We start from the raw sequence: 51,503 nt of genomic DNA on the forward strand, positions 1-51,503 counted from the left end.
TTTTTAATCAATATTATATACCTAAGTACTTAGGTCTTAGATATATTATTTAACTGTTGGGTGTATGGACGTATAGTATATGTGTTTACTGTCAAATATGTAGTTTAAAATAATATGATCAAAGGCGTAAAGCCGGTCACGCTTACGATATCAACAACAATGATAAGACTTATCAACCGTATTTTGGTTGACACGTGAGAACATGTTTCGCTTACGCTAGCTTAACCGCTGCATCTTGCCGTCTACTCAGTCTATGATAACGATTTATACGTGTGCGTTAAAATAAATTCACATCATGATCGTATTATGATTATTACTTATTCTGTTTTCATAATTATTACAATATTAGTATATCCCATATAAATAAAATTTAAAACGAACAACCGTCTTATTAATATGTGGAAAAAATATACAAAAACTATAAAAACTCGCGGGTTGCTAGAAAACATAAAAGCGTACTTGTTCGATCCTTCGTACACGTCTTCGATCAAATGGATTGTCATTGCCATCGAACTTGTGCTGAACTTGTACATCATACAAAGGGTCAAGTACACAGAAATCGACTGGAAGGCGTACATGCAAGAAGTAGAAGGTGTCGTGGTAAACGGCACATTTGATTATGGCAAACTGAGAGGAGACACCGGACCACTAGTGTATCCAGCCGGGTTCGTGTATGTGTTCTCCGTACTATACTACTTAACAGCGTTTGGTAAGAATATCAGAATTGGCCAATACATATTCATGTTACTGTATTTGATCAACATATACTTGGTGTTCAAAATACATGAACGCAGTCAAAAAGTGCCACCGTTTGTCATGTTACTACAATGTTTTTCTTCGTATCGTATCCATTCTATCTATGTATTGCGACTGTTCAACGATCCAATTGCCGTAATACTGCTCTACCTGTCCATTTACATGTTTCTAAAGAACAAATGGGTGATCGGCAGCATAGTCTACAGTTTGGCCGTTTCCATCAAAATGAACATCCTACTCTATTCCCCTGTACTATTAATATCGTATCTCACAAAATTTGGTGTCCTAGGAACAATCAAACACATAACATATTGTGCCTTGGTACAATTACTGTTGGGTTTGCCGTTTTTAATCAATAATCCTATAAACTACATACAGGGTGCGTTTGACCTATCCAGAGTCTTTATGTATAAATGGTCGGTGAATTGGAAATTCATCCCGCCCAACATTTTTGAGAGTGGATATTTTCATATACTTTTACTGGCCATACACCTCACAGTTTTGTTGTGTTTCACCGCAACATGGAAAAAATATTTGAAATCCTATGCCAAAATGAAACAAATCGAACACGAATTACAACCTCAGCTGAAGAAAAAGAAAATCAACATCAACATGGATATTAGCGCAAATTTATTTTTGTTACCCATGTTTTCAGCCAATTTTATTGGAATAATGTTCAGCCGCTCATTACACTATCAATTTTATGTATGGTACTACCACACACTGCCATTTCTATTGTGGTCAACACCTTATGGAAATAAGTTTAGACTAATTGTACTTGGCCTCATAGAAATATGTTGGAATACATTTCCTGCAACAGCATTTAGCAGTGCTTTATTACACGTTTGCCATTGCATTATTCTGTATGGAATACATAGGTACAGGTATACATATGGATCTATAAAAAAAAAATAGGTTTTGAAATTATATTATATTGTAATATTACAAAAAATGTAAACCAAAAATGTTATTTTTCATTGCATTCTAATTTAAGCTTCCCCTTTTTTGTGTAGTATTGAATCCGATTTTCTAAACTCGCTGAAAAAGAAAATATATGTTTGTTTATAATTAGTAGCTATGTTATCAATAAAATAAATGTAAATAATTATATTTAGATACATTTTTATAACCACACATTTTTAATTAATTTCACACCAAACATATCATATAATTAATAGTTATTAATTATATATTATAACTTTCTTTCATTTTTACTATCATACATAGTAGTAACATACTTAAATGTTATAGTGACTTTAAACTTAATTTAAAAAATTACTTCTTAATATACTTTTATTTATTTATGTTAATCATAAACCATACTCAAGATTTTAACTAAAATAAAACAGTTCCTGTGCACAGCCATCGACTGAGTGTACTTAATAAAAATCGACTGATAATGTTAAGAGCAAAATTGTAAGGAAAATATACTTAATTCATTGAATTAGTATTTAAAAATAATTTTTGAATTAGATCATAAAAATGAATGTTATTTTTTAATATCTTATTAATATTATATTATATAATATATTAGTATATTACCACTAGCCGGTCTCTTCAGGAGTGGTTGATAAATTTTAGAATGGACACCTTGTATTAACCATTTGCTTTGATTGTTAATCTTGTTTTCTACTAAGGTTTCAGTGTTTTTTAACATTTCTCCCAACATTGTAGCTCTGTAAGTTATGTTAATAAACAAATTTGATTTTAAAATAAACTTTCTATTTAGTATTTATTGTATTAACTATAGCTATCTTGAACTAAAAATGATTTAATTGAGAATAGACAAAAAGAATATTCAAGAGAAGGGTTAATTAAAAAAAAAATACTTGATCATATGTGTAGCCCATGAACATTGTAGACTAGTAATGACTTCGGATATAGACTCATCTTCAATAACCCAATTGACATTTTCAAATTGACAATCAAATAAATTTAATGGTAAGTCACTGGCTAAACAATATTGAGGTTTCCTAAAAATAGAAGCATTGTCATAGTGTACTTCAAGAAAAAAACAAATACTCAAACTAAATACCTTGGACAATTTTCAACATCCAATAAGTCTTTAAATATATTTTCATTTTCTTTACGAGATCCAACTAATATGAGTACTGATACTATACATCGAATTTGATGCCAAAGAAATGCCTTACCCACAATGGTAAGTTCACACATATCATAATCTCTATTTGTTGAAAATTGATTATTTTCAGCGCATATTTTAATATCAGCACTTGTGATCCTTCTATAAAATTGTACAACACCATTCGCAACATCCATTTTGCACAGGTTACGAAAATCGTGTGTTCCAATTACATGCTGTAGACCTTGATTCATCAACTAAATAAAATTTGAAAAAGTCATAAGTTTTTAATACTAATGAATTAATGATAACGTATTATTTATTGACAAAAGTACAAACATCTACATCAAGATCACCTCGAGGAAACCAGTATTTATATGTTCTAGAGCCACAATCAAACCGAGCACTGAAATCTTCTTTGACTGGACTCCAAGCCACTATCCTTATATCTTTTGGTAATATTCTATTGAGCATCTTACAATAGGGTAATTCGTTACTATCATCACCACTACTTCTTACAGTCAAAGAAATCGCCTATAAAATAAAATGGCTATGTTATAAAAAGTTAAGCAATTCTATAAAACAATAGTCTAGTAATAAATAATTTATACTACTTATTTTATTTATTATTGTATCTAATGCTAGTTGAATTTAGGTCGTAAACGTATACATTTTTACCTGGCTAAAAGAGCTAACACCTTTATCAGTTCTTCCACAACGGTGGTAATTTGAGGTTTGACGACTTTCTATTAAACAACACATGGTAAGTGCACGAAATAATTCATGTTCAATAGTCTTTTCTGAATTTTCTTGAGTGGCAAATCCATGATAGTCCCACCCTAAGTATAATAATTTAAAGACCACATGCCTTTTATGATATCTACAATCAATAAATACATATGAATTAGATAATTTATATTTAATAAAAGAAAAATTACATTATTTTAACCCTCAATTATTGTTATAGTATGTAAGTAATTACATACTATAACAATAATTTGGTACCTATAAGGTAAAATAATTTATAAGCTATGAGATTTAAAATGTGAATAACTGTAACAATATTTCTTAAAAATACCTATAACCCGTTTCAAAAGAGAACATACTGGGTGGCCACAGGCAAACCCAGTTTTGTCACGTAAATCTGGTATATTCTCTTTTGAAACGGGGTATAAATTAATATCCTTCAAACTAAATAATTGAAATAGTTTTATACTATTTTTCATTAAATCAAAAATTACCTTAGATAGTTAGATATATGATTTTTAACTATGGCTTTTAAATTTTATCATAACTGATTAAAAGTGAATCTACAAACTTTAACATACAACTTAAATATATAATAGATGATCTTGCTCATAGTATTTTTAACTAACAGTAATTCTACCACATTTTAATATCTTAACTTATACACTTCTAAAATACCATCAAAGATAGTAAAATACATAATAATGATTAAAATATAGAAAGAATAGATGCTATTACATTTTTTAATAAGTAAAATAATATGATAAATTGTACTTATTCCAATATACACTATACACACATAATTTAAGTTTATCTACCTTAGTACTAAGTTTAAAAGTACAAAAAAATTATAATATTCATATTCATAACATAGTAAGTTTCTTAATCACAAAATAATATGCATAATAATTTATTTCATTACTTTGAGAAATCAATATTTCTTTTAGGTTTCGTTTTTCTAGTCAGCTTCTTGCGTTTAACATTCTGATCTTTGAGGTCTAAAATTATACTAATAAGTTCCTGCAATTAAAATTACTGGTTATAATATTGTTAGACCAAAATATGTAAGTACCAATAAATGATATGTTGTAAAAATAAATTACCTCTTTAGTTAAGTGACTAAGATTTTCTGGATCATAATTATGAGAATCTACCTCTAGTGACATTTTGCATAATTTTTCTTATACTTTACTTTTAGACGATATGATACGATGATGGATCTGACTAACTAACAAAAATTTAAAAATAATACACTAGTAACAACTTAAATTAAATTAAGTATTTTGATTAAAAATTAGGAAGTAAGTTATTAAAACTAATTTTATATTTTCATTTTTTGAATTCATAGATTATCTCATATATTTATATTTATATCAATTGTAGCAGATAACTCCTGTAAATATGGCACTTATCACTTCTTGATAAAGTGATAATCGAAATTTTGTTTAAGTAGTTGCTTATAAATTTCTTATAAGGGGTTCTATTTAGAAATCACTAATCATCTATATTCTATAATTTCTTAATATCTACTAGTATTCCTAAGTAATTAATAAATTGTTTCCTCATTTTAACAAAAAAAAATATTAAAATGAACTACCTACATAAATTATTCAAATAATTATTGGTAAAGTAACATATTATAATAAATCATTAAAAAATATTGCTGTGAACATTTCACAAAAACATCCATATTTTCACGAACAAATTAATTTTTCACAGAAGGCAATCTTTGTAATGATCTATTTACCAATAACTAGTAACTTCTACAGTATTACTACATTCTTTTTAACTCAACATATTGTTCAAATTCAGGTATAAAGTAAAATGTGTTTTAAATAACGAATTTACAATAAAAATTTTGTTATAATAATAAATTTTTATTTATTTATTCCATCATTAATTTGTTAATTTCGTAAGCGCTAATTCAAAATTGAAATGCTCAGTGTCTCCCAAGATCTCGTATTTGCCAGTTATGTAAATGTAAGCATAAATATTAAATAATGAAATAATATACTAATTAGCAATTATCAAAGACGTAAGATATCACAAAAATATTTATGTATATGTTTACTATAACTGTCTTAGAAGTTAGAAGATAAAAAAAAATAATACAATAATGATATTTATTAATTATTATAATTTATTTATGGCCCATTTGATATTATCCGCAGCCATAGATCCACATGACCCGTGTTGTTAGTTGTGTTATTTTAATTTTGTTGACTTGACAGAAACAAAAAATTCAATACATATTTAAGAAACTATAACCTTCATCAAAAATTATGTTTTGGATATGGACTTGTTTCATTATACTAATGACTTTATACGTTATAGATAGTAAGTAAGAGCATATTATTATAATATTATAATATAAAAGATAAATTTCATCGACCGCCGTAGCCCGTAATAAATAATAAATATCTACTATTATATCATTATATACTATAATAATAATAATAATTAATAGATAGGTACAAAAATATCTTTAACTGTGCAAAAAATACATTTATGTTATTAATGTATAAGTTACAAAGCATCATGTTTATGCAAAGTATATAATTTAGGAAAACAATATGTTCGAGGTTATGAATACACAAAATACAACTGGACAAATTCGGACCCTAATTGGAACAAGTAAATACAGACGATGTATAATTATTACATACAAAGCTATACGTAAATTACTTAAGTATGGAACTATATTTTTCACTATGACTATTCAGATATCTATCTATAATTTTTATTGACATTTTGCATTTTACCTTTATTATTATTATTATTTTAGATGGACCGATTGCAAGGGCTCGTGTGGTGAAACTGGCTACATGTCTCGATACCGCAGTACTACGTCGAGCGATGTCCTCTGCGAATTTAACCACGAGTGGAAAACTTGCAACATTTTAGGATGTACGATAAGGAATTACACCGAGGCCGCCGAAGGAAATGAACTCAAAACACGAGAGTTAAATTACATCCTGGAAATAACGAGGAACACAAATCAGATTTTTTGGAACGCGTGTTTCTCGGATCATTGTAATTACAACGCTTTGAAGAACGAGTTTACGAATAACACTGTTAGTTTAAAATTTCATCTTTAAACCATCACAGGGCAATAAAAAATTCAAAACTTCTTAATCATATCACTCACTGTGGTAATAGATCAATAGCATTGTTTTGTTTTAAATTATTTTTAATAGGATCGATTGTGGAACGCTTTGTTATGTGTTAAACACAATTTGGGCTGTCCCGGTAAGCGAATGTCAAAAGTATAATAATTATTGTTATCTGCTAGCTTATATTATACCAGCGAATAGATGCTCAGTTAACAAATTATTATAATTTATTATTGTTATTTTTACTGCGTTGTTAAGTTAAAGGAGGCTGGAGTAAATGGAGTTCTTGGTCGAAGTGCACCGCTACGTGTGGTTTTGGAATGCAATACCGATTACGATATTGTGATCATCCTTGCCCATCAAGAACGTCACTTAACTGTTCTGGAAACTACATAGAATTTAAAAATTGTTTCGGGAAATCGTGTACAGCTAAGACCAGTATGCAATAACTCACCAAAACTTAAAATATAATATAATTTAAACAACAAGATAATATAATAATAAAAATATATTTACCTGCAAGATACGGTTGTAAATATAATGTGCGTATAATATTAAATTAAATCTAATAGATGGAACTTGGTGTAAGTGGATGAAATGGTCGGAATGTAGCGTTCAGCAAGGAAATGGTATCATCGTCCGGAAACGTTTTTGTCGGTCCTCTAACAACAATAGTGTATACATGTCATGTTCAGGACCGCACACAGAAATCGGTCGATGCTATGTACCTGGAGGTAACATGTAACACGTATAATGCATATAATATAGGTATCTGATAATTTCGATTTAGACCTACAGCTGAAAAGAGTAGAACCTTTTGTTTCGAAAAGAATTGCAGTATACTTGTGTACTATACCTAATATAATGCAGGAAGTGTAGTAACCAATGATTCGAAACATTATGTAAGATTTTCGATAATTTAGGATTCATTTCAGTTTTTATAAATCCAATATTCAGCCGGAATCAGGTTTAGCATATTATACAATAAATTATACATTATCATGTGACATATATGTTTCGACAATCCGTTAATATTTAATTAAATATCAGCTTTATATGAGAGAACATAAATCGATGTTCCGGTTATAAAATGAATGCTAACATTTCAATCTTACAGCCAAAATAAAATATGTCGATATTATATTTATTTATATATACCTATTACGTAGCTATTTATTATTCATAATAGGTATATACATGCATATTATGTATTACATTTGCTTTATACAAATATTTATATAAATATTTCAACCTCATAACATAGGATATTTAATATTTTACTAGGTAATAGTTTTACTGTGTGTATACCTACTAAAATTTTTTTTTCTGAATAGCAATTAATTCGGAAACAGATATAATCAAACTTATTAAAACAATAGATTTCAACCCCCGTTGATTTATAGAAACAAAATATTTATTAAATACATAATTAATAGCATTTTATTTCTGATTTCAACACGTCTGTCATAACAGTCGATGGAGGATGGTCTGAATGGCTAAAATGGAGCCCCTGCTCGACTACATGCGACAGAGGAATTCGGTATAGGCTACGAAGTTGTAGCCGACCGGAGCCGGAAAGCTCTGGACGACATTGTGAGGGAGAGACTGTACAGACCAATATATGTTACGTCGGACCCTGCAAAGGTGTGAAAATAATTATTAGGTAATAATATTTATAGTATATTATCATAAACACTAAGATGGAAAAAACTGCAGGCTTCAGTATATTATACTATATACTGTATCGTGTAAATATACGATAAAAGAACTACCTATTATTAAAGGTACATACTTGTATAGTTAACTTGTAAGTAAAATAATCGATTTTTTTTTTTTTAATATTTTTCATTATTTATAATGAGTAATTATTATAATAGTCTATACAACAATTTACGTACCTAATGGCTAATACCTATACTTATATTAAGTTATACTTTTGAAATGATAGGACCACCGATTATGGTGACCACATTTGATAAACAGTCTCACATTAAGTACGCTGCTACGGAAACAAGTACGACTCTGCTGCACGTCGTTGTACAGTTTTATCCTTTCGGCATGTCCGGTACTATACTTCGACGGTTCGACAACGATTGTGATGGTTACTGCAATAGCATTCAGCTGAATTTGATCGATTTTCGTCTAATTTTAATTGTCGACATAGACGGGTGCAATGTTACATTACAAAGTACTTCCACAATAAACGTAAGTAAATTTAAACCAATAATTCCATGTGAAAATTGCGAACCTGCGAAATTATAATTTATGTGCGTCAAATTGTAATCAATCGTATTCGCAATGTTCGCAAGCTTTAGATTTCTACATCAACCACCATACTGATTTCATAGTTATATAATATAATTAATATTATGCGTTAATAAAGGAATTAAATTCTTTGTATCGAGTTTTATTTTTACCTATAGTTTGGATGGAATGAAGTTATCTTTTCGATCACCAAAAACAAAGTAGAACTACAATTAAATAACCACCAAACGTCAACATTTATAAAATGTATGATTTGGGCTGTGAATCTGGACCAAGTGATGATCATCGGAGAAGATTTCGAAGGTTACATAAAAAAGTTTGACGTGAACTTTATGCCTTACGCATTAACCATAAACGAGAAAGTACATAAATATATATATATATACTTATATCACTGCAATAATTTTCTCTATATTAAGCTCCATAATACGTCCTGGACGTTTGGTATTCCTAAATGTAATACGTCCCCAAATTTAGCTTTCAGATACCATGTATATACCTTACACGACTTTCAATACAGTCTTCGAACTATCAGAAGAGCAATCGTACTCAGATCTATTTAATACGATTAAGATCCCTTGCCCGCAACCGAGTAACAATTGGAAGGTTTGAAAATTAAAATAAAATGTTCTGTCATTAGGTGTTTAGCATGTTGTACCTGATATTGTGTTTCGTATTTTAATTCAGTTGGAATTGTATTTGAGGTTTGAAATTTTAGCCAACGGAAATTTTATTTCAACCCGAAGCACTGCAGCAGATTACATGTCAGTAGAAATTAATAACGACGTGTTCAAGCTTAAGATAAAATTGGATGAATACTTTGACGAAGTGTCAATAAAGTTTGAGTACATCGATTCATCTTGGATTCACTTGGAAATCGAACAACACGATAACAGCTGGTGTTTGAGTGTGAATGACAACAAACGTTCATTGATGATGCCCGATGAAGTGTTTGTTGAGCTCTGTGAAGATCATATGTATATTGGTAACTTTCAGGTCAGTAAAAATTTAAATAAATTAATAAAAAGTAAAGATACTATAATATAAGATATAATATAAACAAGCCAATAGATAAGAGGCGGAGCTGCGGAGGGTAAACCTATTTTCATAATAATTTAAAAGAAAACTAATATTTACTTAGTGTTTGATTAGAAAAATAAGTAATATAAAATTCTGCTGATATTTATTATAAATATAATATATAAAGTATAGTACCCTAGTAGGTATTAGTTGTTTTTTATTTTTTAAATTAGTTATTTATAATATTCTAACTGCTTATAAATGTACCCAAAAATTATAATATGTATTTATCACCAAGATGAGTGAGATGCCAAATGTTTTAACGAAGTTTTGGAGTTGGGGATCCAAAACCACCTTTAAATACGCCAAATACGGCCTTGTGTGTATGAGAGCGGCGAAACATGATTGAGCCCGTTTTACCATTTTACCTGCAAAAAATACATCACGACTGTGCTCAAGTAGTCAAGTCTATAATAATATAAGTATTGCCAATCTAACAATTTTCCAATACACTATTTAAAAGTTCAATTGGGCTTCATTAATTCGAAGCCAAAGTTAAAAGTTCGACGGTATTTTTAAATATTGTATTGGAAAATTATTAGAAGGGCAATAAATAGGTATATTATATTATTACTATAGGCTCAAGCGCAATCGTGGTGTATTTTTACAGGTAAAAAGGTAGGATGGGATGTTCACCCGTTTAAAAGTTATACTTACATAGAACTATCAACTATAGAAGACGTGTACCTAGAATAAACCAGTTAATTAATTAAATGTTACTAATTGATGTTGATCCGTTTCTGTTACTAAACATTTATTTAGGAAAATCAAAATTCGACACAACTCCGAGGAATCATAGGATATTTAAAACTAAATGATGATATTTTAAATCCTAATGACTTTATTATTAATTCCAAAACAGAGTACAATGCCTTGACACGGAACTTATCAGGTAAATTTATAGAATTTGTATGTTTCATTTTAAATTTATAATGCATTCCATATTTATATACTTTTGTCTATTACTCTATTGTATAAAATTTTTTAATCAGATACGCTGTATAATGAAGTAACAATGACAAGTGAAAATGATGTTATTGAATTAAACTGTATTTTCATCAGTGAACTCAAATATGAAGATTTAGATATTGTATGGTTAAAATCTTATGAATTGGGTTTACATAGAATTGACTGTAATATGTAAATATAAATTCAATCTACTAGTAAATTATTATTTAGTATAGTACCCAGGAAAGTGTATTATGTATACTCTATTAAGTATTAATTATGCACTTTCTAAACAGAATTATCTTAAAAATAATGTGTTGTGTTCATATTTAAAATTGCCTTTAAAATCTTATGTACAAACTTTTTCATTATTTTATTTGATAAAATTTCAATAACTGTAGATAGTTATTTGTTAAGACATGCAGGGCCAGATCTACTCCCTCATTACACTTCTTTAATTAGGTAAATTGGAGTCCTCCAAGTAAGACTTCTGGGGAAATTACCACGGTTCACCCCTCCCCCCTAGATTCAATCCTGATTAAACATTAACCATTCTGAAATAAAATCCATAATACATAAACAAGTATTGACATTTTGAAACTAGTGTAAGCTATTTTAGTATTTTATGTAATGTGTACGTTAAAAATTAAATTTTATGTTATAATTGAATTTAATATAGGTAGATCTATTTATACTGACTTACTTTTGAATAGATTTATTGTTGAACAGCCTTGTAGAACTTAACTTGAAAACAAATTTTTCTTGTTATATAAGAACTTAATTCTTAATAAAAAAGTTTGAACCTAAGTAATAAGTATATAACATCCATACTGTATGTACCTAAGTGCCTATTTTACTAATTTTATCATAAATATCCTATAATAAAATCAATTTTTCAAAAACTCGTATACACAAAATATTTATAGGAGCAATACATTTTTAACATTTAACTTATAATTACAGATCTCACAATTGTGCTATTATAACTAACAAACATGTATCTCAAATCACAATATTTTCAAAATCTGTGCATGAAGATTACTTTTACTTATGTATATCAATGAAAATAAAAAAGATAATGTGCATTTATGGTGTTACAACATTGAAGAATAATTTTGACACTGTTAATGATGTAATGAAAACATTTATAATCCTTGGGAGACTGATTGCATTGCTAACAATATTTTTTCTTATGTTTACGATAAAAAATAAAATAAAAAGACTTTAAATGTGTACATCAATTTATTTAAATATTTAAACCTAATTAACAATTAGCTATGTACAGTTTGAGTTATCTAGTGTTTGCGGTATGCAAAGCTCGAATGAACAAATGTAAAATACAAAAACACAACAAACAGAGTTTGTAAAATAGCAATTATACTGCAAACTAACAGTCTGATGGCAGGCAATTTAATGGTTAATAATATTATGAGACATGTTCTAAAAACACTAGTGCCGGTAAACAGAATTAGGGCCAAATAAAATATTACATTGTTTGTTTCATCCGATATAAAACTAATAACAAGCGTAAACACATAACCATAAAGACCGTACCCTAACAATGACAAAATCTGCAAGAAAGATATACTAGATTTCCCTAAACGGGTTAGTAAATAACAAATCGCTGGCATCGATAGACAATATATGGCCAAGACTTCAGTAGGCGATCTGTGATAAATGGCTGATGGCGTTTTGTATGCGTGTCCATAGCCGAGTATTGTGGCCAACAGTATGAACGCCAAACACGGCCCCAAGAAGTCTACGTACACAAACCTAGAGTGCAGCGGAGGTGTGAACGATTGTAATATGCGTTTCGGCAGATCGTCGGCAGGCATCGTGAAATACGACAGGGCGCGAGTGACGACATCCTTTTCTTTCGAAGGCTCCGACCCCAAAAATATTATCGAATGATCTTTCATCTTATGACTAAGTATTAATGTTTAATAGATAGGAAAGTAGGTATACAACAATTAAGAACGAACTGACGTATTCACTGTTTACCGTCAAGCTTATTCTTGGTGTCCTTAAGCTTTTCGGTGATATTTTTCAGGGTTTTTTCTAACTGTTCAGACTTCATATCTTCTGTCAATGATTTCGCACGAATTGCCTTGTGAACGACGAACCGCGCAATGCTTCTCATAAACTTAGAATCCGCCAATTTATCAACCAATTGTTGGTTATTCATAAAATATTGTAGAAATCTAAACACCATTTTCACAAATAAGCACTATGAAGTTTGAAATTTAATTAATAACTTAAAAAACATTTTTCATTTCACAATTGATGGCAATAGAGAAAATCCTGAAAATCACTCAGTAAAATAAGAACTCTAATCTCATATGTCGAACCAGCGTTGCCAACCTTTTAAGGATACCAATAGCAAAAGAGATAACTCGTCGTAATATAAATAAAAAATATCGTTTCGGGTTTAGTGAATACTACATTGCTATTCGCTAGCAGCAGAGGCGCAGAGCAGACTATCAGCCTGCGCTCCGGCAACAGCCCACATAATGGTACTCATTCGCGTTTTTGATATCAAAAGGCAAAAACCAATAACCAGCCGTGTTTTACCCTATAAATTATAACTGTTGTGACTTGTAGATTGTCATATTGTGTGTTATTTTATTACTACTTAGTAAAGTTATTCGTTACTTGTCTGTGACCAATGTCCAGCCGTGTGTAATGATTAATTATTGTTAGTTGGCAGATTAAAATGTTCTTTTAAACAATATCACCATTATCGAGCCGCAATACGTGCCTGCGTTTGAATTTAATTCACTGTTTACGAAGATACGACTAACTGCTTGACACTATGGTTCTCGAGAAGTAAGTTTGATTTAAATCATTATTTTCTGTTTTCTTATAAAACTGTCCAAATAGCGAATATATTGTATAGAATCTGTTGTTTGGGTTGAATATTTTTCGATAAAATGACGAACCGAACGAATAGAGCTTTGGAATATTACAATGATTATATTGACTGCACACAAAACATGCCTTTGGACGTACAGCGTCATGTAACGCAGATGCGTGAACGCGATTTGGAGTTCCAAGAAATGATGTCAAAGATCAAAGCATTGACGGGCAATTTTAATGGTTCCATTACTAAATTAAATTCTGAAAAATTGACAAAGCTATTAATAACTGGTTTAAATCTGGGGGATAAAAAAGTACAAACAGTTCAAGATATAGCTGATTTGGTAGATGATAAAGTCAGAAAATTAGAAATTGGTAGGAAATATTTGACTTCTGCTAAAGAACCCGATGCTCCCAAGCCAAGTATCAAAGAAAAATTAGAGAGCGGTAATTGTTCCAAAGAACGAAGTTTACCTAGCACTAGTACTAGTACTGTTTCTAAAGAACTGAAAAAACGGAATACTGATAACGATAGTAATGAATCTAATAATGATGTTAAAATTGCAAAACGGCCCCGACGTAATAGAGCCGATGAGCCAGATTACAAAGAAATTTCTGATGACGTGGTAGCATTGTCAGTCTTACAACATTCCAACACGCCTTTACCAAGAGCCACAGCAACAGCCCAAGTACAATCTCAAGTAACGTTGAAGAAAGTAGCTCAAAAAACAGAAACAAAAACCAAAAAGAAGGGAAAATATAAGAAACAACAGAAGGATAATTCACCGTCATTGGATGATGATGATGATATAGCTGTTGATCCAGATGAACCCACTTACTGTCTATGTGATCAAATTTCATATGGAGAAATGATATGCTGTGATAATGATTTATGCCCAATAGAATGGTTTCATTTTTCATGCGTCTCATTATCAACAAAACCAAAAGGAAAATGGTTTTGTCCAAAGTGTCGTGGTGATCGACCGAATATAATGAAGCCTAAAGCGCAGTTTCTCAAGGAACTCGAACGATATAATAAAGAAAAAGAAGATAAAGCTTAAGATATTGTTTTGAACATAAACAACAATCTACTTAATTTGACTTGATGTTTATAAATACCAAATAAAACAATAAATTATCTAGTATTTAGTTTACAGTTTATTCAACCAAGCTGAATTAAAGTTTATGTATATATTATTTAATAAGTTAAAAATAAAATTATGAATTTTATTAGTTTAACTTAATATTATTAAAACATTCAATGCATGCAAATTTATCAAACTTAAATTTAGACATAGGTACGTAATTAATTGTATATAATTTGATGACATGTATCATCTTTACTAATTTTATACTATAAACTACTATGATAACTTTTTGTATTATATAATTATAATATATTATATTTTTTTATTTAATAATGATATTGACTATTATAATTTATCACACTATTTTAACCATTTAATTCAATAAATTAAGTATACAAAATGTAAATTTTATTTTCCGGTAAAATAACATGTTATAAGTGCCCCTCTAATGTTTTATTGTTATTGTTTTGTATAAATATTTTTTTTACTAATTACTACTATCTTTTATTGTCATCAGTATAAATTTTCTCATTTTTTAACTCCCTCCTTTTTAACTTCTTCTTATTAGAACAGAGTGCAGTTCCATATTGGATTTTGTTGAGCTTGCCCAATCGGCTGGTGTCAAAATTTCACCTAATGTTGCAAGGTAGGTACTGATTTATTATTAACTGTTATATTACATTGTGGCATATTATTTTTAATCGTGAGTGATGTCCTGAAAAATATTTGTTTATGTTCATATTTTGTTTGTAATATATAATTTATTCATTATCCCCTTTTATTAACTCTTAAAATATGCCTCTATGTAGTATTAATCAAATGGTGATTGTCTATGTTTTTAATATTTTTTTAATGGTTTTGTTTACAGTGCAATGTTAGAATTACTAGACTTAGGTTATTCTCCGTCAATCGTCAGAAAAGTGTGTCGTGAGATTGCCAAATACAAAAGTCGACATGAAAAAACTGGTACTACAATGAATAGTACCAGTTCCAAATAAAAACTCTATAGTTTGCTTATTTTTTTTAACATTTGATGACAATTTTATATATAAAAAAAAAATAATAATAAGCAATTCATCATCAATCATGAATGTAAAATGTATTATGATTAATTTTTGAATTTGTATAAAATTTTCCATAAAAATAGTAATATCACTAAATATTGTTAAAATAATTTATATTTATTTAAATATCTAAGTATAATATTTAAGTTTATAGGGTTAAATGTTAACATTGTATGTTAAATGAAAAAAATTATTGAGTTATGAAAATATAATTGTTAAAAATAATTTTTTATAAATAATAAAAACTAAGATTATAATTTTGGTTTGTTATTAAAATTATAATTTTTATAGCCATTTTATGTATATCAAAAACTTTAATGTAATAAGAGTAGGTCCTCATTTATCTGAACTAATTGAACTTGAATATTATGTTCATATAATATATCGCAAAAGAAAAATCCATATTATATTGGACTTAATTTAAATTATTTATTAACTTTGTTACAATAATAATAGTTGATATATTCTATACCTATAACAAATGTAAAATGAATATCAATATTGTAATACTCCTTCAAGCTTAGCTTGTAATAGGAGAGCAGTCCTTATCAAATAAATATTAGAGTATTCTAATATTAATTTTATTTATTTATGAATACTATTTGAATCAAATATTCAAAATTTAGATGAACTTTTCTTTAGTTTAATAAAAAATATTTTTTCAATAAAACTTGCTAATAAATACCTGTAAAAACAATGAAAAGCATTTTATAGGTGAATTAATCTAAAATTTTAAGGGTATTCTCAGCCTAACATTTATAGATGTAGCTTCTAAGCATTTTCAGATTTTCTATTTTCAAATTGTACTGTGTTCTACACCGTTAAATATAAACATGTAGCTAAACAGCTAAAGGAATATATATTTTATACACCAATTTGGTTTACTTAGAAATAAATGTACATATATAATTACAGAGTTTTACTCATATATACTAATATATAAATAGAATTATGATTTTTTTTTTTTTAAATGGTAAAGGTAAGCAACATTAGCAGTCATTTGATAAAAGTAGGTAATATATTATAATAAATTAATACCCATTGTGATAATTATTTATTATAATAAATATTTACCAAACAACGATCACTTAGCATTCAGGAATTTTTTTAAGTAAAATACATGTCACGTTTCACAATCTCACGTGAAACAGTACTGACCGCTGAGCGCGAATCTGCGAACACCGACTGAACCTCAGTCGCTCAGTGACTGAGCGGCGAGCGTAGCGTGTAGATACTGTAGAATGCAGAAGTGCAGGAGTGCAGGACGTCCCTTAATGTTGATGAACAAATGAAGTTACTGACGTATTTTAAATTTTACTCGTGTTTTTTGTTTTGGATGTCCGTGTACAAAACTGATAGTGTTATCATATTTCAAACTTTATCCGTTCTAAGCGTTCTAACATAATTGACTAGAAAATATAAGTATTAAATAACATAATAATATTGAGTTTATGCCGCTAACTTGCTATAATATTAAATAAACATTATAGTATGATCTAAAAAAACTTAAATAATTAAACTATTTTGAGTTACTGCTTATTAGTTATTTTTGTATGAGATCGAGTTCAACAAACATTTAAGATGAGGAGTGAAGTAAATAATGCCAAACCTGAAATGTGTATAAAGAATAAAGATTATTTATACAGACTCATAATAAGGTAAACTATAAATCCTAGTAAATATCAATCCATAGTATTTAGATTTTTACTGATTTTTATTTGTTTAGTCAACTGTTTTATGATGGCCATTCCACAATTGCAACAAACTTAGCTGTCCTGGTGAATGTTGATCCACCTTGTCCTCCATCAGATCGACTGATGAGTGTAGTGACAAAAGGCTTACAGCATGAAACCGATAGACAAAAAGAATCAGAGCAAGCATTAAACTTAAATCCAATTCAACAAATGTTAATTGGACCGGGCATTGGTATGCTTAATTATTTATATAACATCAATGTATGTGTTTCATTCATTATTAAATCTCATTAGATTTGGAATTTGAGACTAATGTTAGCTGTACTGCTCCCGAACCGTCACTTTATGAAACTGTATATGTAACATCCCACAAAGGACCCTGTAGAGCTGGTGCTTTTAGTCCTGACGGACAGTTAATCGCTACAGGAAGCAGTGATGCATCAATTAAAGTAATTATATTTTACAACACTAAATTGAAAGATTTATTAAAATAATATTTATAGATTTTAGATGTTGAAAGAATGCTGGCTAAAGCACATGATATTGGTAATACTGATAATCAAGAAGGACAGGGACATCCAGTAATTCGAACGTTATATGATCATTTAGAAGAAGTGACGTGCTTAGAGTTCCATCCTAATAAGCCAATTTTGGCTTCAGGCTCTCGAGATTGTCATGTTAAACTTTTTGATTATTCTAAAACATCTGTGAAGAAAGCCTTTAAGACAATAAATGTAAGACGTAATCAAATTATAAATTTCATAAATTATTTTAACCGCATACAAACTCTACATTATAGGATGTCGAACCTATAACATGTATTAGTTTTCATCCCGTCGGAGACTTTTTAGTAATGGGCACCAATAGCCCTGTCATAAGGCTTTACGATATAAATACAGTTCAATGTTATGTTTGTTCACTTCCTAGTCATCAACATACTGGTCCTGTTACATCAATCAAGTATAAAAAAATATATCTTATGTGTAATGTCTGTACAATTACTTGTAAATATATTGTTTATTGTAATATATTAGGTATGAACCAAGTGCCAGGTACTTTGTGTCTTCTAGTCGAGATGGTTCAATTAAGTTGTGGGACGCTGTATCTAATAAATGTGTTAACACACTCGATAAAGCACACGATGGTAGTCAAGTGTGTTCTGTGACATTTTCAAGAAATGGAAAGGTGATAACGTCTTTAATTTAATTTTCATAAATATTATATTAAATAATTTTCTATCTTATTTGTAGTACATCTTATCATCAGGCAAAGATTCTTTAGTGAAACTTTGGGAATTGTCCACTAGTAGATGTCTGATTGCGTATACTGGAGCTGGAACTACTGGTAAATTAGTATTTGTTTTGTTCAAAATTGTGTAAATAATTAATGATTTTTTTTTTTTTTAATAGGAAAACAAGAACACCGTACCCAAGCATTGTTTAATCATACTGAAGAGTATGTCATGTTCCCAGATGAAGCCACTACATCTTTGTGTGCATGGAATGCACGAAATGCTTCACGACAACAACTTTTATCATTAGGTACCTAATTGATTTCTTCAAATGCATTAGTTTTATTAAAATGATTTCATTGTGAATTATTTTGTAGGTCATAATGGAGCTATACGTTCAATAGTGCACTCACCAAATTCTGCAGCATTTTTGACTTGTTCAGATGATTATAGAGCCCGTTTTTGGTATAGAAAACACTTGATTGGAGCATAAATTGAATATTTTTATTTTTATTCAAACCCTATTTATTTATATAATTTTGAATAAACTTAATGTACATGGGTAAAAATAACTAAATTATATTGAATTTATCAGTGTAATAATTAAATAAAAGTGTTTATAATATAATTATAATAAAGTAATATTTTAGTAACTTAATCTTTAGAAAGACATCACACCTATATGTGTTGTTTGTGTCTTAGAAATAAACAAAATTCCAAGTTTGTATTCAGCAACATCAATTTTTTGTAGAAAACTTTAAAAAGACACTATATCCACTTATTGTCTCTGTCTTATACACGGGTAACATAGTTAAAAACTGTTTTGCGCAAGACAACTTTACTTCCTCAATATTTTTTTCAAAATTACCAAAATTTTAAATCACATTGAGAAGAACTTTACTTGTGTCATAATGTTTTAATTTTTTTGATTACATAAATTAAATTAAATTTATCGGTTTGAGAACTTAAGGTTTTTTCATTTAATTATTAAAAATTATTGGTTGCCACTATCAAAAAAATTAAAACACTACAACACTGGTAAAGTTCTTCTGAATGTGATTTAAAATTTTGGTAATTTTGATAAAAATATTGAGGGAATAAAATTGTCTTGCGTAAAACAGTTTTTAACTATGTTGTGCGTGTATAAGACAGACAACACATGCGAGTATGGCGTCCTCTTAATAATAAATTGAATTGACCTAACATCAAATTTAGCAATATAAACACTATCTGTTGTTTCTTCTGGATTTTTTACAATATTTTAATTTTTAGGGAAGTATAAGAATTTTTAAATTGGAATATTTTACATACTCGTAACTTGTTTAAAAATAAAATATCCTAAAATCACAGTTAATTCTCAATACTGTAAGTTTGAATTTTAAAATAGACCAATTAACTGGTGATATTTAAGTTTAAATAAAGCATTATTGAAGACATTCAATTTTTTTGTCACTAAATAACTATTTACCTATTCTTTTATAAAGTATACAAATTATGGTCAATTTACAATTTAACAGTGCCAAGTTAATGCTATGTCTCATCTGCATAGGTATATACATATAACTTATGTTAAACTTAACATTTGCATATAAATACATAGTTACCTATAAAATATTTTGACTTTAATACTCTGAAGGTCGAAGGATTTAATTTATTATATAGGTATTTATTTGTATAAGCTGAACATACAAATAGGCACTATAACTATTATACTAAATTATAGTATAGTAAATCTTAAGTGACCACGGCCCATGTATATTCCTTGATAATAAAATAATAGTATCTTTACTAAAATAAATGGTAATTGCATTAGTGGCGAACCCAGGGGGGTGGACCTTGGGTCCAGACCCCTCCCCTTGGCTCCTTATTTATTTTTATTTTATATTTTTAAAGTTACCCAGAAAACAGAAAAACAATATATAATAATAAATAAAAAAAAATTCCTGGACCCCCCCCCCCTTGAATAAATCCTGGTTGCGCCACTGAATTGCACATTATACTAAGTTACTCATATATATTTTAAGTTGGATAAATACATAATACATGACTACATACTAATAATTGTGTACCTATTAATAATACACAATAGTTTTGTCAGTGGCATAACAAAAAAATTTGGGCTCCCCCGCAAAAATAAAAATGCTAAGAATGGGCCCCTAACATATTTTTATATCAAAGAATTCAAATACCTTTAACCCTATAACCAAAGGCCCCAAATTACCATGGGCCCCCCCGCAACGCGGGGTCTGCGGGCCCTCAGTTGCGCCACTGAGTTTTGTCGAATTTATAAAATATATTTTATACTGTACATATTTTTATAGCTTTAGCTATTGGTTTTAAAAATAAAAATTATTTAGATTACTATAGGTAATTTGATACACACAGTTGTATAATAAGTATATTATATAGTTATACTAGATATAGTATATAATATTATGGCATCCATATAAATAGTATTCAATAGTAGGTTTACCCATCAAAACCGCAACCTTATACGTTATAGGCACTCAAGTGTTAAGTAGGTAAAATGTTAGAATACAGTCAAATAATAGTCATGTATATTATTTATTACCTGTATCGGCTGAATCCGTTATATAATGTAGGACAATAGCCCATAGGTGTCTATGTATTTGTCTTAAAAAAAAAAAAATATTAGGTATTATTGAAATTACAATTTACAACCACTCCAAGTATACATGTATAGTGTATACCTATATACACAATATAGGCCCTCGCTTTATGTGCATAACAACATATTATTATGTTGTACAAATATACCTATTGTAAAATACATTAAATATATAGGTACCTACTAAAATATAATAGATACCTATTATTATGATATAGTATGGTATTTTCTAAATTTATTATACAGGTGGCGTCTATCGACATTTAGTAGGTATTCATTTAATTTATTCTGTATAGGTACCTACTGAAAGCGTGAATGCGTGATAATATTAATAAGTACCACGGTACAACCTACTTATAATAAGTATAATAACTATATAATAAATAATATTATAAGACGTTTATATTAATTGCCAACTAGTTATTACTTATTGGTCTGAAACTTGGGACCCAATAGTATACAATTATTATAATTTAGTCAAATTTTACGTGGGGATTAAATTACTGATTAGTCATAAGTAAAGCTTACATATTAATAAATAAAATAAATCTGCAATTTGTATTCGTTAATAACTGTTCAAAATGAAATTCTATTGGAATTAAACATCTACATCAGTATAAGTATCATCTATCATCGATAAAATAGATATCTCTTTTAAATTGTAATTCTGGAGTAGATTCGTGTTTGTACAAGCTTTTATATTGAAATTGTATTTTAATCAGTCTACTACGCCTCTCTTGGGTGTAAATTATATTTCCACTATTTTAAAAAATGTAGCAATCATTTCTTTTAGGGGTTGAAATATTTTTAATTTTTTCGGTTCCGGTTCTATTCATGTACATTTAAGAATATCATTACTGGTTTTAGATTTAGTTTCAGTATTTAGATATATATTTATGTTTTATTTCAAAAGGTTAAAGAAATTTAATTAAGTTCACTAAGTTGGTTTTAAAAACGTTTAAAATAAATGTTGAAAAACTTGGGTTTATATAAGCTTTTACAGTTTTACTTATAACTTGCTACCTAGGTACTTGTAAGAAGTTTCGATACTATTGCATCGTGTAATATAATTCAATACAGGTAGGACAGGTAGGTATAATCAAAATATATTCTATTGTTTCTATAAAAAATAATTGTATTTAAATGGTAGACTACATTTTTACATAGTATCTATGCATGTAGATAGTCAGTGACCATTTTATAGTTACTTACTAGTTGCTTGCATACTAAATATCTGAGTATTATTGTGTCTAATTTGATAGTTGAGAGTTGACATATTATTCTAAGTTTTGACAACTTGTTCATTATAAGTTATCGATAGGTACCTACATCATTTTCTTTAATTGAAAAGTATATTGACGTACCTATTGATATAAATGTTAATTATTCGTTAAAATCTATTTTATTAAGTTCCTATTTATTATTTATAAATAAATACTTCGATAGTTAAACACGAAATTTGGAATATTAACATTAGTATTGTAAGTATTTATAATTATCGTATTAATGGTAGGTACCTATACTAATATTTACCTACTATAAGTGTTGTTTCAAATTCCTTTCAATGTTTCTTCACGCTTTATCCGACACCATGTTGTTTTAAATTTACCAACTTCCTCACTAGTCAGACTCTAACAATGGTTTTAATGAACCACTCAACCACAACATTGTTGTATGTCTATATAACCCATTCTGACCTCTCCTTTTCCTTTTCCTTTATATATATTTTGATTAAATAGTTCAATTGAGATTATTTCACACCTTTATAACACTTTTATTTTTGTAATATAACAAATTATACAAATCGGGACACATTGTATCCTTATAAAAAAATAAAATAACTTATTAAAATTTCGACTATACTCACAACTGACAATTAGTATAGGTAATAGGTGTACTACCTTATTAGGTATTAATTTCTGTATTTTTTTTTGTTTTTTGTAATAATATGTACCTATATCCTATATCAAATAGATGCAAATAGTCCTATAATTATACTTGTATTATAATTCCTGGTTATAATTAATTGTAAATCGTGATGGCTAAAGTCTTAAGTCAGTGGTAAATATTTTAAATCGGTCAAACAGAAATTTATTGACTATATTACAACGAATCGTCACAGAATAACGAAATTTTGGTAACACTGGTGTTACACATTAAGATAACACAATCGGTACAATATGTCTCACAGCTAACAACTGGTCGCTGCTTGTCTGCCCAGACTGCCTCACTCAGTCACCCACATTCATCTACTGTAAAAGTAAAAAGATAATAAACACCAAACACTGAACGCACTATGATTATATTATAAACGCTCGCCGTCCTCGCTCGAGTACTGAGAACTTGACGTCTTGACACTGTCTTGTCAAATGTTTTCGTTTAGTTGATTTTGATACCGATCACTATCGTCTTACTGTGTACGCCTTGCACGCTCAGACTGTAATCGTTATTGCGTTGAATCAAAGCAATGCGAATGTTATAGTCGAAAGACAATAATAAGTAATAACGATTTGTGGTTACCTACGTACTGTCATCATTGTCGAACAATGATGGTCAACAGATAGAATTAGCGATCGCCCTGTGATCGCACCGCTGAAATCGTGAATAAATGGTGCTTACGACTCGCCGGAATCAACAATGGAGGCACCGTCATCGAAAAGATTCTGCTGCTCCGTTTGCGTCCATACAGTCAAGAGCATCCCGGTGATATTCATCTTGTGCATACTAGCATGGTCGTATTACGCGTACGTCTATCACCTGTGCCTCAGTAAGTCTCGTCGTTTGAACGAAAATTACAATAATAATATACGTACTAATTATTTAGTGCCACGAATAATCAATCACGGTGTCTTATTCTTCATCCCTCTTGATTTTATAGGTCGGGTCACGTCCGTCGAACTGTCGATACCATATCTTCTAGTGTACCACGTCATACTAGTGTTGTTCCTATGGTCGTACTTCAAAACGATTTTCACAAAGCCAAGCGGCGCACCACCAAATGTATTGACAGACGATTTATCATTATACTACGTATTAGTGATCGTTTTATTGTTTATTAACGCACAATATTGTTGTCTTATTATAGTTCAGACTGCCAGAAGAAGTATTTGAAGAGTTCAATAAAAATCCTATAGATTTGAGCAGACAAAGCGCTATTTTACGTGATTTTGCTGAAAATTTGCCCATCATGACTTTTACAAATACCAATGGTAATAAAATTGATTTTTATATTTTTATCTTGACAATGTGCCCATTCATTGTACAGTAGACTATGTATAACTTAAGAATTGTAGAACATTTTTTTTCAGATATTCGATTCTGTGATAAATGTAAAATAGTCAAGCCAGACAGATCACACCATTGTAGCGTGTGTCGTAAATGTGTGTTAAAAATGGATCACCATTGTCCATGGGTGAACAATTGCGTCTCATATTCTAACTACAAGTATTTTATATTGTTTTTGGCATATGGTCTTTTAATGTGTGTTTATGTGGCAGCTACAACAGTTGAATATGTTATCAAATTCTGGGATATTACTACAGATATGGTAATATTTTAGTACCTTATTATATTATTAAGGTCTTTAATTTGTTGACTATTAATTACTTATTTATTTAAAGATTAACACCATTTAGCTCTATTAGAAAATAAATTACTGAAATTGTATTTAAAATTAATAATGGTAATTAATTGAGGGGCTTATATTGACACTTAGAAGTTATAAAAGTAATTAATAATATATTTTAATTATTTAACAATTATAAATAACTATTGAGTAAAATGTTATGAATCATAAAATAAATATTGATCTTAGTTTTTTTATTTAATCTCTTTATATGATATTAAAATATATATAAGTATATAATGATATTTAATATTTATATTTTAAGTTAAAATTATTAGATAATTGACGTAGTCAAAATAATGAAAAATATTTTTGTTAAAATTTGAAGTTAAAAAAAAAGTGATTATAATATGACAAAATAATAAGAGTGATTAAATAGCCATGTTACATCATAGAGCTGATGAGTGTACCCTCTACAGTCCCCTATGGCTCTATGTTTTTATGTGTAAAAGTTGTTTGAGTTACATAATGATTTCAATAACTTTTGATAGTATTTTAGATTTTTTTTTTAATAATTGTACATATTATATTTATGTGTATTTTTAAATTTAATATACTTTGTTAATGTTAACTTAATACTTAAGACTTTGGTTCTATGATGTTGCACACATACCTATATTTAAATATTTTTATTTCATTAATTAATTAGAATTAATAAATATATTTCTTAAATTAAAAGTTATAACATACTTTAAATTTAAGCAAACTTATTTTTAGTATTGTATCTTTTAATCATTCATATATTTTAATTAATATTTGGAATTTTTAAGTTACTTAAAGATTATATTTTTAAAATCTCACTATTTTTTATGCCATTTAAGTTAGTGATAAAAGCTTATTTTTTCCAAGTATGAAAATATAAATTAAAATTATTACGCTGATGATTTTTTTGAACAATGTCTGTTTATATTAATTTATGTCTAAATTAAAATCAATCAAAATTAGAACTAATTAAAATTATTAAAGTGTATGTACAAAAAATAATAGTCTTTAAATAGTATTTTAAATAAAATGTAGAATAAACAAAACTTGACATTTTTCAAGCAAATTTTTAATTTTTATGTATATACCAATAAATAATATTTTTAACTAATTACAATAAAAAGTGTAAGTTTTCTGTGCAAAAAAAATAATTAGTGGAAAATATAGTCTCTATGTATACTTAAACTGAATAAATAAATAATTAAAGGATATATTTTAAGCGGGTATGTATCCTTTAAATTAGTGGTTTTTAATCGGTGGGTCACAACTTAATTTTAGTCCTTGTAAGTTTTAAAAATGGTTCATGGCAGGTTTTATCTTTTAAAAATAAAAATAACAAGATTTTAAAAATGATAAATAATAAATTTTTTTAAAAAATGGTTGACAAGTAAAAAAGGTCAAAGACTACTTCTTTATAATATGATGTATGAAATAACAATTTTAGGTATTAAATTATCAACAAAAATGCAGTTATTAGAATAAATTTAATAATGTATTTTTAATCTTTATGATTGTAAATTATTAATAATTGTTTTTTTTTTACTTTCAGCGAATTCAAGAAGGATCATATAAAATTCATATAATATTCTTGTTTTTTATTGCTTCAATGTTTTCATTAAGCTTATTCTCATTGCTTGCATATCATATCTACCTGGTTTCAAAAAACAGAACAACATTAGGTAATTAAAATAATATTACTAGTTTTATATTAAATATTAATGATTTTTTGTTACTTGATTGTGGGATACTGTTCAGCTGCAATCTATAAATAGTATGCAGTCAAGTATTGACCAACGTTGCTAGTTCTCGGATAGGTAACCATCTGAGTTCTTAGCAACAAAGCCATACCCCATAAGTAATACACATAAAAAATCCCATAGCAGTGAATGGCCTGAGTTGTCAAAGCATAATTAAAAATAATAATAAGAAGAAGAATAATTTATGAATATATTGTTATGGTCTTTCTTTCTTATAATATTTTTTTTTAATTCTAATAATATATTTAATATTCTTATGCTATTGTTATGGTCAAAGTACAATAACCGGACATTGTTTTTTAATTTTTTACTATTTCAATAGATAGATCATATAATTGCTTAAGTATTCTTATAATAGGTTAGTCTAAATCATATTTAGAGACCTTACTTCATTATTATCTTACTAAATGTTAAGTGATTGTTTTTATAATCTGTCTTCCTAGAAATTTATTGTCTACAATAAACATAATAATTATAAGATAAAGAAAATGAAATAGCTGTATTAAGTTTAACTTTATTATTATTATTTCATTAAATATGAAGTGAAATTTGATTTTTTTTAAACTAAAGTTAGCTATCCAAGTTGTGTTTTTAGTTGCAGATGCTTTACTTTCAATTTTATTACTCATATAACATAAAATTTCAAATTTGATTAACTGCCATAATAAAAAATGTCTGGCCATAAACCTAATTTGTTAGAATATTTCTTTTTAATTTCTACAATATAACCCTATTAATAGTTTCCAGCTTCTCCAATTTAACTGTAGCATTAAATATTTTTTGTTTATTTTATATGTATTAAATTTGTTAAATATTCAATTTTTTTTCCATTTTCTTAGAATCTTTCCGTCCTCCTAAATTTTTGGATGGAAGTGATAAAAATGGATTCAACTTGGGATGCTGCAGAAATATACAAGAAGTGTTCGGTAAAGAAGTTCTTTTGTGGCCTTTTCCTATTGACACTCGGTGAGTAAAAAGAGGGTATTCAAACTTTAAATGCACTTACCAATTATGGAAACGTGTTAGTTATTGATAAAACAAATAAATATTATTTTCATTCATTACATTTAAACATTCATCATATACAATATTTTCAAAATTTGAGCTAACACACATTAGGTATATTATTTATTTTTTAATATAATATCTTAATATATTTTATTTATTATTTATTACGATTATAGAGATAATTATTTAGGGATTCCAAGTTGAAATTATTGGTAATTTTTTAATATAGTTAATTGTTCACAAATTTAAGGAAAAATGATTTGTGATTTATTAAGTTTATATAACTAAGTATTGATGATTATCGTAATATATTATGATAAAATGTTTAAAAATAATAAAATAAACATGGGAAATTGTTATTGTATGCATTTTGAAAGTTTGGGGAGTTAAACAATTCTAACTAATTATTTTTGGTGTAAATTAATTTTTGAAGTATCAATAAAAAATTATAAATTAATGTTATTCTTGTATTAATGATTCACATAGTATTTATTTAAAAACCATTAAGGGATTTGCAATTTTAAAATGCTCATACCTAACAGTCTTAACAACACTACAAAAATAAAGTCATTACAAGCGAGTATGATACTCTTTTCTAAATTTAAATTTACAATATTTAATCATCTAAGAATAAACTCTAGTCTTATTTAATATAAACAATCAATAATAATAATAAAAAAAAATTGAATAAGAACTTAATGAAGTACTTTAAAAATTTAAATCATCTGTTTAAGAGGAAATTTAAAAAAAATGTTGTTTTTGTGGTCAGAATAGTTTTTGATAGGTACATCCAAGTATGTTAAAAAATTCTAGTACATTTATTAAATCTATATACTTAAAACTAACTTGGCATTGTCTAATTGGCGGAATGTATAAGAAGTTGACTATAAAATGTTCTTTCAAATCTAGTAGGTTCCTAAAATGTCAATTTTTTTCAAATTCCATTTTTATTTTTTGATATAAATCTAATGTTAACAATTGTTTTTTTAATTTTTTTATTACAATTTTGTTAATCGTTCTTAAGTAAAATATTTTTTAGAGTATTAAACTGTTTTTATGAGTTGGTAAAGTGCATTTAATAATTATGAAATGGTTTTGAAAACGTATAGAAAGGCTATATTTTGACCACTTAGTATATTTATTTTTATAAATGATATAATAAGTTATTTGTTATATTAATGAATAATGATCAATCATTTTTGTTGTATTAAAATTTTATTTTAACAGCCGTTCTTAACGTTATCTTACCAATTTTTTTTATGAGTAGTATAAATATATTCCCGGGAATACATCTTGATATTCGTAATGCGTTTCCTGATTTTAATTTTTCTGTTTTAGTTTGGGGGATGGTGTAATTTATCCATTGGCGAGCGACCTGAAGTCTAATGATAGTGTTAGGCAATCATCAAACAAATCCAGGACACCATTTACCGTTTAGACAATTTTTTTATACCAAGACACAATTAGTACTTATTCTATGCACAATATAAAAATAAACAAGTACTCATAAGGCTCAAATCAGTATTTTGTTGTGTTCTCTCTTATTGTTTATTTTTTTCTTATTACTTAAAAATTGCAATATTCATATAGATATATTATTACTTTAATTTTATTGATGTTGTTAATCTATTAAGATATATTATATTTTAATTTGTTTAATAAGGTGAGCAATTTTATATTTTTGACATTTTGTATATTTTTGGTAATGTTTGTTTACTCTACATATTTTGGACCTGTACAAATAACACAGTATAAAATAATATCATGAGTTTTTTATCTAACAAAATATACTAAAAGAGTGTTGTTTTTATTTTATCATAATAATTTGGTAAAATTTTTTGTTTGAATCCTAAATTATTAGTATTATACATATTTAATACTTTTGATAATATTAAAATTTTCTACAGCTTATTAACATGGTAATTCAATCTTAGTATATCATCTAACTGCATGTATTAATACTAATATGATTCTCCTACAGCCTTGGTGAGGGTGTGTCATTTCCAATCAATAAAACTGTACCTGAAGCTCAAAGTCTGTTATTCTCAGATGTGAACAACCAGAAAACATCAATTGGTATATTAAAATATTATAGTTGATTGACTTATATTAGATTTTTAAGAGTCATTGACTATCAAACACAATGTTTTTTTTCTAGATTTTGAACATTATGATACGTCGTTGTTTACATCAGTCTTAATAAGGTGAATTAGATTCAAAATTAATTGAAATTATTAAAATTTGACTTAAATTTTATCAATGTTTCAGTGATGATAACATGAGCTCAACAGATACAAATGCCCCTAAATATCAAGATCTTATTCAAATTTAGTACGACTTACACTAACTTAAGTTAGTACTTTAAAAAACTTATTTCTGTGATATCATATCCTACTTTTATTCATAGATATTGAATAATAAAATAAGTTCTTATTTTGTAATTATTTATTTCTTAAATAAGTTCTAGTGGGATTTGGTCCAAACAGTCCAGTGCATATTATTGGTATAGCTTGTTGGGTGAGATAGAGCAATCTCACCACCAACGTGTTTTCAACAAGTAACCTTCGACCCTTGGCTGTGACCATGACACCTCCTATTTCTTGATTCGGTAACTTAATACTATTATCAATATTTATTTCAATATTCATTCCTGTGTTAGCCAAATATATTTCACTTAATTCAGGGATCATTAAGTCAACGCATTCCATATCGTCTGATATCAGTATTAAGCTTATTTTTTCTTCCAAAACCTTGAAATATATAGAATTAAAAGTTTTTATTTGTTGTTAAATGATCTACTATTATAACAATACTACTTGGTACATTGCTTGTAGTATTAACTTTTTGAGAATTTTCAAATATTGTGATTTGTGGTTTCGCAATTTTAACAGTTCTCTGTTTACGTCGGCCAACACAGATTTAATAAATGTGTCTCTGGCATTCAATATTTCTAACTTGGCATTTGTCATTAACTTGGTAATCATTCTATGATGTAGACCAAAAGAATTTTCCATTCACAAAAGTACCTACCTATACACTTTTTAATATTACTCACGTTGCTGTTGTTCTATTCATAAATTTTGTCTTTTTCTTGTACAACTGATCGATTTTTAATTTTTCTTTGAGTATAATTTCGTTTTTTTTAATATCAAATTCATTTTCTGATTGAGTGTCAATATTTTGTTCAATTTCATTTGCTTCAAACTCTATGAACCTGATCATTTTATCCAACTAAAATAATATAAAATAATTTATGTTCTACGTGCGTGACCTATAATCGCGATCGAAGGTATTTTTAAGAAATTTAGCTTGAATAATTATTTTTTCTCCACACTAATACATTTCACATACAAGTAAAAAATAAATAACCTCATTTCAAAAGAAAATTATTTTTAGATATCAACTGCAATTATTGCATGAACACAATAGTTGTCATCAGATAAAATTAATTTTGGAAAGTATAGGGCTCACTTGTTGGTTTAATTGCGATTTGTTCATGTTGTAATATTATAAAATAATAATATTAGTTAACGAAAATCCTTTTACTTAATTTTGAAGTATTTCAGACTATACAATTGCGATAAATACTTTGGTCTGTCAACACTCAGTTGTTAAGTAATAATTACACTAATGTAAAACCACGGCGACAGGAATGTAAAATATTTATTGTATTAAAAAAAAAATAAAACATTTAAAAAATACATGTTAGCATTTACGATTCAAGCATTTTTTAATGGTTCAGGAAGTGTGTCTCCGCTGCAGTTGAACATGTCGTAATCATTTAAACCGACCATTTCCATACTTTTTACCCAAAGTTTTTTTGCCAGCTCTGGGTCTTTTGCTAACGCCGATGGTTCTTTCGCCTTACAATCGCTGAAACACGCAATTACCATAGAAATAATAATAACATTTTCAAAAAAAAAAAAAAAAAAATAGTTCCAAAAACAACATGCCTGTAATAAAGTCCTGTTTCCTCTCCAGCCTTTTCGTCTATTGAACAGTGCAAAGTAGTCTGAGCTCCTTGTTCTGGAGTCTTAACAAATGGATAAAGAATAATACGGCCTAACAGCCACATGCCTGGAAAGAACACTTGGTCTACTGTTCTAGGTAATTCGGTATTCACGATTCCCGGATGTAGACTGTATACATGAACTCCGGTTCCTTGATAACATAATACATGATGCTAATTGTATACAACCATTTTCTTTTTAATGCGCTTATACTTATATAATTATATGTATATGTCATTATATTTTACGTAGAAATTTAAAGCATAAACACGTATTGAAAAAAATTATTTGTTCATGCTATATAAAAATAATATTTTTATTAACATAATATACATTTACCGAGAATATAATTTTGAAAGAATGGACTTTTAACATATTATGTATATTTTGTAGGTAATCTTAAATATTGTTGTTAGTTGAGTTCGTCAATGACTTAAACGTGCCATTTATATTTACGTACCTTCGAGTCTACGCGCCAATTCTTTCGTGAACAGCACATTGGCCAGTTTACTTTGACTATAAGCCGCAATAGCCGAATAATTCTTGTCGGAGTTGATGTCTTCAAAATTGATCGAACCCCCTTAAAATAAACATTTTGAGTATCTTTTTTTGTATTTTTGAATTTTTAAACATTTTAGGAACTGACTCGTATGTGCCATTGACGACACGTTAATGATTCGGGCGGGTGTCGAATTTCGGATTCTTGGCAAGAGGAGAGATGTAAACAGAAAGTGTCCCAAGTGATTTACACCAAATTGAGTTTCGAAACTGTCTTGAGTTTTTCCTTTGGGACAAGTCATTACGCCTGAAATAGGTTAATAATTAAGTGTTATTTATTAGGTTAGGTAGGTATAGGTACTCTAACCGCACTCTTATACTCAAAAGTCGAGATGGACAATTGGCTAATTCCCACTACCAATTTCTCTTTAAAAAGTGTAATTTTAAACAGAAATCACCATATTTATATTAATTTAGGTTTCATTATTATTGGTGTGTAAATAAATCGAATAAAAATAAATAGGTAATAATGAAATCGTGAAATTTGTTAACAATTATTGTATTAAAAAAAGTATATTTATGAACTTTATATTTGACCGACAATAGGACGTGTTTCCCACGGTTATCCTTTAATCCTGCAAGCTTAGACTCAAACTCCATATAATTGTATGTACAAGAAGCATATTTGGATAGGTGTGTACTACTGACCGGCGTTGTTCACCAACAGATGAATTTGTTTTTCCTTTTGTAAAATACTTTTTGCGCAACGTTTGATCGACGCGAAAGACGCTAAATCTAATTCTTCCACTATCAGTTGTCCGAGGCCGTCGCCTTTTACTTCAGCCACGATTTCCGATACGGCCTGTTCCGCTTTTCTGACGTCCCGGCACGCCAATATGACCTTTGCACCTGAAATTTTGTACACCGCAGTATAGGTAATTAACAATTTATTTATTTGTTCATACATAATTTTTATTAATTGCATATAATAATTATTCAATGTTCGCGATGAAGAAAAATTGTGTTACATCGGTTTTTAATAAAACTTTAACCTACGCAATCATCACCTATATCTGTTTATGAAGTATTATTTGTTATTTAGATTTGTATGTTGGTCATACATATTGCAACAGTTATTTGTACTTATCACATTATACTTGTACGAAAAAATATATTTTAATTATTTATTATGTACCATATATTGTACGCGTTATGACTGTTTATCATTAGGTATACTTAATGTATACATACGCCCAGTATATGGCGTAGTTCTAAACCGTGTCTCGGATTGTTTTGCAGGGTACGACTGTATTGTTTTCCGATTATAATTATTACTTAAATATTATAATTTATAATAATATACCTTTAAAAAAAAACATTTGGTTAGAACAAACAATTTTAAATTATTGTAAACAAAACGCTATTACAAACTAGGTATATAAGCTTCCGGTTTTGTAAAAATTTTATTACCTATATTTAAAATATTATATTACCTACTTATCTTTGTAAATGATCTACTTTGAAATTTTGAATAATTAATATATTGATGTAAATGTTGTTTATAATTTATTATATAACTATTATAGTTACATTTATCTAGGAATTGTTTTTTTGCATATTTTATCTCAACAAATGTTATTAGTATAAATAGTATACAAATTAAAGTAAAACCAGAAATTAATTTTATAGAAAAATCAATTTATAAGTTGATGTTGAGTATGGTAATCAATTCGGGTGCCATCTATTATCAATTATCATACTTACCTAAACGTTTTTACTTAACATTTTAGATTATCTATGTAATTGCAAATTGATAATTATTGGGCATTATCACCATGTCGGATCATATAATAAAAGTTAAAATAAAATAATTATAAACTTGTTAAAACGTAATAGTTTGTTGATATAAAAACGTACCTCCCAAGTAATCGGTTCCTACTCTTCCGCTAAATATGTATAATTTCAACATTGTTAAGATTAAAAACGATTCAGCTCATTAAAAGAGTTGATGGAATTATGTAATCAGAGTTAATGAATGTTGAATAGTGTATTAGTGTATAATCGTATAAAATATGAAATAAATATTTATATATTTGTTTATTATTAACGGGTTGATACCTTTTATAAGTTGAAATAGAATACATTTTTAACTTAACAAAACATAACATTAAGCTGAAATAACGAAAAAGAATATTGAGAAAAGAAAAGAAAGTGATAGAAGTATGTGAGATAGATAGACAGATAGTAAACAATGAAACACATAAACAAAATAAAAATAATAATTAATAATTAGATGATATACTACATAAATGTTATATAATAATAATATAAAATTAAATAACAACTTGCTAGACTCAAAGTTGAATATACGCTTTGTTTAAACATATTTCGTAATATGAAAAAACATCTACATGGTCAGTAATAATGTTAGGCTAACATTGTTAGCTAATGAAACAACTCAATTGGACTGTATGGCATTTTATTTTATATATTTTTCTGTTTTACCTTTTTTAAAATTATTATGCAGAATGTAAATAATATGTATATAATAATAATCAATATGGACAAATGGTAATAAAAAAATGGGGAAATTGATCTACTATATATAGGTGTTAACTATATAATAAATATTCACAAAATAACAATGTAGCAAAAATAGTTAAATAATAATAATAATAAAAAAATAATAATTATTATTATAGATAATAACTTCAGATACCAACAGCGGTAATACATATCTGATATCTACTGTCAAGCATGTTCTTTGTTGTTAAGTATAGCCAGTATAGGACATTAATGGGTACGTAAAACTGAAATTTGAATCTAATGATAAACCATTGTACCATTTGTACTTACAAGAAAACGATTCTGATTTATATTTTTATTTATTTTTCTAATTAATAATTCGAAAACAAAAATGTAATACATAAATCAAAAAAAACAATAGGAAAATTAAACGTCGTGGTAAATGTCTATAATAATTACATAAAATAAGTTGAAAATTATCATTTTGTCTAGAAAATAATAACATTATAGGTATTTGGAATAATTCAAGTCTACACTATCATTCATTTTTAAATTGTAAAAAAAAAGATGATTTAGCTAAAAGTTGTTGATCATAAATATTTTCGTTTTATCCTAGATAATTTTTTTTTTGTTTTTCTCAGCTTCTTTTATACGGGATATTTTTAACTTTTGACTTAACTGAATCCAGTTTGTTTCTAGAAATCTTGTACTAAGACACTAAGTTGAAAATTGAAATATTTTTACTGGTCTAGAAAGGTATGTGCATAATGTATAACTGTTAAACAGTTACAAAAGGTATAAACTATAACAAAGTATTTTGAAAATGTTACCTAAATCTCACTAAAAATTTCTGCTGGTCTACTAGTTTAAACCTAACCACCACGATATTTATCTACGCATTGCGCTAAGTATATTACAATTTACAATCATATAGGTACTTGTACAATATTGTCATCTTATATAGGTAAGAATTATGACTCAAACTCACCGAGTGTGTAAAACTGCCTGGCTGTGACTTTGCCGATGCCCGTGTTCGCACCTGTAACGATGGCGGTTTTGCCGTCCAGCCTGGCCGAGCTCGTGCATTTGCCGCTGAACATTTTTACGTTGTGAGCGCAATCGACAATGGACTATCTTATAGACAATTAGATAATAACGAAATTATCAATATTATAAATTTAAATAAATTTTATTATATACACACATGTAGGTGCGCCAACGTCTGTAGGCACACTGCACGAGTGCACGAGATTATAGTATGTTAAACTACGCGTCTGCCCTTCGTCAAAATAATAGTTCACAGCTGACTCGATTGTTGTGATAAAAATAAAACAGACCAATTTAATGATAATGCCGAGTCCGTCATTGGCCATTGCTTGTATTAAAAAAAAAATAATGTATTATTCTATTACATTATTAGGTACATTATTCTAGTATTTATACATACCTATACTCTGTAAATACTACTAATAACGGCAATATAACTAAAAAGTATATACCTACATTATAAAAAAATGCGTATCAAACGTTTTTTTAAACTAAAATATTATTATGTAATACAGTTTTTAAAGTTTTATACCTATATATTTAGTCGGAACATATTATTTTCAAACGAAAATTTTATTATCTTTCTCCATAAAAAAAAAAAAACGAACTTTAGGCCATCACGGTCGACAATGTGCCGATAAGAGAGTAACGTATAAAAAATTAAAAAATTAAATATTTATGTAAAAATATTAATATATAAAAACAAAGAAACAATAATACAATAAATACAGAAACAAAAAACACGTGAAAAAAAACCCCGATAAGACAACTCAGAGAATATATTAGGTAATGGTGAAAAAAATCAAGCGTAAAAAGTTCACGGTACGGATGGAGCTGAGAAAAATCACGTACGGTGCGGGTATGTAGACTGTTGGGTAATCGGTAAAAAAGACCAAGGAAAAAAAGAACGCAGAAAAAAAGAACAAGTAAAAAAGAATATTACGGAAAAAAAGAACAATTTTTAAAAATTTTAAACAGTGTCCCACTAATCAATATTTTTAACACCGTAATTTTTGGTCGAACATTTCCATGTAAAATAGTTTTTACCTTTGTGCTTTGTGATATAAGTATATCCTTCAAAAGTTACTTTTTCACCTCCTTTATTAGATTTAAAAATTTCCATTTCAAATGTATTTAAATTTTAAGTATAAAAATTTAATGAAAACACTTGAACACTTCAATGACTGTCATATAAGTAGTAGACTAAAATATGTTTACTCAAATTATAGTTATTAAAGTATGAAAAGTCTACATGAGAAATTTCCAGTAATAAAATGTTGTTTTATATTTTACCACTAGTTATATTTTATGATAAAGTATGAAAAGGTCACCTATAGTCAATTATAAGGGCACTAGGAATTAGGATTACTTAGGGAATTTCCAGTAATAAAAATGCATCTTACTCTATATTATTATACTAAGCTTTATTGTATTTAATATATATATACATGTATCTTGTATCTTCTATCAGTTGTATCTAGATACACTAAATGCAAGTATCATGTATCATGATACTTTTTTTTGTATCTTGCCCAACCCTGGTTCTATGCAATATTTTAAAAATTTAATTCATAGACACTTGCGCTATATTTTTTATTTTTTAATACTTAAAAAATTTACCATACAAATATTTCTCAAAATGAGATTTACAATTTGACTATATTGAATGTTTCGGATTTTTTTTATCAATTTTTAAGTTTTTTTATTTTCAGTTACAAAAACTAAAAAATGAATACCAAAAATATAGCATAAGTTATTAGTCGTATACTTATATATAAGTCTTAAACATTTAACGAACCACGTGAACTTTCAACCGATAAACTTTTTACCACTATTAGTTTATTCTAATAAATTTTGGTTTTTAAGAATTTTTACTTTTTTATCTTGGGAAGATAAAGAAAAATTACAATCGTGGCTAATGTATAGTTCACCAATAAAAATTATTTAATTAAAAGCTGGGTTTTAGTAAGGGACAGGTTTCCTACATTAAATCAATCTTAAGTCCATCTATCATTGTATTGCTAAATTGTTTAACTATGTCAAGTAACGTTAACTTAAATTAAAAAGAAAAAGAAAGAAGGAAACTAAAAAATAAAAAAACTTAATACCTAAATTAACTATACAACTATAGTACCTATACGACCTGCATCTAATTCTTGTTTGTTTCAATGAATATTATTTCACATGTAATATGGTGTAATATTATTTTTAAGTCGAGGAAAAAAATCAATTGTTCACAGTATTATTTTAACACAATATGAAAACTGAATTTAAAAAAGTCAAAAATGTATTAATAATAATAATCAAAACTGTTTACCTATAGAATCTTCGTGAACAAAACAGTATGTTCACGAGGTTATTATTATATTTTTATAGTCCGAACAGTATTACACAAATATTTCTTTATTAACCAACATATTATAATTATTTTTATATGAGCGTAGATTGTGTCGTATATAATATAATACATAATATAATATGTGATATGATTGTATCAGGATTCAGCACTCAGGAGGTAAGCTAAATATTATAACGATAACCGAAAATATCTGTTTTTCATCGTAAAGAATTTAGATAGGTACCAATAACTAGATAGAAAATTATTTAAAAGTACGAAGATGACGATGATTAGTTGTTTATTTATTGTAAAATAATTATTATCTGTGGGCCGAAGGTCAGATATATGCTTCAAGGCACACATTTTAAAATCACTTAAATATTGTTTTGTTTTCTAAATAAACGATGGCGGCGCTAAGAAAAACAGTCCCCTGAAATGTCTGTTAAAACAAATAAGAATAATCGTGTATTGTAAGTTTATAAACTTGTTTAAAAATAGAACTCCATCTGTTGTTCCAATAATGTATAATATGTTCGATAAAAAAAGTTCCTTTATTATAAAAACAGATTAAAAAAATGTAAAAAAATATATATAAACGAAATGATTTATATTATTAATGAAAAACGAGAATTTTTCGTTCAAACGTCTTTTAAAGGATCGGGGATCACGTCTCCACCGCAGTTGAATGCGTCATAATCTTTTAAGCCGACCATTTCTATGCTAGTTTCCCAAAGTTTCTTCGCCAGCTCCGGGTCTCTGGCTAATGATGACGGTTCTTTTACCTTGCAATCGCTACAAAACATACAGAATAGTTTATGTCATACTTATAAACGTCGATTATGCAAGTACAAATATTTAAAAGCCATTAAAATTTAACAATTAGTGATAACTAATAATTAATGACTTCTGTTATAAAAACCTGTAGTATAGTCCGGTTTCTGCTTCAGTTTTCTCGTCTATCGAACAGTACAAAGTGGTCTGAGCTCCTTGCTTCGGGTTTTTGACCCACGGATAGGAAGATACGACCCAAGAACCACATGCCCGGAAAATATACTTGGTCTAGTGTTCTGGTCAATTCGGTGCGTACAATACCGGGATGTAAGCTATACACATGAACTCCGGTCCCTACGTGCAATATTATTTATTATACATTACGTATATATTGTATATGCTACACTCGTATAGTAATCACTCGATTACTGTTGTCTGACATAATAACACTTAATAAGATAATATTTGAATATTTCATAAGTTTCATTACCTTCAAGTTTTCGCGACAATTCTTTCGAAAATAACACGTTGGCCAGTTTACTTTGACTGTAAGCTGTAGAGGGCGAATAACTTTTTTCATGGTTGATGTCTTTAAAATTGATTGAACCGACTAAAATTTTTTTTTAAATGTTACGTCAATTAAAATAATATAAACATCCCTGTCCCTAAAATTCTTGTAAATCTTATCCTATGAGTTCGTTACGTTTTATCTAATACGAGTGTATAGTGACTTACATACATGTGCCAGGGACGACACGATTACGATACGAGCTGGTGCTGAACTTCGGATTCTTGGTAACAGAAGCAACGTGAATAGAAAGTGTCCCAAATGATTAATGCCAAATTGTGTTTCGAAACCATCTTGGGTCTTACCTTTGGGGCATGTCATGACGCCTATAATATTTGTTTAAATAATTACATTTCATCGTAGGTCCTACAGCTTATATAAAAAACTATAAAAATATAAAACTGTCAAACATGCATCGTGTACTGAACTAACCAGCATTGTTTACTAGTAGATGAATTTTTGTTTCTTTTTGTAAAATACTTTTTGCACAGCGTTTAATTGAAGCAAAAGATGCCAAATCCAATTCCTCTATGATTAGTTGCCCGAGACCGTCGCCCTGTATTTCAGCCTTGATTTCCGTCACGGCCTGTTCCGCTTTTTTAACGTCCCGACACGCCAATATGACCTTTGCACCTGAAATCATCATTTATAGATATTATATAATAGAATATTTACTTACAAATTAAACTTTCATCATTCTAACTTTTTTATATTTTGCACATTATTTATTGTCTTCACAAATAATCTAAGGTATAAAAGTCTTTTTTTATTAAATATACAATTTTTAACTTTGATATACCTAATGATGGTAATTGTAATGGTAAGTACCATCGTCCGCCACTATTTGTGAGATTCTTAGTTGATCCTTAACTCTGATAAAGATTATTCTGTTTATGTATAATATATATAAATTAACAAATTATAATATTTTTCGGTCAACAAAAAAAGGTAATTGTTTAATACGTATACATAGTATTTGTAAGTAATTAGGTTGCAATTTCTACCTTTAAGACTTATGTATGATTTTTTAATACTTTAATTTGGTAAATGCTGTATATTTTATAGTAATATGTATCGCCATGTTGGTGTTCTTTGTGATATTCACGAATAATATGTTTTATGAAATTTTTAGTTTTTATAAGATTTGCGTCATATACTAGGTATGACTTACTATAATAACATTTTTGTTTATGAATAAATGAATCTGAAAGTTTAGTAGTAGATTCCTCATAAATTTTCATTAAATTAATTAAATAAAGTGTTAAGTGTATAATGTCACAAATATTAATAATATTATGTAAAGGTTTGAATTTAAAATTTTGATGAAATTCGTAGAAATTGTGAATTAGTTTATTGACATTTAGGATAATAGATCGTCTTTCGAATTATTTTTCATCAAATACCTACAATTATTTATCATTGAATTACAATTCAACACACATCCATCACAGTAATACTTACTCAATAATCTAGCACTTACTGTAAAACAGATCGGTTACCTACGTATTTTTTAGCTTTTTTGTTCGTGTTTTGTGTATTTAAACATAATATTTCGTGTAATATAACAAACTTTGAGCTTTACATTTACATTCTTTTTTAGTCCAATAAACATTTACACAAATACACTTTACAACCCAACCGCATCTCAAAAGTATATTTATTTTGCTATTTATTGAAGTTAACAGCTAATGAACCAAGTCCTCAGCTAAAAAACGTACTATTGTACATACCTATGACTGTAAATATCAATAGACATTTTTTGTATAGAGAATTTTATTAATGTTTTATCTTTGTACGCTATGCCCTCCCCCATCTCGGTGCTCGTGCTGTCCGTAGTTGATTTTATGTGTTTTTCTTTCGATAATTGTTACTTTATATATTTGTCGATGACTAATATGCGTATTATCTGGATAATGTGGATATTTAGAACTAAAAGCGTTCTATTCTCCCCCTCAAATTTGAAACACTATTTGTGACCATGATAAGCACCGGTCACTTGTATGTAGCTATATTTATATAATATATATATATATATATATATGTATTACGTAAGTACCTATAGTTAAAGGCGTGCTCACCTAATCTATAGAATTCTTTTGCGGTTACTTTGCCGATGCCCGTGTTCGAACCGGTTACGATGGCAGTCTTGCCGTCCAGCCTGGCCTTGCTCTTGCACTTATTGCTAAACATTATTTCCACGTCGCGGCGTACCTATACATAGGTACGTAGATAATATTTAATATACATCGAAACATATTTACACATAATATACAGCTGCATAACTATACGATTGTTATAAGTCTTACACGTCCTATAAATCATATACATATACGTGTTTGCACTATCATAGATATGACTTTTTAAATCCGATTTTAGAGTAAAAAATCATCGCATTATATTCCGTCCGATGTACGTTACATACTTATATATGTATGTATAAGTATACGTTCATGCAGTATAGTATGCGGTTTTCTACGCAATTATTTTAATATTATGCGGATATACGATTTAATAATATATATTATAATAATACGTACGACCTACCTATATGAGTAATGACGCTGCAGCGGTGTGTGCGCGCACGACTATCGACGAATGACGATGACCGTCGGTGCAGGACGTAATATAGCTGCTGTTGCTGCTGATGGTTATATAGGTATCCGGATAACGGTCGCGGCAGTCCGTGGTCGTAACCGTGTAGCAGGTACGCCGTATACTCGGACAATAATAATATTATACCTACCTATATAGTCGTGGTGGTAACCGCAGTTGATTAAAAACCGCGTACGACATATTTTATGTACATTGTAGTCATTGTACACTGTGCGGTGCGGAAAGCAGATATAACACTGAGGTACCAACGCGACTACTCGACCGGTGGGCACCGAACGGCTGATGTTTAGTTATATCGTCGGGGAATCGTTATTGACACAGAGTAAAACTACGGTAATAATATAGTAATATTTTATAGGATACACACTGCTAATAACGTAATGTTAATAATTCATCGTTCTCTCGCGCGCACAAATCGGCCGCGGCGGTCGCGCGTTCGAGTGCGTGCGCGCCGCGTAGCCGGCAGCCGCATAGTTTCGTCGGTGGTTCGGTTCTTCGCACGGACCGGTATTTTCTTTTTATGAATAATTCGTTCTCTTGCCCACCTCGCCCCGATAGTTTTTTATTATACAGTCTGTGTCACGTGTTGTCGGCCAGAATATTATATTATACATATATTTTTTTTATATTAACATTTCGTCACACGCGTACGCGGTATATCATTCTTATAGATAATATTATATTTTATTATTTTACGACGGACCGTGTGCGCGCGGACACTGCTAGAACACGGTCGGCGCCGCAGCGTTTCCGCGTCGAACGAATTCCCCAGAAACACTATAAATTATAATATTATTAAGTAACGTCCGTGCTGTGTATCGTCGGCAGTTTGTACTGTTTATATTCGGGTTCTGTATTCTTCGCTCCGATCCGACAAAAAGTTGGAATTTTCGTTACCGAACCGGAATAATATAATATTATGCTAATGTCCACGAATTCCTACCTCGAGATAATGACCTAACCCAATCTATTTATATCTACTGACTTTCCCGTGAGATAAAAAAGATAACAATTATTTACGATACGGTTTTTATCCGACAAATAATAATGATAATTGAAGGTTTTTTAGTGTTGATTGAGTATGAGTTTTGATTTCTCGTGAAATGAATGACTAATTGAAAGATGTGTACCTACACATCTATGTATAGATTTTAATTAATACATTGTTTGTAAAAAAAAAATCACAGATAAGTCAGTGCTTTTATCATTTACATTATAATATAATACATGTACATCGGATACTAATGATACTATAGTTATTGCTATATTTAAAAACATCATTAAGAACGTAACAACAACATTAAGACTTATTTTACATTATATACATTGTAGCTGATGCCTACATTTGATTTTTTCCGTTGTATATCCTTATTGTTTAATCATTATTGAATTACTATCTATATCTCATAAAACACATTGAAGTTTACGTGACGTATTTTTTGTCTTTTGGAACGTTTTATAATAAAATGTATGGCTTGGTTGTGCTTGGAGCTCAGAATTCCACAATATTTGTGTATCTCCCGTTTTCTTGGTCTAGTTCATAGTTTCACACTAAATACATAAACAATTTAGATTTTTTACGAATATATTTACTTTTATATATTATTTTTCGTATATACGAATTGCAGTCCATGTTTGTTGTGGACAAATACCAATAAATAGAATAAAATATATAATATATATTTATAATATATACTATATAGTATTACAAATTGATATCACTTTAAACATAATTTTTCTTCTCATTTTTACACAGATTTATGAATATTTGACATTTGTTGACTTTAATATTACTTATAAAGGAAAGTTAAAAATGTTGATTTATTTTTTTCTGATCATATCTTATCGTGATGTATTATGGCGCTGATAGAAAACTGTTGAATCCTTTTTTTTATAAATTCGAATTTGTTAATTTTGTTTTCTTTTAATTGAGCTATACTGTATATTTTACATATTATATATTATATATATTTTTTCGTTCATTATAATTTTATATTTGTTTAGTGATTGTTTAAAATAGTAAGTCTTGGATAGATATCGTATAGTATATTTTTCAAAAATTGTATAAATATTTGGATGATTAAATGTGTATTGTAAAAATTAAAAATGACTTATTAGATAAATTTATTTCCGTAAAATACTTTAAACCTAATTTAACAGAAAGGTTAGTAGTATGATTCGCCTGAATTTATGAGTTGAACAATTCTTAGGTTAATGTTTTTTTAAAGGAGTTAAGTATAGGCAATTTGTTGAACATCTTAGAAAAACTAAATTTACAAAAATATATGTTAAGTATTACCTATGTTCCAGTAAATAAGTGTGAACAAATTAAATGAATTAGATTCCTAAGTAAATAAAGTTTCAATGACTTATATATTCATACTATTGAAAAGCTCGTAAACATGTTTTGTATGTAGAATGTCCATTATACTGCTAGGAGTACTGAAGCTACTATAATTGACTAATATTACAAAACATTAATAGTATAAAAAAAACAACTCGAAAAATACTTTGTTGCACAGTATGTATTGAGCGACCCTCATTAATGAGTATTTAACTGAAACGGATGTGTTAAATTTGAATTCAATTATAAATCATTGTGTATAAAAAATGATTCTAAGCAAGCCAGTCAGTTTTTTTTTACATTTTTTAACCATATCTATTTTAAAGACAATTTATTATATATATATTGGTATTGGTAATTAATTTTCCTATTGTGACACGGTAGGTTGATTTAATTTTTGCCAAAACTAATCTTATATTAGGTACATTACAATATTGATTTATATAATACCACCATCAAGCTGTTAATTGTTACTATAAAAATATAAATAGGTTCATAGAATAAAAAGCTTAAAATTAATTTAAATACTTAAAAAGTTTGAATTTTAAAGGTATACTGTACCTATAGTAAATAAAGTATCATATTACCTAGAAAATGCTTTTATAAATATTTATTGAAATTGCAATACTTGAGTATTTAGTTATACCTGTGTTAGATTATAAAAAATTGTTTTAAAGTAATTTTGTTGTTATTTTTATAGATTATTTTGAAAAATGTTTAAATTTTTTACATTTAACCCACTTTTCTATCAGAAATCATCGTCAAAGTTAAATAATGAAACATTTTTACTGCTTTAATAATTTATGCATGATGACTGACAAAAATAAATAAATAAATAAATGAATAAGCACACTACATTGTAAAAATATAATATTATATTATAATACTAATCAATCCATTCTGAATGTAAAAATTGAGTTTGTGATGAAAATCGCTTAATTAATCAAAACTTTGTAATTGAAAAATTAGTTTATTATAAAAATGCAAATTTATGCTTATAAATGTATAAACTTTTAAGTATATATAAAAAATAATTATGTAAAATAAAATATAAATGATTAATAATTAAAAATATTTGTTCAGATATCTTTTAACGGCGCAGGCAGCGTGTCTTCGCAGTTGAACATGTCGTAATCGTTTAAACCTACCATTTCAATACTTTTATCCCAAAGTTTTTTGGCCAATTCCGGATCTTTGGCTAATGCTGACGGTTCTTTTACCTTACAATCGCTAAAAAGTGGCATTATTTGTATTATTTTTAAATGTAATGATGAGTATTGTACAAATCCGAGTGTCATAAAAATATCAAACCTGTAGTAGAGACCATTTTCTTCTCCAGCTTTTTCGTCTATCGAACAATGTAAAGTAGTCTGAGCTCCTTGTTCTGGGGTTTTAATCCACGGATAGAGAAAGAAACGGGCCAGGAATCGCATTCCCGGAAAGTACACTTGGTCGATCGTTCTTCCTAATTCGGTTTGAACAATTCCAGGATGTAGACTGTATACGTGTACTCCGGTACCTATGTGAAATATGTGTTTAAATTATTATTTTTTCGTCTATTTATTATACACAAAATTAACAAAATAAAACTTTACCGTCGAGCCTTTTCGACAGTTCCTTTGAAAACAGCACATTAGCCAGTTTGCTTTGACTGTAAGCTACCAAGGCCGAGTAATTTGCATCGTAATTTATGTCCTCGAAATTAATCACACCTCCTATATAAAGAATAAGAAAATAATAATTATTTAGATAATTTATGTATTAAATTACTCATAAAAATTATGTTGTATATATTATATATTATATACATATTACATAAATAGTGATTCATTTAACAATGAATACTCATCATCTTAAAAAGTATAATAAATTTTTTGAAAACATTTTTCTCGATATAACGAGCATTCAGTGCTAAAATAAACTATAAACATCTAGTATTTATGTCAATATCAATATTTTTTATTAATCGTAGAAACTAACTTGTGTGAGCCATTGATGAAACGTTAACAATGCGAGCCGGCGTTGAATTTCGGATTCTTGGCAATAGTAGTGATGTGAATAGAAAATGTCCCAAGTGATTCACGCCAAACTGTGTTTCAAAACCATCTTGGGTTTTACTCTTAGGACACGCCATTACCCCTACAATATCGTATGTTACATTGGGCCCTTATAAAACTAATCTCACACAGTTACACACTGACCAGCATTGTTCACTAAGAGATGAATATTTTTTTCCTTTTGCAAAATATTTTTTGCACAGCGTTTAATCGATGCGAAAGATGCCAAATCCAATTCCTCTACGACCAGTTGTCCTAGATTATCACCTTTTACATCGGCCACTATCTCCGAAACAGCTTGTTCCGCTTTTTTAACATCCCGACACGCAACAATAACCTTAGCACCTGAAATTTAATTTTGCATTAATCAATTTGATAAAATTATTTATTATATAGTATTATAGTACCTATGTAAAGTGTAAATGTTTAATATTATTTTCTAATAATAAAATATAAAAATTAATTTAGATTTAACCTAACCTAACCTAACCAGTAACCTAGTACCTTCTCTCATGGTAAAATTTTGCAATTAAAAAACATATCAACTAAAATCTATAATTAATTTATGAACATTAAAATTAAACGGTTTTTATATAATTTATCACGAGTTAAATAATATTTTGATTTGTGCAATATTATAATTTATATTATATAGTAGAATATTTTACTCAACTAGTTGTTATCAATTTATTATTAAACACACACACATATATTTAACAGATAAATGTATCTAAATAATTGTAAATTAGGCTCGTCTTGACCATAACAAGCAGCTTCTCTTATCACATTTGATGCGGTGAACTATTGAGTGTGCATTACACTGCGTACACGGTGGTTATTGCGGGAACCAGGATATCCGTTATTATAATGCAATTATTATTATATATTTATGTACAATTTATATTACACAATTAAATAAATATTACATATTATGTGTTCTATGAAGCATTGAAGCCTTGGTTTAGATAAAACTAAAATAAAATAAAAAATTTGAATTTCTTAAGTTATTATGGGAATATTATAGTCATAGTAATTTAATATTATTGTACATTATACTTATATAATTATTTAATTCTAACCTTTTATGAGACGATACTCTATTTTTTTTTAATAAAAATAAATACTCGTATGTTAAAGATGATTGGAAAATATTTTCATTTATAAAATTATGTTCTACAAACTCGGTAAAAATATTTTTAATTTTTTATCTTTATTTTCAATATTTATTTATCTACATTACTATGATGTTGAATACTTATAAAAACTAAAAAAATATTAAATTAAAAAGCTTAATTCGATCAGTACTCACACATCTACTCGTTTTGTATCTATTGCTATGTGGCAGAGATTTAAAAAGTTATAACCTAACTCAAATATATGCGTAACATTAAACTTATTAAGGCATAATAATGAATAAAAAATTGGACAATTTATGATTGTAAATTTTATATGAACTCGAATGTTTCAATAGTAACTTGTAAACAAAATTATTGTATTGTATAGATATTCCGATTAAATATTTTAAACAACACTCCACTTCCATGTAAAATACATTTTCGATCCATTTTATAAGTTGCACATAGTTTTAGGCAGGGATGTATTTAAATATTTTTTTTGTGGGGGGTAAATTTCCCAATTCAATTCAACCTACTTAAAACAAGAATAAAAGATTTTCTAAACATTTTTAATTTTTATTAGTCTGCTATTTTTACAAATTTATAAATGAAATAGAATAGTTAAATAATAAATATAATATTAATGATAATGTTACAAGTTATAACTAATCTGAAATTTCGGAGGGTGCTGTAGACTCCTCAGACCCCATAAATATGCCCCTGGTTGTTGACTTAAATTGTAGCAATAAAATTTGTTATACGAATTTAATTTGCTTTTGACATGAAATATTAAAACTTAACGATATAATATGTATGATAAAAGGGCATTGAATTATTTTAATCGTCTTCATTAAATTTGGACCAAACAACATATTATTATAATATTATGTCGTATAACTTCTGCGGTTGATAATATGGTTATAGTCTACATTATATGTATAGACAGAAAAATCGATATTGTACGTTATAAATATTTTATGTGGATTGCCTATAGTATAGGCGATAGACCCTAAGTCAATATCGTTGTCTATGCATATTAAAATATATACCTATAGGTATAAAAGTCTCACAATAAGTCATAATATTGTTTTGGAAATAGCGGTAAGGGTGGTAGTGGGATATATCTATGTGAATACAACGATGGGTCAGAAAAGTTTTTATTATATCTAGAACGATCTGAGTTAGTTTTGAACGTGAAACTATGTCAAACGAAGATTCAGAGTACCTATTTATTAAGGGGGAGATACTTAATACATTATGAACATAATAATATGTCAAATACCGAAGTATAGTATTAATGTCACATTTTCATTCCAACAATACATATTTCTTATTTCTTTATTTCTTTACACTGAACAAAAAAATTTCAACCGCAACCATTTGAAAAAAATTGAACTCAATAAGGGACTATAAATATAGTATATATTCATGTGAAAAATAATATCATCAGTTAAAAAGTATTGTATTAAATAGGATTTCTGAAAATGAATTAATTTAAATACTATAATCAATCAACAAATATAAATGAAATTAAAAACTTTAAAAGGTAATTACTATTTACTACCATTAGTACCATTTTTATCAATATTGAGAATAGAAATAAATACTTATCTAATTTTCGTATCGTATAATGTCGTTTTTATAATACTATTTCTCTTATTCCAGCCGTTGCGATAACCAATTTACCAAATTTATTTGTAAAACAATATCTTTTTATCGTTGTCTGTTTACATACTGTGTTTGAATAAAATTTAAATTTAAAAGAGTTTTAATAATTTACAACTAATAGTACATTAATCACCTACTTTTTTCATGTTTCGTTCAATATCTCAATATCAGCTTTTCAAGTGTAAATATTAGCTATCTACTATTTATTAATATTATACATATACGTGCATTATAAAATTTAAACATAGATGAAAACCTCTGCAGCAGATATTACCTACCTACCTATTATTAAACTAACATTATTAAATACTGTTAACGAATTATTGAATTTCTACGGTGCGATTTAAACAGGCGATAAATCATCAGAAGACTTTTATATTGTTTAGTCGTTTCGTTAAAGTGTAATACTAGATTTGAAATTAAATACGCTAGGGTATAAACAAGTGACCAAATAGAATATTCGATCGTGCAATATAATGTTATCTCGTCGGAAAATCGTGTGCTGCGGCGACGCCACTGGTGAGTGTACGTAGGGGAGAATAATATAGCAAGACGCAAACCTCCGGTAGTCCCTGAGGGCTCGTACGCGATTTTATTTCGGTAGCGAATATCATATTTGCGTTGTTAGTGTCATGTCTATATTATACAACGTATATTATTTTATCTTCCCTAAAAACCGCCCTCGAAAAATCAATATTGTATCACGATAAATCGAGCGCACACCGCACGGAATTCCGGCGTGCGGCCGATTTAACAAAACGGTACACGAACGGTTGCAAAAGAAAAAAAAATTGCGTAGCGAATTTGCAGAAATTACCAGCAATCGCGTGGGGTGCCGATGTATTGCGATATTATATGTATATAATATAGTGTAAAGTAACACGTCTGCAGACTCGCGCAGGCGCTAGTAATTCGAGTCGCGATTGGGAAAATATGTCAATATCTGCAGAGAATGATTACGGGAAAGAGTACTGGCGAGGTATGGCGGAGAAGGTTTACTGTACCTATATATAATAATAATATGATAGCGTTGACGACTATATTATCAGCACAACATAATAATTATTATTCATACCTATTCTGTAGAATTCTTTGGCCGTGACTTTGCCGATTCCCGTGTTCGAACCGGTGACGATAGCGGTCTTGCCATCTAATCTGGCCGCACTCGTGCATTTGCCGCTGAACATTTCGACTGAGAGCAAGTGCGGTGATATTGTATAATAATTTTGCAATATGTATAATATATATAGTACTTATTAAAATATGATGATATTATTATTATTTACTGTGTATACGACGTGCGGTTGATTTCTGTGTAGCTGAGAACGTCGACAATATAATACTATATCTATTACGGTTTGTGTACGGAGGTTGAACCCACACGATATATTATTATTGTGACGACGCTGAGTTCGTCGATCTATTCCTGTCGGGTACCTGACTATAGCAACACTGCCGACTACAACTCTTACCACGGACAACCGCGGCGATCGTTCTACGTGTTCACGTCGCCGGGCCCCCGTCCATTGTGAGTGCGTGCGCGAGCGCGACCAGGTGCATCAAAGTGTATCGTCCACGACGACGACGCCGCCGCCGCCGCCAAGGTTATCCGATGCCCCCCCAGACCCGGCATAGGTGCGTCGTCCTTTTTATCGTGTTACAACGCCATCATACCTCGTGAATCTTTCGATGATTGTTTTGATTTTGTAAAAATTTATATAATATATAGTAATAATAATAAGAACGATTATGATATAGGTAGTTATGTCGCAGCAGCAGCAGCATCACCATCGGCAGGTACGAGGTACCTACCTGTATTGTATCATAATTGCGCTGGTCAATTATTATGAATTAGTTTTTTTACGAAAATCGAAGAACAGGCAACTATACTGCATAATTATATGTAGCGACCATTTCCTTCGCTATGATACTGCCGATACGCATTGTGATCACTGATCCGCGCTCTCGCAAGACGGTAGCGCTTAATAACGTCTACAGGTGCAGTTGAGTCCTCTACGACGT

At 28.5% G+C, this 51,503-nt stretch overlaps 11 protein-coding genes across 19 annotated transcripts; 5 read left to right on the plus strand and 6 right to left on the minus strand.

Annotated features, from left to right (window-relative positions):
* Window positions 1-260: 260 nt before the first annotated feature.
* Window positions 261-2,487, plus strand: LOC114129907 (lethal(2)neighbour of Tid protein). Its single transcript, XM_027994767.2, has one exon. The coding sequence runs from the start codon at window positions 397-399 to the stop codon at window positions 1,669-1,671; it is 1,275 nt and encodes a 424-aa protein (XP_027850568.2). The 5' UTR covers window positions 261-396; the 3' UTR covers window positions 1,672-2,487.
* LOC114129895 (tRNA pseudouridine(38/39) synthase) lies at window positions 1,669-6,494 on the minus strand. Of its 2 annotated transcripts, none has more exons than XM_050205001.1 (9): window positions 6,349-6,494; window positions 4,690-4,810; window positions 4,509-4,606; window positions 3,518-3,719; window positions 3,179-3,373; window positions 2,792-3,096; window positions 2,586-2,729; window positions 2,299-2,432; window positions 1,669-1,794 (listed from the first exon to the last, which is right to left on the minus strand). In XM_050205001.1, the coding sequence occupies exons 2-9, from the start codon at window positions 4,750-4,752 to the stop codon at window positions 1,724-1,726; spliced, it is 1,212 nt and encodes a 403-aa protein (XP_050060958.1). In that variant the 5' UTR covers window positions 4,753-4,810; window positions 6,349-6,494; the 3' UTR covers window positions 1,669-1,723. The 2 variants fall into 2 exon arrangements, with proteins under 2 accessions (XP_050060958.1, XP_050060957.1); XM_050205000.1 differs by having other exon boundaries at window positions 4,690-4,814; window positions 6,349-6,490.
* On the plus strand, window positions 5,037-12,524 carry LOC114129897 (uncharacterized). 2 transcript variants are annotated; one of them, XM_050204998.1, is made up of 16 exons: window positions 5,037-5,398; window positions 5,530-5,566; window positions 5,818-5,923; window positions 6,151-6,220; window positions 6,372-6,660; window positions 6,784-6,835; window positions 6,958-7,137; window positions 7,272-7,433; window positions 8,173-8,343; window positions 8,648-8,904; window positions 9,123-9,326; window positions 9,442-9,570; window positions 9,652-9,960; window positions 10,807-10,936; window positions 11,037-11,184; window positions 11,956-12,524. In XM_050204998.1, exons 3-16 carry the CDS (start codon window positions 5,869-5,871, stop codon window positions 12,218-12,220), a joined length of 2,421 nt encoding a protein of 806 aa, XP_050060955.1. In that variant the 5' UTR covers window positions 5,037-5,398; window positions 5,530-5,566; window positions 5,818-5,868; the 3' UTR covers window positions 12,221-12,524. The 2 variants fall into 2 exon arrangements, with proteins under 2 accessions (XP_050060955.1, XP_050060956.1); XM_050204999.1 differs by lacking the exons at window positions 5,037-5,398; window positions 5,530-5,566 and having other exon boundaries at window positions 5,575-5,923; window positions 6,151-6,275.
* Window positions 12,216-13,296, minus strand: LOC114129911 (protein YIPF3-like). Its single transcript, XM_027994771.2, has one exon. The coding sequence runs from the start codon at window positions 12,909-12,911 to the stop codon at window positions 12,288-12,290; it is 624 nt and encodes a 207-aa protein (XP_027850572.2). The 5' UTR covers window positions 12,912-13,296; the 3' UTR covers window positions 12,216-12,287.
* Window positions 13,297-13,454: 158 nt separating this feature from the next.
* Window positions 13,455-16,192, plus strand: LOC114129908 (inhibitor of growth protein 1-like). 2 transcript variants are annotated; one of them, XR_007605406.1, is made up of 3 exons: window positions 13,458-13,818; window positions 15,505-15,582; window positions 15,805-16,192. XR_007605406.1 is itself a non-coding variant. In XM_027994768.2 (2 exons), exon 2 carries the CDS (start codon window positions 13,923-13,925, stop codon window positions 14,907-14,909), a length of 987 nt encoding a protein of 328 aa, XP_027850569.2. In that variant the 5' UTR covers window positions 13,455-13,818; window positions 13,889-13,922; the 3' UTR covers window positions 14,910-15,440. The 2 variants fall into 2 exon arrangements, 1 of the variants encoding a protein (XP_027850569.2); XM_027994768.2 differs by lacking the exons at window positions 15,505-15,582; window positions 15,805-16,192 and adding an exon at window positions 13,889-15,440 and having other exon boundaries at window positions 13,455-13,818.
* A 1,194-nt stretch (window positions 16,193-17,386) lies between these two features.
* On the plus strand, window positions 17,387-19,583 carry LOC114129906 (cleavage stimulation factor subunit 1). Its single transcript, XM_027994765.2, has 9 exons — window positions 17,387-17,658; window positions 17,727-17,926; window positions 17,989-18,143; window positions 18,198-18,428; window positions 18,494-18,654; window positions 18,729-18,879; window positions 18,945-19,038; window positions 19,104-19,235; window positions 19,303-19,583. The coding sequence occupies exons 1-9, from the start codon at window positions 17,582-17,584 to the stop codon at window positions 19,416-19,418; spliced, it is 1,317 nt and encodes a 438-aa protein (XP_027850566.1). The 5' UTR covers window positions 17,387-17,581; the 3' UTR covers window positions 19,419-19,583.
* Window positions 19,584-23,767: 4,184 nt separating this feature from the next.
* Window positions 23,768-34,322, plus strand: LOC114129892 (palmitoyltransferase ZDHHC20-A-like). Of its 4 annotated transcripts, XM_027994749.2 has the most exons (10): window positions 23,768-24,321; window positions 24,433-24,554; window positions 24,640-24,763; window positions 24,848-25,101; window positions 26,711-26,840; window positions 27,758-27,884; window positions 29,908-30,002; window positions 30,085-30,130; window positions 30,195-30,278; window positions 30,388-34,322. In XM_027994749.2, exons 1-9 carry the CDS (start codon window positions 24,192-24,194, stop codon window positions 30,256-30,258), a joined length of 1,092 nt encoding a protein of 363 aa, XP_027850550.1. In that variant the 5' UTR covers window positions 23,768-24,191; the 3' UTR covers window positions 30,259-30,278; window positions 30,388-34,322. The 4 variants fall into 4 exon arrangements, with proteins under 4 accessions (XP_027850550.1, XP_027850549.1, XP_027850551.1 ...); XM_027994748.2 differs by lacking the exon at window positions 30,388-34,322 and having other exon boundaries at window positions 30,195-30,367; XM_027994750.2 differs by lacking the exon at window positions 30,388-34,322 and having other exon boundaries at window positions 23,770-24,321; window positions 24,863-25,101; window positions 30,195-30,367.
* LOC114129894 (V-type proton ATPase subunit E-like) lies at window positions 30,354-31,524 on the minus strand. The gene is made up of 4 exons (XM_050202587.1): window positions 31,398-31,524; window positions 30,982-31,157; window positions 30,743-30,911; window positions 30,354-30,676 (listed from the first exon to the last, which is right to left on the minus strand). Exons 1-4 carry the CDS (start codon window positions 31,422-31,424, stop codon window positions 30,368-30,370), a joined length of 681 nt encoding a protein of 226 aa, XP_050058544.1. The 5' UTR covers window positions 31,425-31,524; the 3' UTR covers window positions 30,354-30,367.
* On the minus strand, window positions 31,573-36,180 carry LOC114129893 (retinol dehydrogenase 12-like). The gene is made up of 6 exons (XM_027994752.2): window positions 35,949-36,180; window positions 33,143-33,343; window positions 32,583-32,741; window positions 32,397-32,516; window positions 31,880-32,087; window positions 31,573-31,799 (listed from the first exon to the last, which is right to left on the minus strand). The coding sequence occupies exons 1-6, from the start codon at window positions 36,058-36,060 to the stop codon at window positions 31,646-31,648; spliced, it is 954 nt and encodes a 317-aa protein (XP_027850553.1). The 5' UTR covers window positions 36,061-36,180; the 3' UTR covers window positions 31,573-31,645.
* Window positions 36,181-38,877: 2,697 nt separating this feature from the next.
* LOC114129905 (retinol dehydrogenase 12-like) lies at window positions 38,878-42,766 on the minus strand. The gene is given in 8 exon segments (XM_050202586.1): window positions 38,878-39,137; window positions 39,265-39,393; window positions 39,395-39,470; window positions 39,607-39,726; window positions 39,852-40,010; window positions 40,117-40,317; window positions 41,763-41,895; window positions 42,229-42,766. Coding segments are annotated over 7 exon segments (951 nt in total). The 5' UTR covers window positions 41,875-41,895; window positions 42,229-42,766; the 3' UTR covers window positions 38,878-38,983.
* Window positions 42,767-45,591: 2,825 nt separating this feature from the next.
* Window positions 45,592-51,008, minus strand: LOC114126144 (retinol dehydrogenase 12-like). 3 transcript variants are annotated; one of them, XM_050204034.1, is made up of 7 exons: window positions 50,768-51,008; window positions 50,557-50,673; window positions 46,843-47,043; window positions 46,622-46,780; window positions 46,237-46,356; window positions 45,953-46,160; window positions 45,592-45,871 (listed from the first exon to the last, which is right to left on the minus strand). In XM_050204034.1, exons 2-7 carry the CDS (start codon window positions 50,666-50,668, stop codon window positions 45,721-45,723), a joined length of 951 nt encoding a protein of 316 aa, XP_050059991.1. In that variant the 5' UTR covers window positions 50,669-50,673; window positions 50,768-51,008; the 3' UTR covers window positions 45,592-45,720. The 3 variants fall into 3 exon arrangements, with proteins under 3 accessions (XP_050059991.1, XP_050059992.1, XP_050059990.1); XM_050204035.1 differs by having other exon boundaries at window positions 50,735-51,008; XM_050204033.1 differs by having other exon boundaries at window positions 50,557-51,008.
* Window positions 51,009-51,503: the final 495 nt, after the last annotated feature.

Source organism: Aphis gossypii, chromosome 3 (assembly GCF_020184175.1).
Source record: "Aphis gossypii isolate Hap1 chromosome 3, ASM2018417v2, whole genome shotgun sequence".
Classification (NCBI taxonomy): Eukaryota; Metazoa; Arthropoda; class Insecta; order Hemiptera; family Aphididae; genus Aphis; species Aphis gossypii.

Excerpts from the sequence above, each read along its gene's own strand:
- LOC114129911 (XM_027994771.2), bottom strand. The coding sequence starts at position 12,911 with ATGAAAGATCATTCGATAATATTTTTGGGGTCGGAGCCTTCGAAAGAA.
- LOC114126144 (XM_050204034.1), bottom strand. The coding sequence starts at position 50,668 with ATGTTCAGCGGCAAATGCACGAGTGCGGCCAGATTAGATGGCAAGACC. Across the intron at positions 47,044-50,556 it reads CAAAGAATTCTACAGAATAG|GTGCTAAGGTTATTGTTGCG; the intron begins GTATGAATAATA and ends ATTAAATTTCAG. Across the intron at positions 45,872-45,952 it reads GAAAATGGTCTCTACTACAG|CGATTGTAAGGTAAAAGAAC; the intron begins GTTTGATATTTT and ends GCCACTTTTTAG.
- LOC114129892 (XM_027994749.2), top strand. The coding sequence starts at position 24,192 with ATGGAGGCACCGTCATCGAAAAGATTCTGCTGCTCCGTTTGCGTCCAT. Across the intron at positions 24,555-24,639 it reads CAAGCGGCGCACCACCAAAT|TTCAGACTGCCAGAAGAAGT; the intron begins GTATTGACAGAC and ends GTCTTATTATAG. Across the intron at positions 26,841-27,757 it reads AAAAAACAGAACAACATTAG|AATCTTTCCGTCCTCCTAAA; the intron begins GTAATTAAAATA and ends CCATTTTCTTAG.
- LOC114129893 (XM_027994752.2), bottom strand. The coding sequence starts at position 36,060 with ATGTTCAGCGGCAAATGCACGAGCTCGGCCAGGCTGGACGGCAAAACC. Across the intron at positions 32,742-33,142 it reads TCTGTTGGTGAACAACGCCG|GCGTAATGACTTGTCCCAAA; the intron begins GTCAGTAGTACA and ends AACCTATTTCAG. Across the intron at positions 32,517-32,582 it reads GTCGTCAATGGCACATACGA|GGGGTTCGATCAATTTTGAA; the intron begins GTCAGTTCCTAA and ends GTTTATTTTAAG.
- LOC114129895 (XM_050205001.1), bottom strand. The coding sequence starts at position 4,752 with ATGTCACTAGAGGTAGATTCTCATAATTATGATCCAGAAAATCTTAGT. Across the intron at positions 4,607-4,689 it reads TTAGTCACTTAACTAAAGAG|GAACTTATTAGTATAATTTT; the intron begins GTAATTTATTTT and ends TTTTAATTGCAG. Across the intron at positions 3,720-4,508 it reads AGAAATATTGATTTCTCAAA|ATATCATAAAAGGCATGTGG; the intron begins GTAATGAAATAA and ends TATTGATTGTAG.
- LOC114129906 (XM_027994765.2), top strand. The coding sequence starts at position 17,582 with ATGAGGAGTGAAGTAAATAATGCCAAACCTGAAATGTGTATAAAGAAT. Across the intron at positions 17,659-17,726 it reads TTATACAGACTCATAATAAG|TCAACTGTTTTATGATGGCC; the intron begins GTAAACTATAAA and ends TTATTTGTTTAG. Across the intron at positions 19,236-19,302 it reads ACAACAACTTTTATCATTAG|GTCATAATGGAGCTATACGT; the intron begins GTACCTAATTGA and ends ATTATTTTGTAG.
- LOC114129894 (XM_050202587.1), bottom strand. The coding sequence starts at position 31,424 with ATGAACAAATCGCAATTAAACCAACAA. Across the intron at positions 31,158-31,397 it reads AATCGCAATTAAACCAACAA|TTGGATAAAATGATCAGGTT; the intron begins GTGAGCCCTATA and ends ATATTATTTTAG. Across the intron at positions 30,677-30,742 it reads TACTACAAGCAATGTACCAA|GTTTTGGAAGAAAAAATAAG; the intron begins GTAGTATTGTTA and ends ATATATTTCAAG.
- LOC114129897 (XM_050204998.1), top strand. The coding sequence starts at position 5,869 with ATGTTTTGGATATGGACTTGTTTCATTATACTAATGACTTTATACGTT. Across the intron at positions 6,221-6,371 it reads TCGGACCCTAATTGGAACAA|ATGGACCGATTGCAAGGGCT; the intron begins GTAAATACAGAC and ends TTATTATTTTAG. Across the intron at positions 9,571-9,651 it reads AACCGAGTAACAATTGGAAG|TTGGAATTGTATTTGAGGTT; the intron begins GTTTGAAAATTA and ends ATTTTAATTCAG.
- LOC114129908 (XM_027994768.2), top strand. The coding sequence starts at position 13,923 with ATGACGAACCGAACGAATAGAGCTTTGGAATATTACAATGATTATATT.
- LOC114129907 (XM_027994767.2), top strand. The coding sequence starts at position 397 with ATGTGGAAAAAATATACAAAAACTATAAAAACTCGCGGGTTGCTAGAA.